The 72,089-nt window shown below is 43.0% G+C and overlaps 1 non-coding gene across 1 annotated transcript; it reads left to right on the top strand.

Moving 5' to 3' along the window:
* The first annotated feature begins 47,928 nt into the window (after positions 1-47,928).
* Positions 47,929-48,002, top strand: Trnat-ugu (transfer RNA threonine (anticodon UGU)). The gene has a single exon. It is a non-coding gene; the product is annotated as a tRNA-Thr (tRNA).
* Positions 48,003-72,089: the final 24,087 nt, after the last annotated feature.

Raw genomic sequence — 72,089 nt, 5'->3', positions numbered from 1 at the left:
GACCACCGGTTGGTCTACGGCGAGGCGTTGGCTGTCTAGAGTCTGGCAAGGGATATAATAGCGTTCATGAGGCTCACTATACAGACAGCAATCCCTTCCGATGTTGTACTTTTTCCAGAGGAAACGTAATTTCCTCATCATAAGACGAACGCAGTGGCGTGGATCACAGGAATGAAGGTCCATTACATATCGCAAGATACACATACGAACGTAATGCGTTACTGGCAACACTTGCAAGACCGACATACAAAACTGTTATCTACGAAATGCAAATATCCTACGAACGGTTTCTGCGGACCCACCTTCCGATAACCAACAGGCTCGATGGTGGTACCTTCATCGTGCTTTGGAGCTGTCGTCACATGACTGAAAAAAAAGAAAATCGGTACAGGTTCATAACATAAGGGTTCAGGGTTCAGGTCCTTGCTTGGGCGAAAAAAAAAAGAAGATGGTTAAGGCGATCGTTCCAGCGAAGCGTAGCATTCAGATGCGACGCAGTAGTCGCCAATTGTGACGCCGCCGGAGATAACACTTGCAAATGGTTCAAATGGCTGTGAGCACTATGGGACTTAACTGCTGAGGTCATCAGTCCCCTAGAACTTAGAACTACATAAACCTAACTAACCTGAGGCCATCACACACATCAATTCCCGAGGCAGGATTCGAGCCTGCGACCGTACCCGTCACGCGGTGCCAGACTGTAGCGCCTAGAACCGCTCGGCCGCTCTGGCCGGCATAACACTTGCAACTCAGCGGCCGAACTTACCCGGATGGCACCTCGCGGCCAACAATCCACACTATCATTTCATTTCATTTCACTTACTATATCTACACGATTACAATTCTGATGAAATTACATTCTGCTCAATTTGAAATTATTTGTCATTGCAAAGCATTTTAGACATGCCTCATTATTTGAGTTTTCATGATGAAAACTACAGTTATGTTTATATATTTCCTGTTTTAGTAATTTATTATTGAAGTTTCTGTACTATACCTTCTTAGAGACACATTTTTTTGGCTGTGATACACTAACCATATAGGCATATGGTACGTACGAGTGACCCTCAATAAGCAATGCAACATATATTTTTCTTGAAAGCAGGTCAGTTTTATTCAGGATTGAAATACAGCATAGCATTCCCTACTATTTTGGATGCAAAACCCTTTTATTCGATATATTCCCCCTTCAATGAGGCGACCTTACGCCACCTCGCTGGGATGACCTGCATGGTATCACTCCACTGGTCGACGTCTAAGCCAACGTCTTGCTGCATCAGTGACCTCTCCATCATACACGTGCTGCTTCCTGCGGAGTGCATTGTTCATTGGGCCAAACAGACGAAAAGCGAAACGTGTGAGATCGGGGCTGTAGGTTAGGTGAGGAAGAACAATCCATTAAGTTCTGTACGTTTCTCTCTGGCTGCAGACTTACGTGATGACTTGCGTTGTAATGGAGAAATTCGTTTGCCTTTCTGTGGCGACCAACACGCTGAATTCGTTTCTTCAGTTTCCCGACGAAAGCATAATACACTTCAGAGCTCATCGTTACTCTATGAAGGATGACATCAAACAGGATATTCCTTTCAGAGTCCCAGAAAATCATCTTCATCATTTTACTGACTGAGGGTGCGGCTTTGAATTTTCGGAGGAGAAGTGGTGTGGTACCACACCACTGATGGACTTTTCGTTTTCGGTTCGATATGATGAAGCTGTGTTTCATTGCATATGAGGATATTCGACAAAAAGATTTTCACGATCAGAATCGTAACGCGTTAACAGTTCTTCAACGATGGTCCTTGGTTGCTCGTCATGGTCTTCTGTTGTGCGGCAAGCAATCTGGTAGACACATCGCCTTTGGTTACTTGAACTCGTGGACGAAAGTGTCAGCATGACCAACAGAGAGCAGCGAGGTGATAAATTTGTAATGGATCGATCACCTCGAATGAGTGTCCGCAGCTTCCAATGTTGCAGGAGTCACAGCTGTGACGTCACGCGGGAGATCGGACACGTTTGCGCGACCTTGTTGCGATGATGACAGACGCCTCGCCCAACGACTAACAGTGCATTTGTTCACTGCCATGTCTCCATTGACATTGTGCAAGCGATACTCTGGTTTTCCGCCAAAAGAAACTCAATGACAGGTCTCTGCTTCAAACACACCTCCGCTACAGACGCACATTCTGAAGGCTATGTAAAGCGCTGCCACATACTGGAACTTCGTGAAACTACAGGGACTAAAGTGGGAGTATTCCACGCTGTCACACAACAAATTCCACATGTTTTCTAGCGAAACTGGCTGTTTGACAGAAAATGTGTTGCATTACTTACCGAACGCTCCTCAGACTTTAGCTTGATTTCGACACCGAGTATGGGTTTCTGCGCCCGACCGGTAAGCCGTGCGCTCTGACGCACGCCTTTCCGGATTGGAAAGGAGTGCCTGGTCCCCTACACGAATCCGCCCGGCGGACTTGTGTCCAGGTCCGGTAAGCTGGGCAGTCTGTGGATGGTTTTTAGGCGGTTTTCGATCTGCTTCGGCGAATGCAGGGTCGTTCCCCTTATTCCACGTACTTGTAAACCACCATTACTCTACCACGCAAACTTAGGGGTTACACACGTCTGGTATGAGACGTTCCCCGGGGGGTAGTGGGGGCGGGGTGTCCAGCGGGGTCCGATCTGCACAGTAACCCTGAACGAGTGGGGCGGAGGAGCGGTGAAGTGGACTGCGGTAGTCGTCGTGGGGTTGTGGACAACTGCGGCTGCGGCGGGGCCGGAACCTCTCCGTCGTTTCTAGGCCCCCGGTTAATATACAATACAATACAACACAATACAGTGGGTTTTTGCACTAATAGATCCAAACAATTACATTTAATAATAGGTGAACAGATTTTAGAGGAAAATGCTCTCGTCATACAAAATTCTTCATAGGAAATTAATAATAAACTATATAAAATTGCAGATATTCTAGGTGACGTAAAGTTGGCAATATTGTCCATAAAATTACAGCTACAAGGCGTAGCACACTGTATACCTCTAAGGACTGCAAGAGGAAGCAGTTACTAGCGGTGCTACCAGGATCTTCCTTTACATATTACCAAGGCCAGGGCTACGATTCTAATACTAGGTCTCGTTGCTACGTTCCGTAGCCAGACTACCAATAACAACAGAATGCGTAGTGTGAGATACCCCAGGCACACGTGGGCAGAGAGTTCAGAGACGTACCGGCGATCCTCTCGGGCCCGTCCAGCGTGGCGGCGCGCAGGGAGACGGCGCGGCTGCGGCCCTTGGCGCTGGACGCGGACACGCGCAGCACCAGCTGCACGCCGGGCTGCAGCCCGCCCACGTGGAAGGCGGGCGCGCGTGACGTCACGTTGAGCAGCGGCAGGCGCGACGCCGCCTCGGCCGCCTCCAGCAGGAACACCTGCGGCCGGCCGCCGTCGAAGCCCTCCGTGCAGCGCACGTCCACCGAGTGCGACGTCTGGTTCAGCACCGAGCAGTTAGCTGGCGGGTCGGGGGCGCCTGCCGTCACACCACACGCCACGGTTAACTACCACACCATCCATTCCTTGCAGGCTGAGCCTGCTGTCGAAAACAATATTTTCCACTTGCACACACCAACCATGTGCAGTGAGCTCGCCTTGACCCTAACGACTAACACTGAGATGACAAATGTCATTGGATACCTCCTAATATCGTGTCGGACATCATGTGTAGTGCACGGTGTAGTGCAGCGGCTCGAAGTACACTAATGGCCATTAAAATTGCTACACCAAGAAGAAATGCAGATGATAAAGGGGTATTCATTGGACAAATATATCATACTAGAACTGACATGTGATTACATTTTCACGCAAACTGGGTGCATAGATGCTGAGAAATCAGTACCCAGAACAACCACCTCCGGCCGTAATAACGGCCTTGATACGCCTGGGCATTGAGTCAAACAGAGCTTGGATGGCGTGTACAGGTACAGCTGCCCATGAAGCTTCAACACGATACCACAGTTCATCAAGAGTAGTGACTGGCGTATTGTGACTAGCCAGTTGCTCGGCCACCATTGACCAGACTTTTTCAGTTGGTGAGAGATCCGGAGAATGTGCTGGCCAGAGCAGCAGTCGAACATTTTCTGCATCCAGAAAGGCCCGCACAGGACCTGCAACAGGCAGTCGTGCATTATCCTGCTGAAAAGTAGGGTTTCACAGGTATCGAATGAAGGGTAGAGCCACGGGTCGTAACACATCTGAAATGTAATGTCCACTGTTCAAAGTGCCGTCAGTGCGAACAAGAGGTGACCGAGACGTGTAACCAATGGCACCCCATACCATCACGGCGGATGATACGCCAGTATGGCGATGACGAATACACGCTTCCAATGTGCGTTCACCGCGATGCCGCCGAACACGGATGCGATCATCATGATGCTGTAAACAGAACCTGGATTCATCCGAAAAAATGACGTTTTCCCAGTCGTGCACCCACGTTCGTCGATGAGTACACCATCGCAGATGCTCTTATCTGTGATGCAGCGTCAAGTGTAACCGCAGCCATGGTCTCCGAGCTGATAGCCCATGCTGCTGCAAACGTCGTCGAACTGTTCGTGCAGATGGTTGTTGTCTTACAAACGTCCCCATCTGTTGACTCAGGGATCTAGACGTGGCTGCACGATCCGTTACAGCCATGCTGATAAGATGACTGTCATCTCGATTGGTAGTGATACGAGGCCGTTGGGATCCAGCACGGCGGTCCGCATTACCCTCCTGAACCCACCGATTCCATATTCTGCTAACAGTCATTGGACCTCGACCAAGGCGAGGAACAGTGTCGCGATACGGTAAACCGCAATCGCGATAGGCTACAATCCGACCTTTGTCAAAGTCGGAAACGTGATGGTGCGTATTTCTCCTCCTTACACGAGGTATCACAACAACGTTTCACCAGGCAAAGCCGGTCAACTGCTTTTTGTGTATGAGAAATCGTCTGGAAATGTTCCTCATGTCAGCACGTTGTAGGTGCCGCCACCGGCGCCAACCTTGTGTGAATGCTCTGAAAAGCTAATCATTTGCATATCGCAGCATATTCTTCCTGTAGGTTAAATTTCGGGTCTGTAGCACGTCATCTTCGTGGTGTAGCAATTTTAATGGCCAATAGTGTGGTATGGATTGAACAAGCCGTTGGAGATGCCCTGCCGAAATATTGAGCATTCTACGTCTACAGCCATCCATAACTGCGAAAGTGTTATCGGTGCAGGATTTTGTGCACGAACTGACCTCTCGATTTCGCCCTATAAATGTTCGATAGGAATCATGTCGGGCGATCTGGGAGGCCAAATCATTCGCACGAATTGTCCACAATGTTCTTCCAATCATTTGCAAACAACTGTTTCCCTGCGACATGGCGCATTGTCATCCATAGAAATTCCATCGATGTTTGGCAACTTGAAGGCCATGACTGGCTGAAAATGGTCTCCAAGTAGCCGAACATAACCATTTACAATTCATGATCGGTTCAGTTGGACCAGAGGGCCATTTCCATTCAACGTAAACACAGCCACCAGCAGCTTGCGCAGTGCCTTATTCACAACTTGGGGCCACTGTCTTGTGGAGTCTGCACCATACTCGAACCATTCCATCAGCTCTTACGAACCGAAATGTGGGCTCATCTGACCACAATAAGGTTTTCCAGTCGTCTACAGTCCAAACTGTATGTTTACGAGGTCAGGAGAGGCGCTGCAGGCGATGTAGTGCTGTCAGTAATGGAATACGCGCCAGTCGTCTGCTGCCTCAGCCCATTAACGCCACACTTGGCTCCTCTGTCCTAACGGATACGTTCATTGCACGTCCCACATTTATCTATGAGGTTTTTTTTCATGCAGTGTTGCTTTTCTGTTAGTATTGACAACTCTACGGATACGCTGTTGCTCTAGGTCGTTAAGTGAACGCCATCTGCCACAGCATTGTCTGTGGTCAGTGGTAATGACTGAAATTTGGCATACTCGGCGTACTCTTGACATTTTGCATTTCGCAATACTGAATTTCCTAACGCTTTCCTCAATGGAATGTCCCGTGCGTCTAGCTCAACCTACCATTCCGCGTTAAAAGTCTTTTAATTCCCGTTCTACGGCCACAATCATGTCAGAAACATTTTCACATGAATCACTTGAATACAAATGATAGCTCCCCCAATGCACTGCCCTTTTACACCTTCTTCATGCTGTACTACCGCCATCTATATATGTGCGTATCGCTATCTCTTGACTTTCCTCACCTCATTGTAGTTGAAGGTTTTGTACCTGGCCTTTGTGAGGAAGCAAGTGTACCAGTAGAGCGTTCTCAATATGGTGAATTACCTTTCACACTGAGAGCGTAAATTCTTCCCTCTTGCTGGAGACAGGGCTTAAATGTATCTCTGGCTGAATGATAAAATAGAGAGTTATTCACCAATCACTAGTACCTCCAATATTTCAGAATATTGTGCAATAACTACATCACATACAGAAAAATGACACAAATCAGTGGACAGAATACCATTTCAAGTTTCGATTCGTAACAAGTGCCGTAGCATAGATGTACTAGAGGGCAGATGTGTGGAAGCATATATAAAAAAAAAAATCACCTCCTCCGTACAGTAACATCTACATTTGCGCTATACTGAAACTACGGTTCTGTATTTTTGGAACTTACGTAAATGACGTCGAGCCGACGACCTCTGTGTTTTGTTTGTTGTTTTTTTATTTTTTCGCTCATAATTAGAACCGCATATCATTCTGTCTTAGTCCACTGGGTATTTTATATCCTTACAAAACATAACCTGCATATTATAGTTCATAAAAATTAGCTGATAGCGTAACTTCAGCGCTTTTATGTAAGCAAAGCATTGCCTTTTGAACCAAGTACAGTTTACATGCACAAACATAATAAATAAGTAGAATCATTGTTGTTATTTTGTCATAAATAGAATGTTTTTCGTCATGATCAAAGCAAGAGATTTCTGTTGTTATTGATATGCGTGTAACTTGTTTCTAAATAACAGGAACATGTTTTGTATACGATCGACAGAGTCTTAAAGTGCTGTTTCATATGGTTTACTTTTGCCGTGTTTTTCTTAATTTTACCTTCTTTTCGGAAATTGTGTTTCCTAGCGTCATACGATATATCTGTATTTTTTATTTTTACTTTAACTTTCCGCTATTTCACGTAAGAAATCACCAATTTTCGAATAAATCCCGGAATTACACACAGACAATTTCAGTTTTGCTGTAAATATTGTTTGTTTTTAAGTAATAAGCAGGGAGATAACTACATACAACAAAAATGTTCCGCAGGTTATGTACCCCTTTATGCACTGTCGGAAAAAATCGCAACATCAAGAAACAATTAATGCCGAGTAATGAAGTTTGAGGATTGTATTTGCCTTTGTTCAAATGGTTCAAATGGCTCCGAGCACAACGGGACTTAACAGCTGAGGTCATCAGTCCCCTAGAACTTAGAACTACTTAAACCTAACTAATCTAAGGACATCACACACATCCATGCCCGAGGCAGGATTCGAACCTGCGACCGTAGCGGTCGCGCGGTTCCAGACTGTAGCGCCTAGAACCGCTCGGCCACCACGGCCGGCATTTGTCTTTGTAACATAATGAAGTGAATAACATTGCAGGATCACAGATTAATGTAAGGACAAGATGAGTCATTGCAAATTTGAAATGCTGGTACATTAATAACCGGTGTAACTGCCAGAATATTGAATGAAGCATCCAAAAGGCCAGACATTGTGTTGTACAGACGCCGGATGTTAGTTAGTGGGAAGGATTTCCGTGAGTGGTGTACTTGGTCGGTCAATACAGGGACGGTTAATGCTGTGTGTGGATGATGCTGGAGTTATCGCCCGATGATATCCCATTTGTGCTCGCTTGGAGACATATGGCAGGCCAAGACGATGTGTCGACACTCTCTGGGAAGCACGTTGCGTTACAACAACGGTATGTGGGTCGAGCATTCCCTGGAATGCTGTTTATGAATGGCAGCTCAACAGGTCGAATCCCCAGACTAACGTACAAATTGGCTGTCAGGGTGCGTGCGATAACAATGGGAGTGCTCCTGCTGTCATATTAAATCGCACTTCAGATTATAACTCCAGGTATAAGTCCAGTGTGTTTAGCATATAGACAAGATGGTTGCAGGCTTTTAGCGAGCTCTTTCTAAACGACACATGCCCACCACTGGCACCGAGGCAGAACCAGCTTTCATCAGAAGAAAACCTACAGACCTCCACCCTGCTCTTCGATGAGCTCTCGTTTGACGCCACTGAAGTCGATGTGGCTTTATTAGCAATAACTTTGCTGCGGCGGTGTAGCCTTATTTGCATTCGAAACCTCTGGACCGAGCTGGCCGGTGTGGCCGTGCGGCTAAAGGCGCTTCAGTCTGGAACCGCGTGACCGCTACGGTCGCAGGTTCGAATCCTGCCTCGGGCATGGATGTGTGTGATGTCCTTAGGTTAGTTAGGTTTAATTAGTTCTAAGTTCTAGGCGACTGATGACCTCAGAAGTTAAGTCGCATAGTGCTCAGAAACATTTGTACCATTTGAACCTCTGGACCAACTTATGCAGCTAGTTATAAAGAGACCTACATTGTAATGTGGCCCAGAAACCATAGTGCTACTTAGCATTGTTCATATTTACAAGTCACTGCCATTGACAACAAGACTGATGATTGTCAAAAGAAATGAGAGCACCGCCTGAGAAGTAAATCAAGAATCTTCGTATCTGTAGTCTGACAGTTACACAACGAGACATCAAATAACTTAGGTTTCTAATCACAACAGTGTAAAACAAAACTTTCTGTGTCTGATTTATTAAATTACTAGCTAAAGAGCCCGTCACTGTCCAAGTAGCTATTTTGCCAATTTTTTGTTAGAAACGAAAACAAAAAATTAACTGTATTTACAATGCAATATGGAAAAATTTCATTTCCATATGTCCGTGAAAATAGCTTTGAAATTATGAAACAGTCGTACAAAAAAATATGCATAATGTACAGATGTATAAGTACAGCGTCCAAATTAAGAAATACAGCATTTAGGATAAAAATTCTCTGTGATGTTTACTTCTGTGCGCTGGTCGCAGCTGGTTCGCGCGTTTAGAACACGATTTCGATAAACGTCTGTACCTAAACGCTTCACAGCTCTATAGACGGCTATTGTTTCCGCCTATAACCGTTTGCGCTTCACAGCTGAAAGCTGTCCAAAGCGATATCTTATGTCAGGGATTCCCTTTATTCGCCTTGATTGTAGGAGTGTCTTAGTAGTGAAGACTAAATGGATTAAATCCTAATCAAAATATCCACGGGTGTACAGCCGGTCTACAGTGAAGACTAAATGTATTAAATCCTAATCAAAATATCCAAGGGTGTACTGCCGGTCTACAGTGTCCAACGGGCGCAATATTTCGACGATCATACATGTCGCCATCCTTAGGTGAACTGACGGACTGAGCTCATTTTTATTATCAAATACGCCGGGAGAAACTCAAGAATCACGTATTGAATCTTCATTTTTTCATGCATCTTAGTGTTTATGAGGTCATATCTCGTGACCAACGTGTTACACACTGATATAAATTTGTAGGTACAATCTGAAACATAGCTGGATAATGTGTGCTAAATTTATTACCAATAGAATTAATGAAACAGAAGTAATAAATTTAAACGTTATGCTTGATGCGTCAGTTTTCACGTCACTCATTGTTTATGATGTCATATCTCCTGAAATATGACAGGTGGGTGGTTCTTACTCTACAGCGACTGCTGCGTAAGAGATATGTGTACCAAGTTTAGTTGAAATCCACTGTTTTAGGAGGAGTCGTGGAACTTACATACACACATACATACATCCATTTTTGTGATATGTATGAATTTGCTTTCACAGTGTAGCATTTGGGAGTATAGCGGTAAATTCCCCGTCCTGCCATGCAGACTTCGTTTCTCAGTGATTTACCTGAATCGCTCGAGGGAAATGCTTTTAAAAGGGCACGATCGATTTTATTACCCTCCGTTCCAAACCCCGCTGGAGCTCCTTCTGTCTTGGCGCCGTCGTCGCCGGGACATTAAACGCTACTCTAATCTCATCCAATCACCTTTATTACAGGTTGGTCCTGCCTTCATTCTTAAGCTCATTCCCTGTTTTCGCTGATTACAGAAGAACTCACCGCCGCGCGGAATAGCCATGCGGTCTGGACCTCTTGTCACGGTTCGAGTCCTCCCTCGGGCATAGGTGTGTGTGTGTGTGTGTGTGTGTGTGTGTGTGTGTGTGTGTGTGTTGTCCTTAGCGTAAGTTAGTTTAAGTTAGATTAAGTATATCGTAAGCCTAGGGACTGATGACCTCAGCAGTTTGGTCCCATAGTCCTTGCCATGAATTTCCAATTTAGAAGAATTTGCTAGACTAACACTTCAGAAATTTATTTATGTACATTGTCCCGATTATTACAATTGTCTCATTTTCTTACGAAAGAAGTCATATTAAACATACTCGTAATTTTAACTGTACATTCACCAGCCCGCAGCAGTACCATTAGTGCGTGGTCGTAAGCACACACTTATTGCATTAGATTAAAATTCATAAACAAAGATCACACCTATAACAGCAAGTATAAGCGTTTTTAATTTTGTTCTGCTAGCGCTTTGTAGAAAAATATCTCATTTCGACGGTTTCCCGTATATCGATGTCACTCATGCAATTTGAACAGCATTCATTCCCGTGTAATACAAGTCAATAGAGCCAGGACTATTACGTCCAATATCAAAGGGACAGAGGCGGTAAAAATCTGTTTCAGTCCCATTTCAATATCTGCTACCAACATTACTTTTTAATGACATTTGGCCGCTTTGAAAGGTGATTACACCTATCGTTTCCGAAGTGAAGCTTGTTTCACATTTCAATTTCGATTTGTCAGAGTGTGTTACGTAATTTACTGAGTTTCACGATACCACAGGAACTCGAAAAATTATGCAAACAGGAAGCATCAAAAGTGTTTGTGCATCGTCATCATACCTCACTCATTCTGGATTTATACAGATATTTTTAAGCTAAGGATGGCTCAACGTTCTGCAGATGGTTTACGAATATCAAGTTAATGAATATTGCATATACTTAGCACAGAAAGAAATGCAGTTTATCTTCCTTATGTGGTCGCTCCTACTGAAGTAAATAAACGTAGATCAAGCATAAACTGAAGTTTTACGAAGTCTTATCTGAAGGTTTTTAGCGTGTAGCCTGGTACAGAAGTGAAACGTGGGCCATAAGAACTTCAATCAGCAAGGGAGTAAGGGCTTCTCAAATTTGTTGCTACAGAAGAGAACTGGAAATTTCGTCTGCGGATACAAAAGCTAATGACGAGCCAGTGAATCGAATAACAGTAAAAACCACTCAAAACCCAATAATCATTCGAATTATCATAAATATTATAACAATTACAGATTAAAGAACGATAACGTGTTTCCATAAAGCGTCTATCTATATGAAAGTGCTTTATTCGCAACTACCGGGTTCACGTCAGTATAGACCCATCTTCAGATTTATAATGCTATCAAAATTTTTTGAACATTTTTGGGAGAAGAGCGATATTGTAATCTATATAAAACCAGTGTTAAAACAGTCTTGATAGCGATGGTTATTTCATTAAAATGGCTGGTACCGGGCTAGGCTTAGGCCTTCTTCAGACAGCACCATCAGCTGAAGCTGACGATGTGTGGATCACTTAGTAGACCTCAGTGAACGCAGTTTCAACGACTGAGGTAAACTGACTGTTCTACGCATCGTCAACTTCAGCTGATGGTGCTGTCTGAAGATGGCCTACGCCTAGGCCGAAACCGGTCGTTTTAATAAAATAACCATCGGTATTAAGAATGTTTATTTTTTGACGGCTGCGGTGGCCATGCGGTTCTAGGCGCTCAGTCCGGAACCGCGCGACTGCTACGGTCGCAGGTTCGAATCCTGCCTCAGGCATGGATGTGTGTGATGTTCTTAGGTTAGTTAGGTTTAAGTAGTTCTAAGTTCTTGGGGACTTATGACCACACATGATAAGTCCCATAGTTCTCAGACCCATTTGAACTGTTTTTTGCACTGATTTTATATAATGGTAATATTTTTATAATGCAGATGGACAATTATCGAGTCCCAGTTTCTGGATGTTATCCACTTAAGAGTTAAAGACCGGCAGGCAGGAAGGAGGCGGATGAACGTACTAGAAAGAGGCCAACAGATGAATAAACCGGCAGTTTGGTGATGGTACGGCGCGCGGGGGGGGGGGGGGGGGGGGGGGGAGGCCAAGAACTGAATACAGCAGACAGTGTCAAATGGATGGAAGTTTCAGACGTTACCCGGAGATGAAGGGGATGGAAAAGTGTGGAGGCCTAGATCGAAACAATCGTCCGACTCCAGACCACAGAAACAATAGAGGACGAATGAAATCCGATGCTGATAAGTAATCCATTTATCTCGAACAGCGCTATCGAGTCCACAAGGTTCGAAGCCCTCATCTGATGGACAGCTAACACACGCTGCCTCACTCAGTGCTTTTAAAACTATCTGAGTCGACGGTTTCCTTGACCACAAGACAAAAACAGCACAAGATTGGTAACTGCGACTGACATCCCTTACTCCAGACGTAATCGCGATCTGTATTCCGTGTTAGCAACTACCAACGCTGAAAAACCTATCTCAGTATGTAAGATATTTCAAAACGTATCAAGAATCGCGTGCCCAGTTACCCAGCTACGGACCCTCATACCTCACCAAGGTTCAACAATGATGCGGAAATATCGATTTCAAAATACAATCTGAAATATATCAATAAATTGATCTTATTTTACGGAGGTAAAGGTTGACGGAATTTCCGCTCTGAAAGGATCTTTGATTTAGTTGTGTTGATTAACTTGTTCTGGAATGTATAGGGTAGTTATAATTAAATTTTCCCTACTTTAGCTTGTGTGGAATCCAAGCTATTTACCTCATGGACACCTGGCTTCATAGGAATGATGTTCAGACTGTGCGTTGTTAGCTGTGTCCATATAATGATTTGCCAGTAGGCGCCGGTACTGATACGATGACGTAGAGTTGAAACACAGACATCAGTGGGCATTAGAGTTGCACATGGTCAACATGAGTCTGGACTAGGTAAGCACGGCTTTACTCGTCAAGCTGTTGTATCAAAACAACAGCAATAGTGCTTGCTGCTCTTCGCCAAGTATCGACCCATTAAAGGACTACTGGAAGGTCCTCTTTACGCACCGGGGTTGAAGAAAATTATACGAAGTTCGGATTAACTGGTGATTGGGGTATTGCTCCTGGAAGACGCCGAAGGCCAATTGCACCACAAGTTCTCGAAGAAGTTACTGTTGCCATGGCTGAGAATTCTGGACAAAATGTGTGATCTTCAACCAGTGCATGAGGTGTGTCACGACTACAGAACATTCCATGGTTCATCCCTCGAAAAAGCTAAGAACAGTTCTGAAATGGTATCCGTGCAAACTTTCAGGCTATTGTGGATGCAGATGGTCGCCACACTGAGTGTTACCCTCTCAAGTGGGAATTGAAATTTGTTTCTTTCGATAGATTATTCATAATTTACTTTCCACAAAGGCCTTACAAATATTTCCACAAATTTCCATGGGTCTACGATCACCAGTTTTTCGAGTGGGCCCTCTCATACAGCGAAAGTTTAATTATTAGGTTGGTGCAAAAGTTCGTCGCGTTGTTGTTTTGCATGTTCTTATTCTGGTTGCTATGGTTTTATTTGTCGATTCCCATTTTTTATTTATGCATCACTGTCGTCATATGAGTTTACATGTTGTCTTCTTGTCATTTGGAGACAATAAGTGGAGTTGTGGGCACTAGAAAATGGAGTGCCAAGTGAAGAAGTCGAAAGATTTCCGACATAGTCTTTTGTTTTTGTCCAGTACAGGGATGACTGCCGCGGAGGCAGCCAGACACATCAGCGCCGTGCACGGAGAAAATGCCACTGGGCAGAGCACGGCGAGATAATGGTTTTGTCGTTTTAACGAGGATCGTTTTGACGTAAGTTTCTCAGAAAGACCTTTTGTGTTAGATGAAGATCGTTTAAACGCATTAATCCACAATGATTCTCTTCAGGGTACTCGATAACTGGCACATGTGGAAATGTGATCATTCCGCCACAGTGCGACATTTGCATGCAATGGGGAAGGTTCAAAGATAGGTTTTATGGGTAAGGCATGCTCTAAGTCAAAACCACACAAATCAATGGGTGACCATAAGTGCATCTCTGCTAGCTCGTTACCAGTGGGCTCGTAAACAGCACCAACCATTCGTATCCTGCAATGCTGTTGGTAATGAAAAACTGTGTCTTTATGCTAACATAAGGAAAAGATAGGATAGGTGAGCCCAAACAAGGTAGCATCTACATCTACATGGTTACTCTGCAATTCACACTTAAGTGCCTCGCAGAGGGTTCATCGAACCATTTTGATACTACTTCTCTACCATATTTTCAGAATCCTTGTAGGTTATGTATCACTAAGTCATTTTCTTCAAGGTGATTCATAATGTTCGAGTACAGTATATGCTCCAAAAACCTAATGCAAATTGAGGTCAGTCCAAGAAGACTGTGTGAAGTGATGCTCCTTCACGATAACACTCGCCCGCATTCTACTAGTCTGACAAACTACACAGGAGCAGGTTTGGGAAGTCATTCCGCAACCACCGTATTCATCCGTTCTTGTGCCCTCAGATTTTCACCTTTACCAATCTCTATCGAACAACCTTCTAGGAACTTCCTTTCCGGATTAAAATACGGTCCTAACATTCTCGACGAGTTCTTCGCCACAAAACCACGTGAATTCTAGAGTCGCGGAAAACGAAAAGTTGCCCTAGCATTGGTGGACTGTTGCAAGTAGTGAAACAGAGTTGTTTATTCATGACTAAAGTCTCTGTTGTATGTATCTGTTATACTTATTAAGCTTATGGAAAGATGCTATGAACTTATGCACCAGTCCAATATAGCGATATCATACTTCAGAACGCAATCACTGAGTTCAGATAAATGATCTCGTCTTCTAAACCGGTGTGAAGAGCAGAGGAAATATAATCTATATCTTTATCATCCAACCTTTTCTTCCGAAGGCTGATATTCTTCTGACAGTTATAGAATTTTGGCACCATTACTTGAAAGTGACACATTCACTGAATTGAGTTTCTCAAAGATGTCACAAAGGTACATCAATTTCAAAGTTACTTTGTACGAACTTCTCGGAGCTCTAATGTTTCTCTTGAACAAGGTAAGAATAAAGTTCATTCCTGCGTCCATTCGTTACATTTCCGCTTAGAACCCAGCAACAGTTATTATTACTGCGGAGAAATGCTTAGCCCCCATATCCATGCAGATTTTCTGAAAACATTTCGAATTAAGTGGGCGAGTTCTAGTGAAATTTACCACTTCGAACACTGATTGAAGAACCTCATGAAGGACAGGGATCGTGCTTCTTGTGCAAAGGCCCCCTTACCAATGGCTTGTCAACTGGCTCACCTGTGGTGATAGATACTGTGTCCAGAGCAGCTGGTAAAATAAGATCTTCCGTTTCGCTTTGAGGTCTTTTCCTCCTTAGTACAACCTAGGCAGCTTTCTAGGGCGAAATAATAGCCTTCGTACGAATGTTACATTATTAGTATTTTTTCCCGCCAATTCTTTTGTCTTGTGGGAAAAGTATTCTAGTGATTACATAACCAAACTATCGTGATCCGACTCCAAATTCTGTTTCATTTGGTTATAAAGCAAGCTATCAGCAGCTAGGACTTTGAAACAAACGACATACCGCGGATGCTATTCATTTCTAACAGAAGTACATGTAAAACATGAATTCAAATCTCTATCGTCATACTTCCTGTATTTTCGTCTAGTCAGGTCGTTGAACTGCATGATATAATTAAAGTATCTCGCTTTGCACTTGCATTGAAAAAATTTTGTATGCTGACCATAAGCACAAATCGCAGAAGACAAACAACAATTAAAAACTATCTGCATTCAACAAAACTAACACTAAAACTGACTGGTACTGAAAAGCAACGAATGTGCCACGTAGTGCTTGTCAACGGCCGTTTACCATGCTGCCATACTATCACTTACTTCATGGCTCGCTAGTCACCATCAGCAGCGCACATATTGTTTCTGTATTCAGAAAGCAAATTAACCGAATTTTTATTGTTTTGGAACCACAGCGAATCCCCTACTGTACGGCCGCGATGCTGCTATGGGATCGGACGCAGTGTTTTAAAGTCCTGGCCTAAGTCAACAATACACACCGGAGAACAGTTTAATGCAAGATTTGGTGCAATGTTTTTTTCCGAACAAATACCGATGATGAAAATTTCTTCCATCTCCACGATCCGAAGTGTTTACCTCCTAGTCGAACACCATGGATTTATTTATTTATTTACACTTCAAGTTCCGTAGGACCAAACTGAGAAGCAAATCTCCAAGGTCATGGAACATGTCAGTACATGAAATTACAACATGAAAGCAATAACAGATAAAAATAAAATGTTTATGAACCAGAAAAAAGTCAATCCCTAAGTTTGCGTAAATGCAATCAACAATACATCAAGAATTAGCTTAATTTTTCAAGGAGCTCCTCGACAGAACAGAAGGAGTGACCCATGAGGAAACTCTTCAGTTTAGATTTGAAAAGGCGTGGATTACTGCTAAGATTTTTCAATTCGAGTGGTATCTCATTGAAAATGGATGCAGCAGTATACTACACACCATTCTGCACAAGAGTTAAAGGAGTCTGGTCCAAATACAGGTTTGATATTTGCCGAGTATTAACTGAGTAAAAGATGCTTATCTTGGAAATAACTTAATATTGTTAACAAGAAATGACAGTAAGGAATATATATATATATATATATATATATATATATATTGCGAGGTCAACGTCAATATACCCAGACTCGTGAACAGGGTTCGACAAGAAGTTCGTGAACTTACACCACTTATTGCCCGAAACGCCCGTTTCTGAGCAAAAAATATCGTTCTAACTTAGGAAAAGTAACCCCAAAATAAAATACCATACGACATAAGCGAATGAAAATAACCAAAGAGCACTAATTTTCGTGTCTAACGATCACTCACTTCAGATACCGTTCGAATAGCAAAAATGGCAGCATTAAGTCTTTGAACAATATCCTGAAAGTTGGCTTTCCATGACAGTTTACTATCATTCTGAACACCTAGAAACCTGAAATGTTCATTTTCACTAATCATATGCCAATGAAAACGTCAGGTTTCGCTGAGTTATGTGTTAGAAACTGTAAACACTGAGTCTTACTGTGATTTAGCGCTAGTTTATTTTCTACAAACCATGAACTTACGTGATGAACTGCACCATTCGAAACCGAGCCAATGTTGCACACAACATCCTTTACTACCAGGCTAGTGTCATCAGCAAACAGAAATATTTTAGAGTTACCCGTAATACTCGAGGGCATATCGTTTATATAGATAAGGAACAGGAGTGGCCCAAACTCTGATCCCTGGGGCACCCCCCACTTGACCATACCCCACTCAGATCCCACATCACAGCCATTCTCAACATTGTGGATAATGACATTTTGCTGTCTGTTGCTAAAGTAAGAGGTGATGCAGTTGTGAGCTATTCCCCATATTCCGTAATGGTCCAACATCTGGAGCAATATTTTGTGATCAACACAATCAAACGCCTTAGTTAAATAAAATAAATACGCCTATCGTTCGAAATCTTTTGTTTAACCCATCCAGTATCCCACAGACAAAAGAGAAATATAGCATTTTCAGTTGTTAAACGATTTCTAAAGCCTAACTGTACATTTCATAGCAAACTGTGTGGTTTAAAATGATCAATTATCCTTACATACACAGCCTTTTCAATAACTTTAGCAAACACTGGTGGCATAGAAATAGGTCTAAAATTGTCTACATTATCCTTCTCTCCCTTTTTATAAAGCGGCTTTACTACTGAGTACTTGATTCGGTCAGGAAACTGACCAATCCTAAAGGAAAAATTTCAAATATGGCTAAATAAAGGGCTAACTTAAGCAGCATAGTACTTTCATATTCTGCTAGGAGCTCCATCATAACCATAAGAGTCCTTAGTATTCAGTGATTTAATTATTGACTCAATTTCCCCCTTGTCTGTTTCCCAGAGGAGTATTTCAGACATCAATCTCGGAGAGGCATTTGCCAAGATTGTTATATGATTCCCTGTAGAAACTAAATTTCTATTTAATTACCAGCAATTCTCAGAAAATGGTTGTTAAATACTGTGCATATATATGATTTATCAGTAACAGAAGTATTTGTACTATGAACTGACTTTATATCAGCGACATTGTGCTGCTGACCAGACACTTCCTTCACAGCTGACCATATGTTTTTAACTTTATACTGTGAATTAGCTATTCCATTTGCATATCACATACTCTTTGCCTTCCTAATGACACTGTAAGCACCTTACGATACTGTTTCTAATGGGCTGCTGTATCTTGATAGTGACTTCTTCTAACGTTTTGATGTAATTCCTGCTTTGTTCTACATGATGTCATTATCACACTAGTCAGCCACCTGGGCTGCCTATTACTGCTAGTGCCCTGTTTAGAACGTTCTAATGGAAAGCACATCTCAAAGACCATGAGATATGTGTTAAGGAAAGCATTATATTTCTCATCTATTTTATTGCCACTATAAACATCTTGCCACTCTTGTTCCTTGACATGTTTTAAAAAAACTCTCTACTGTTGTTGGATTAACGAGTTTGTAATTACATGTGACATTTGCTTGGGTACAAAAGCCTTTTAGTGTTAAAATTTGTGCGTCATGGTGTGAAAGGAAATTCACCCTTTTACTAACAGAATGCCAACCTAGTAATGAAGAATGAATAAAATTAATGTCTAGGGCTGTGCTACTATTTCCCTGCACCTGATGAAAAAATACAGTCTGCATCACATCATATGAATTTAGGAGATCTATCATCACCCTTTTTCTTGCACCATCGTATACAAAATTTATTTTGAAGTCACCACTTATAACTAGGGTACTTCCTTCAAAGTGAATCAAGAACCCTTTCTAGCTTGAGCAGAAATGCTCTGGAGTCAGAGTTAGGGGACCTATAAACAACATCAATTTGAAGTTTAGTTTCACTAAACTGAACTGCCTCTGCACAACATTCAAATATCTGTTCAGTGCAGTGCCGTGATACGTCTATGGACTCAAATGGAATACTGTTTATTACGTACATAGCCAACCCCCCGCCCCACAAGGAACTCCTGGAAAAACAGCCAGCTAATCTGCATCCTGGTAAAGGAAGCCTTTTAACTGTCAAATTATTTAAGTGGAATTCCGACATACGAATAATTTAAGAGTCAACATCTATAAGCAGTTCACTAACTTTATCTCTAATACCTCTTATATTTTGATGAAATATGCTAATTCCTTCTCTACTTGGAAACGTGACGTCCTCTGAATGTGAGCCCTTAGTTAGGCATTCCTAAGAGCTGACTTCAATCTAAAAGAGGTGCAGCTCTAACACCAAATACTACAGGAATTTTTCCATGAGTGGTCCCACCACCACCCACTACACTGTCAGCTATAAAGTTTGACAGCCTCCCCTTCCCATACCTATTGAGGTGCAGGCCATGCCTAGTGAAACCCGATCTACTGATGGACCCAATTGAGACCAATGAAATGTGACCCATGCCCTCTGCCATCAACCCCCTCTCCAACCCCATAACAGTTGCATGAAATGCACCTTAGCGCCACCAGTTTGAGTAGCTATCTTTACCAGGTCACCACCTACATCACATTCACTGTCGCTATCTAGACTGTTCCCTGCTCTACCCACTATCACTACCTGCTCCTCCTCTGTAAAATTCCTACATAACTCCCCTAAGCTGTCAGTTACCTGAGCCAACCCTGCACTAGGCTTCACAATGCTGGGGACCTGGCACTCACTCACCAACACTTCCTGCAACTGCTGGCCCACACCTCTACCGTGTGAAGTACCTAGCAGCAGAACCTTCTTCTTTCTGTTAGACTTTGCAACTGACCTAGGCCTCCTAACTGCTGAGGACTGCTGCATGTTTCCTACACCTACAGCTACTAGACGCTCCTCTCCACTCAACTCTGACAGTTGGTCAAATAAATTACTTACGTGCAAAGTATGTCTGAGTACCTCCTCCTCCTAGCTACCTTCCTGCGAATTCCTATTCCCCATTACCCTTCACCTTCCTCAGCCTATCTAGTTCCTCCTTTGCGTGTTGTAACTGCTCCGGAAGGGAACAGATCTTACGCTCCTGCTCCTCTATCAACTTATTTCTACCACATTCGCAGGAGAGGATCTCGCTAGAATGCCCACTGGCTTCCCCAGTGCATTCCCCCCAAAGAAGATACTTTCTACAAAACCCACATCGTAACCCACTACTCACAAACCTATGACAGAGTCCACGCTTCTCATTCGTGGTAAAATTTGACATTTACTGAAAAAAACAATACGTCTAGAATTCCTAAGTTCAGTTACACCAGTAGATCTATATAGTAACAGCAGTGGCCTCGAAATTCTCTATCTGCTAAGAATGCAACTACTTGTATTAATGCCGCTATACCACAGCTAATAGCAATACCAACAAAACTTCACAAAATTAACAGCTAAAACCAACGGCCACTGGAACAGTCAACGGAGTTAAAAAACTGAATGAAAATTTTACTGAAATGTTTCGCTAGAACCAATAAGAGACGTCAGTAGAAAACTAAAGCACGAAATTTACTAAACGACTTCAACGCACAGAAAACTCTAAAAATACAGCGAGCGAACGTTTCCAAAGGTTTAGTAAATCATTATTTCGCCACAAACAGCACGAAACTCCTCTGAAAACTATTAAATTTAATAACTGTGTAACAGTGCACAAATAACTTTGTCGGTACTTAGGTTTATAACCGCTACAGCTGCAACTGCACGCCACAAAATGCAAACACACTACTGTGGCGTGATGGTTGGACGAACGACGTAAGCACACTCACGAATAACAAACCACTCGGGTCAATAGCACAGGAAGAAAGACTGAGATTAATGAAAATCATCTAATAAGTTACTTTTCAAGCAAATATTAATAGAAATAAACTTTAAAATAAGTAACTAAAAACTAAAATTTTATAAAATATTGACGAGCAATTTCAAAAGCAGTCCAGCACACGCGATCTCTTTGTCCTTCGTTTCTTCTTCGAGTTTTGTGAGGTCGGCAACGGAGGTTGGTTCTTCCCAATGCTATAACTGTGGTATAACCGCCCCTGTCCATCTCCATCCATATGAATAACCCTGAATACAAAGTATACTGACTGCTTGACTGAATCATGTAAGTACTATGAAGTACGGTGCTTCCGAAGCTATGTGGAACAAATACTCTTTCATTGGGTTCCACTCGTCAGAGGAGTAGTTGGGTAGGTTTAGGTGCTCTGCCAAATCCGGAAAATCGACAGTGCTTTATTTTCGTTGACAGTATACGGCACGCGCCTCCTGAGAAGTCGCTGACTGATTGAAGGCATGTCAGCTGGCTCCAACGCTAATGTATAACTAGCCAACAATTGCGCCGCTACGAGGGTAGTTTGAGAAGGTCGCAGAATCACAATCAGCGCTACGAGGTTCCCTCGTAATAATAAGTTATCGTTTGAGAGTAACGAAATGACGCGTCAGTGCTCTGGGTAGACATTAGTGTTGCGGACGTCTCTCTGTTGTTGTTCCCGTTTAGCTATTTGTGAAGACGGGAAAAAAATCAGGATTTCTGCAGTGATTAAGTACTTCGTAAAGGAAGTTATGAAAGCAGAGGAAGTTCATGCCGATTTTCTTAATGAGCTGGGGAACTGTTTCTTCATAGTCAGCTGTTGTTGTTAAGTGAACAAAGGAGTTTAAAATTTGTCGCGATGGCTTAAACCACGATCCGCATAAGGGTCGGCCTAGATGTGCCACTACCCGGAAATTACAGATATCTGATTAATGTTTGAACCATTTTGTGAGCGACTTAAGTCATATTTTAAGCCAGGTTGTGACCACAGACGAACGTTGAATTCCATCACTTACACCCACATACAACACACCACTCAATACTATGGAAATGTCTTAATTCAGCCCCACCAAAGAGACAGCATACAATATGGTCAGTTATAAATCTGTCTTCGTCATTGCATTTTGTAAGCTAGCAAAATCATATTTTTAGCCGGACTGTGACCACAGACGAATGTTGGATCCACCACTAGAACCCAGATACATAGCATCAGTCTAAGCTGTTGAGATGCCTTGCCACTGCAAACACGTCGGTCAAGGCTGTTCAGATGTCTAACATTCAGCACAAACAAACATAACAGCAGACAACAAGCTCTACCATAAATTACATTTCCTTATTAGCAGATTATAATGAATACAACTTTGATAATATTGTGGTTTTCTGTTAAAATCGACTGCGAGAAAAAAAATATTTCCTTATGTTGTGAAATAGTAACCAGACGTTTCCTTTCTCGCACAGGCTTTTAGCAAAGACCCTGTATTTTAGGTTCATTCCCTTCCGTATTATATATTCGGTAACTATACGTCCATTAAGCGATAGTAGTGTACCGAAAACACTAACATTGTCCTACATGAGCAAACTGCTTATCGAGTGGAGATCTGTAGTTATACTTCCAAGAAGCGCCAACAGTTAGCCGAAGAAAATAACGTTATCTTACATGAGCGCGCTGTTTTCACCATCTATCAATTAGCAAAGTAGCAAAAGACTGCAACTTAACAGATGCAACTGCCGTCCTCCCTTTGGACGTAGAACGCGCCGTTAATGAGGTTTGGGATGCGGGACTTCATCACAAAATGCTAAGATACGACTTCCCACCTGAAATAGTAGAATTAATACCTAATTTCATTGAAATAGAAAAATACAAGTATGAGTTGATGATCAAAAGTCATCTTACTTCACACCCAAAGTTAGAGTCCCTCAGGGTGCCATCATCTCCCCAACGATATAGACTGATGGCCTAAGAGGCGGAACGAAGACGTAGTTCTGTACCCTGATGACATCACTTACTGGTGTCATGACTCCACCTGTAATACAATCAGTTAACAGGTTAACAACTACATCAGCAAACTTGAAGCGTGCCGCAGTAAACGGAGAATCCGGGCGAATACAGCCAAAGTTAACCTAATCTATTAAGATTTAGGTTTAAAAAAAACTTACAAATCGCCAACAAGACCTGCGCAGACACAACATTCGACTTTGGGAAAAGAAATTGGTGCACAGCCAACAGGCAAATATCTCGGAATCAATCTGGATGAACTCTTACACTGGCAGGAAAGCACACATGAAAAGATTAAACAAACTGAAAGTCGACTTACGTAAAATCGGTAAGCGGGTCGAAGGCTTCCATCCAGTCACTCAATGATCAGTCTGGCCTGGCAACGGAAGACAGCAAAACAAATGCTGAAATTTTAAATTTAGTATTTGAGAAATCTTTCACGCAGGAGGATCGTACAAACATACCGCCGTTTGAGTGTCGTACAGATTCCCGTATGGAGGACATAGTGATAGATATCCCTGGGGTTGTGAAGCAGCTGAATGGGTTGAAAATAAATAAATCGCCAGGTCCTGATGGAATTCTAATTCGATTTTACAGAGAGTACCCTACTGCATTGGCTCCTTGCTTACCTTGCATTTATCGCGAATCTCTTGCCCAACGTAAAGTCCCGAGCGACTGGAATAAAGCGCAGGTGACGCCTGTATATAAAAAGGGTAGAAGGACGGATCCTCAAAACTACAGACCAATATCCTTAACATCGGTTTGTTAGAGGATTCTCGAACAAATTCTCTGTTCGAACATAATGAATTTCCTTGAGACAGAGAAGTTGCTGTCCATGCATCAGAACGGCTTTAGAAAGCATCGCTCCTGCGAAACGCATCTCGCCCTTTTTTCACATGATATCTTACAAACCATGGACGAAGGGTATCAGACGGATGCCATATTCCTTGACTTCCGGAAAGCGTTTGACTCGGTGCCCCACTGCAGACTCCTAAGGTACGAGCATATGGGATTGGTTCCCAAGTATGTGAGTGGCTCGAAGACTTCTTAAGTAATAGAACCCAGTACGTTGTCCTCGATGGTGAGTGTTCATCGGAGGTCAGGGTATCATCTGGAGTGCCCCAGGGAAGTGTGGTAGGTCCGCTGTTGTTTTCTATCAACATAAATGATCTTTTCGATAGGGTGGATAGCAATGTGCGGCTTTTTGCTGATGATGCTGTGATGTATGGGAAGGTGTCGTCGTTGAGTGACTGTAGGAGGATACAAGATGACTTGGACAGGATTTGTGATTGGTGCAAAGAATGGCAGCTAACTCTAAATATAGATAAATGTAAATTAATGCAGATGAATAGGAAAAAGAATCCCGTAACGTTTGAATACTGCATTGGTAGTGTAGCGCTTGACACAGTCACGTCGATTAAATATTTGGGCGTAACATTGCAGAGCGATATGAAGTGGGACAAGCATGTAATGGCAATTGTGGGGAAGGCGGATAGTCGTCTTCGGTTCATTGGTGGAATTTTGGGAAGATGTGGTTCATCAGTAAAGGAGACCGCTTATAAAACACTAATACGACCTATTCTTGAGTACTGCTCGAGCGTTAGATTTTGCGGAAAGACCACAAAGATAAGAGGCATATAGGCAGTCATTTTTCCCTCGTTCTGTTTGGGAGTTGAACAGGTGGAGAAGATGCTAGTTGTGGTACGAAGTACCCTCCGCCATGCACCCCATGGTGGATTGCGGAGTATGTATGTAGACGTAGATGTAGACTTAACTTAGTACGTCTCACGGAACTCCGAAATCGTGGAGTGTAACAACCAATTGTCCTTCTTACGTACAAAATTTTTGTCAGACCCATTCTCGAATATGGATCTCAAGTATGAATTGTGCCATCAAACCACAAGAAAAAAATTCTTTCTGCTGACCGAAGGATGTTTCGAGCAGCTGGAGATCTCCGCTATGACTTTCCAACTAATTCCCTTCACGAAAACCAAGACTTTTCCCATCTTATACAAAATCAGTCAAAAATTCCCAACATGAACAAAATTCCAATATAACATTGTCAAGACCACTAAGATAATATGAAGATATATAAGCCACAACATCCGTCAACAAATCAAAGTGGAGTTTTTTGGACCGAGAGGCTTTTCCCTCATACTTAAGGCGAATGTCGGAATTTCTAATGACGAAAACTTAAACAACATTTTCCGCTCACGTATCCATTTACAAGCAATTAAAAATCCTATGAAATTAAATAAGCTGCCAATTACCGAAATAAATGGTGTCACAACAGATCAAAGTACAACTAGCGGCTGCAGAGGGCTGTGCTCTCCTACAGCCCTCCATCTCATTCAGAGGTGGACAAAAACACTCACAAAACATATCCACTCAGCGGAGATACAGTACTTTCAATTTTGACTAGGAAAACTTTTTGTCGAAGGACGTCGTCCCACAAATAAATTAAAAATTTCGACTTCGACCACGGTTTTCGGAAGGATCTCTTGATTGTAATCAAATGCCGGAACTGATTAGCCCATCACATTTCTTCACAGCTGTGATCGAAATCTGCCCAACCATCAACCTCCCTGATATTTGGTTGAATAGAGTCACGACTCTCCAATGGCTGAACTTTGGAAATGTCTCTACATGCGAGGAATGGAGAATGAAATGTATATAAAAAAAACTGGCTTAAATATGATTAGAACAGCACTGCGCAAGTTGAATGGTCCACTTTGTGTTACTAGCTGCGCGCGCGCATTCGAAAACTATGCAAAATAATTTCATTGAAGATACTATCTTCACAGATCCGGCAGTTGAAGAAGAAGGTGGAGCAGAAGGAGATTAGTGTTTAACGTTCCTTCGATAACAGGGTCATTAGAGACGAAGCAGAAGCTCGGATTAGGAAATAATGGAGATGGAAAGGGGCCGTGCCCTTTCGAGGGAAACCTTCCGGTATTTGCCTCAAGTGAAGATGGCCTGACGCGGATTTGAACTGTCGTCCCCCCTAATGTGAGGCGAGTGTGTTAATCACTACGTTACCACGCTGAGTAGCTGCTGAAGTGGTCTGTCCCAACATCGTGTATCAGTGGTAGTCAACCAGGTCCCTACCGCCCTCTAATGGGCATTCCAGCTTCCATGGTGGGAGGTACCTGGTTCGACGCTAAAGATATTTTCACCAAGTTTTAAAATTTTGACCTAAAGTATTTGGTAAGTAATATTATATCTTATAATTTTCTCAAAATCTGATTGACAAATTTTGTAACGTCAAGTTGCTACAATACATTATAAATCAGTTGTACTGTGGAACTCGTGGGCGGTCAGAAAATTTTACTGCTACCTCAGATACAGAAATCGGCGGCAATTGGAAAAGCTTGATTACTCCTGTCGTATACTCGTACCAATTACCCCAACGATTACACTCATTCAGTTTAACCGAATCGAGTCTTCGTCTGCAGTAACAATGACGAAAGCTCAGTATAGGTCATTCAAATACGTTGGAACTGATTGACAATCGGAGTGGTTTTACCATGGTCAGTTGTATGTGACCTTTCACTGTTAGTTAAAAAAAACGGTACACACTCTTACCATCGTCTATAATCGGACTACATTCTTTCTAAGGACTCTTCAAAACGAAAGAAAAATACTAAGCAGTGTTTTTCATTTATACACACATAAGAAAAAGTTTGCATCACCTCGGTTCCGAGAGTTCTGGAGCCTGTGCAGAAAATTGGAATATACATCAACATAAACATAATTTCCGCCCTTTTTATTGCTCATGAAAACCACACATTGCATGGTGTACTACCATACAGTGAGACCTTCTGAGGTGGTGGTCCTGATGGCTGTATACATCGGTACCTATAATACCCAGTAGCACGTCCTCTTGCATTGATGCAGGCCTGTATTTGCCGTGGCATACTACCCACGAGTTCATCAAGGCACTATTGATCCAGATTCCCCCACTCCTCAACGGCGATTCGGCATAGATCCCTCAGACTGGTTGGTGGGTCACGTCGTCCATAAACAGCCCTTTTCAATCTATCCCAGGCATGTTCGATAGGGTTCATGTCTGGAGAGCAAGTTGGTCACTCTAGACAAGCGATGACGTTATCCTAAAGCAAACCATATACAAGCTGTGCACGATGGGGGCGCGAATTGTCGTCCATGAAGACGAATGCCACGCCAACATACTGCCGATACGGTTGCATTATCGGTCGGAGGATGGCATTCTACGAGCGTACAGCCGTTACGGCGCCTTCGATGACCACCAGTGGCGTACGTCGGCCCCACATAATGCCACACAAAAACGTCAGGGAAATTCTACCTTGCTGCACTCGATGGACAGTGAGTCTAAGGGGTTCAGCCTGACCGGGTTGCCTCCAAACGCGTCTCCGAGCCAAAATCCGTAGGTAGCCGTCATCCACTGGAGAAGTAGCCCTTGGGCGGCCTGAGCGAGGCATGTCATCGACAGTTCCTATCACTCTATATCTCCTCCACGTCCGAACAACATTGCTTTGGTTCACTCAGAGAGCCGGGACGCTGCCCTAGTTGAGAGACCTTCCTCGCACAAAGTAACAATGCGGAAGCGATCAAACCGCGGTATTGACCGTCTAGGCATGGTTGAACTACAAGCAACAAGAGCCGTATACCTCCTTTCTGATAGAATGACTGGAACTGATCGGCTGTCGGACCCCCTCCGTGTAATAGGCGCAGCTCATGCATGGTTGTTTACATCTTTGGGCGGGTTTAGTGACATCTCTGAACAGTCAAAGGCACTGTGTCCGTGATACAGTATCCACAGTCAACATCTGTCTTCAGGAGTTCTGGGGACTGAGGTGATGCAAAACTTTTTTTTGATGTGTGTTTTTTATATGATTTACTATAATTTCGAGTTCCATACCTTCAAAGTGGACTAATGCGCAAGGAGGAGCCGAAATATTCGCCTTTCACAGTTACCATGAGTAGCCCAGATCAGTACTTTCATCCAATACCCACACATACTTAACAATTCCGAAATGTGACAGGGTTCGCTAGCGCATTATAGGAACATACACTAAGGTGACAAAAGTCATGGCATCCCTCCTAATATGGTGCCTGACCTCCTTTTGCCTGGCATAGTGCAGCAACTAGACGCGGCATGGACTAAACATTTCGTTGGAAGTCTCCTGCCGAAATACTGCGCCATGCTGCCTCTATAGAAATCCTTAATTGCGAATGTGTTCCTGGTGCAGGGTTTAGTACACGGATTGATCTCTCGATTACGACCCATAAAAGTTCGATGGGATTCATGTCGGGCGATCTGGGTGGCCACATCACTCGCACGAATTGTCCAGATTGTTTATAAAACAAATCGCGAACAATTGTGGCCTGGTGACATGATGCATTGTCATCCACAAACATTCGATCGTTGTTTGGGAACATGAAGTCCATGAATGGTTGCAGATGGTATCCAAGCAGCCGAACATTACACTCTCCAGTGAACGATGGGTTCAGTTGGACCAAAGGACCCAGCCCGTACCATTATGGAGTCACCCCCAGACTGCACAGTGCCTTGTTGAAAACCTGGTTCCATGGCTTCGTGGGTGAGCTGTGCACGGCTCGCGTTTATTCCATTTATTGTTTGTCATCATCTATTACGGTACTGCCGCCTCTTTTCTTATTCCATTCACTGGCGTCACTAACTTCCTGCCTTACTTGCCCGTGAGGGGCAGCAGCAGCGCGTATCGGTAAGTGCACTGTCGCACCATCTCTGGAGCGACCGATAGTATTTCCGGGTCGTCATTTGTCTGGCAGTCAGTTCGGGACGCACCAGCAGTGCAGTCTGGACGCAGCAGCTGTGAAGTCGGGGGACGGAGTGCCGGTGAGGAGCCGACAGCCAGTGCTCGCCGACCGCTGGCGATACACTTGAACTGTCCGACGGAGGGATATTGGAGCGGGACGACCGTTGGTTGGTCGTTTTGTTGGTCGTCTCATGGTCCGATGTGTATTTGCTCCATTCACCGTTTCCGGGTCTGGGCAGTTGGTCGGTTGGCGTGGAGCAGCGAGGTAGTCTCCGTGGCGCGTGTCTGGCCGGGGCCTGGCGGCGTCCGCGCGCGGTCGGAGTGTGTGATGCTGTTTCCATTGCCACAAGGTCCGTGGCTCACCGATCCCGGACACGAAAGATAAGTTATCCTATAGCTTGGTCCGTTGACTGTGTGCCTGTTGGGTTCTAGTCGGATCGTCAATAGTTGGCCCGACTGCCTGACTCACCTAAGCGAGCGTTAGTGTTTGAATTACAGGCCGACCATCGAACATCTGAGCGCCCTTAGGTGTACTGCCTATTTTTTAAAATTTGTTCTTGTTCTTTGTACTCGTATAGCATCTAGACGATTTTTTTTTAAATTAAAGTTGTTTTTCTCTTAAGGCCTTCAGCCTAGTTTAAAGTACTGTTTCACGTAAGCCCTTTGGCATTTTAAAAATTTCAATGTTGTTGAATTTTAAGTCTTGGGTCTTCAGCCAATTTTGAGTTTGAATTGTTTGCTCTAAGGCCTTCAGCCTAAATTACAGAAGGGTTTCACATAAGGGCTTTGGTATTTAAAAAAATTAGTGTTACGAAGTTTCAAGTGTGATGCCTTCAGCCGATTTGAGTTTAACTTGTTACTTCAACCTAACCATAGAACTGTCTTGCCTTTTAAATTTCTGATTATGTTTGCGTTTTAAGTTATTGGCCTTCAGCCGCTTTTAAATTAAAGTGGCTTTCAGCCGGTAATTAAGTCCCAAAGATTAAAGTTGTGTGTTTAAATTTTCTTTTTGCGATCTTGTAATGTTTGATCAAATAATAAAGTTGTATGTTCGAGTGCACTGACAGCCCCTTATTTTGGCCCCTTTCCACAATTTATACTATCTGTCCTGTCCTGCGGGATTAGCAAGGCAAATCAGTGGGTTCTGGGCCACACTCGAACCCTACCACCAGCTCTTACCAACTGAAATCTGGGCGCATCCAACCAGACCACAGTTATTCAGTCGTCTAGGGTCTAACCAGTGTGGTTACAAGCCCAGGACATGCACTGTAGGTGACGCCGTACTGTTAGTAAAGGCACTCACGTCGGTCGTCTGCTGCCATAGCCCACTAATGCCAAATTTCACCACAGTGTCCTAACGGATACGTTCGTCCTACGGCCCACAATGATCTCTGCGGGTATTTCACGCGCCATTGCTTGTCTGTCAGCACTGACAACTGTATGCAAACGCCGCTGCTCTCGGTCGTTAAGTGAAGGCCACTCCGCCGTCCGTGGTGAGAGCTAACCCCTAATTTGACGTTCTCGGTACACTGTCGACACCGTGGATCTCGGAATATTGAATTCCCTAACAATTACCTAGATGGAATGTCCCCTGGATCTAGCAACAGCTACCATTCTGCGTTCAGAGTCCATTAATTCCCGTTGTGTGGCCACAATCACGTCGAAAGTCTTTTCACATGGATCACCTTGAGTGAAAATGACAGCTCCGCCAACGCATTGCCCAAACCTTGTGTACGCGATACTGCTGCTATCCCATGGCCATCTCAGTTCAATCTAAAGACTAAAGATTCACGTCTTATTTGGTCGAGAGTTACAGGTGAAAGCCCCACCGATTTTATGAACGATTATCTACACATTGGGTATGGTAACACTAGTACGGGCTGTCAGTGCGAGTACCTGCAGGGACGATGTGGAAGACGCAGGGCTGCTTCTGGCGGCCGGCGGCGTTGGTGGCCCAGCAGAAAGCGGAGCCGTAGTCAGTGTCGGTGACGGGGGCGTAGGTGAGCTGCGAGGAGCGGCCCGACGAGGTGAACCTGGTGGCCGGGACGTCGACGGTCTCGGCGCTGCCGTTGAACGCCCAGCGGAAGCCGTCCTGCGCCGGCGGCGGGAAGGCGTCCACTTCGCACAGCACGCGCGCCTCCTCGTGGCGCGCCACGGCGTACAGGCTGCGCTGGCCGGGCCGGCACACGGGCGCAACTGCGGCAGCCACCGAGCACTGGCCGTGTAACACCTGCTACACCGTCTCTAAAGGCTAACACAGCACTACAGAATTGTTGTGTTCTTCAGTCCTTAGACTGGTTTGATGCGGCTCTCCATGCTACTCTATCCTGTGCAAGCCTCTTCATCTCCCAGTACCTACCGCAACCTACATCCTTCTGAATCTGCTTAGTGTATTCATCTCTTGGTCTCCCCCTACGATTTTTACCCTCCACGCTGCCCTCCAATACTAAATTGGTGATCCCTTGATGCCTCAGAACATGTCCTACCAACCGATCCCTTCTTCTGGTCAAGTTGTGCCACAAACTTCTCCTCTCCCCAATCCTGTTCAATACTTCCTCATTAGTTATGTGATCTACCCATCTAATCTTCAGCATTCTTCTGTAGCACCACATTTCGAAAGCTTCTATTCTCTTCTTGTCGAAACTATTTATTGTCCATGTTTCACTACCATACATGGCTACACTCCATACAAATACTTTCAGAAATGACTTCCTGACACTTAAATCTATACTCGATGTTAACAAATTTCTCTTCTTCAGAAACGCTTTCCTTGCCATTGCCAGTATACATTTTATATCCTCTCTACTTCGACCATCAGCAGTTATTTTGCTCCCCAAATAGCAAAACTCCTTTACTACTTTAAGTGTCTCATTTCCTAATCTAATACCCTCAACATCACCCGACTTAATTCGACTACATTCCATTATCCTCGTTTTGCTTTTGTTGATGTTCATCTTATATCCTCCCTTCAAGACACCATCCATTCCGTTCAACTGCTCTTCCAAGTCCTTTGCTGTGTCTGACAGAATTACGATGTCATCGGCGAACCTCAAAGTTTTTATTTCTTCTCCATGGATTTTAAAACCTACTCCAAATTTTTCTTTTGCTTCCTTTACTGCTTGCTCAATATACAGATTGAATAACATCGGGGAGAGGCTACAACCCTGACTTACTCCCTTCCCAACCACTGCTTCCCTTTCATGCCCCTCGACTCTTATAACTGCCATCTGGTTTCTGTACAAATTGTAAATAGCCTTTCGCTCCCTGTATTTTACCCCTGCCACCTTTAGAATTTGAAAGAGAGTATTCCAGTCAACATTGTCAAAAGCTTTCTCTAAGTCTACAAATGCTAGAAACGTAGGTTTGCCTTTCTTTAATCTTTCTTCTAAGATAAGTCGTAAGGTCAGTATTGCCTCACGTGTTACAGTATTTCTACGGAATCCAAACTGATCTTCCCCGAGGTCGGCTTCTACTACTTTTTCCATTCGTCTGTAAGGAATTCGTGTTAGTATTTTGCAGCTGTGGCTCATTAAACTGATAGTTCGGTTATTTTCACATCTGTCAACACCTGCTTTCTTTGGGGTTGGAATTAGTACATTCTTCTTGAAGTCTGAGGGTATTTCGCCTGTCTCACACATCTTGCTCACCAGGTGGTAGAGTTTTGTCAGGACTGGCTCTCCCAAGGCCGTCAGTAGTTCTAATGGAATGTTGTCTACTCCGGGGGCCTTGTTTCGACTCAGGTCTTTCAGTGCTCTATCAAACTCTTCACGCAGTATCGTATCTCCCATTTCATCTTCATCTACATCCTCTTTCATTTCCATAATATTGTCCTCAAGTACATCGCCCTTGTATAGACCCTCTATATACTCCTTCCACCTTTCTGCTTTCCCTTCTTTGTTTAGAACTGGGTTTCCATCTGAGCTCTTGATATTCATGCAAGTGGTTCTCTTATCTCCAAAGGTCTCTTTAATTTTCCTGTAGGCAGTATCTATCTTACCCCAAGTGAGATAAGCCTCTACATCCTTACATTTGTCCTCTAGCCATCCCTGCTTAGCCATTTTGCACTTCCTGTCGATCTCATTTTTGAGACGTTTGTATTCCTTTTTGCCTGCTTCATTTACTGCATTTTTATATTTTCTCCTTTCATCAAATAAATTCAATATTTCTTCTGTTACCCAAGGATTTCTACTAGCCCTCGACTTTTTACCTACTTGATCCTCTGCTGCCTTCACTACTTCATCCCTCAAAGCTACCCATTCTTCTTCTACTGTATTTCTTTCCCCCATTCTTGTCAATTGCTCCCTTATGCTCTCCCTGAAACTCTGTACAACCTCTGGTTCTTTCAGTTTATCCAGGTCCCATCTCCTTAAATTCCCACCTTTTTGCAGTTTCTTCAGTTTTAATCTACAGGTCATAACCAATAGATTGTGGTCAGAGTCCACATCTGCCCCTGGAAATGTCTTACAATTTAAAACCTGGTTCCTAAATCTGTGTCTTACCATTATATAATCTATCTGATACCTTTTAGTATCTCCAGAGTTCTTCCATGTATACAACCTTCTATCATGATTCTTAAACCATGTGTTAGCTATGATTAAGTTTTGCTGTGTGCAAAACTCTACCAGGCGGCTTCCTCTTTCATTTCTTACCCCCAATCCGTATTCACCTACTTCGTTCCCTTCTCTCCCTTTTCCTACACTCGAATTCCAGTCACCCATGACTATTAAATTTTCGTCTCCCTTCGCTATCTGAATAATTTCTTTTATTTCATCATACATTTCTTCAATTTCTTCGTCACCTGCAAAGCTAGTTGGCATATAAACTTGTACTACTGTAGTAGGTGTGGGCTTCGTATCTATCTTGGCCACAATAATGCGTTCACTATGTTGTTTGTAGTAGCTTACCCGCATTCCTATTTTCCTATTCATTATTAAACCTACTCCTGCATTACCCCTATTTGACTTTTGTGTTTATAACCCTGTAGTCACCTGACCAGAAGTCTTGTTCCTCCTGCCACCGAACTTCACTAATTCCCACTATATCTAAATTTAACCTATCCATTTCCCTTTTTAAATTTTCTAACCTACCTGCCCGATTAAGGGATCTGACATTCCACGCTCCGATCCGTAAAATTACACTAAACAATTTCTTCCTCAATTATTGTATATGATTCTAACGTTTCTTTTACTCGCTTCGTTCAGAAATGTTAAACCGTCGTCACAGGAGACTAGGCACTTAACGTTCACGTGCACGCGGACCGTCACTGAAATTCATGCAAAATAGTGCCATCGAAACAGGTGACGAGCTAGGTAACGTGATTTTCAATCTCAGCGCTCTCTAGCAGCCGTTATCAGCTCTACACTAATGTGACGGAAGTCATGGTGTACCCACTAATGCCGTGTCGGACCTCCTTTTGTCCTACGTAGTGCAGCAACTTGACATGGCATGGACTTAACAAGTTGTCGGAAGCTCCTTGCAGAAATACTGAGCAATGCTGCCGCCCATAATTGAGGAAGTGTTGCCGGTGCCGGATTTTTCACTCGAACTGACCACTCGATTATGTCCCATAAATGTTCGATGTGATTCTACTACTTCTCGCACTACGTCCCTCGCACCTACCATCTCCTTTCCCAACAGCCTCTTCCTGCTTCCTTACCTTTCCCCTCACACTAAAGCCTTTCCCAGCCCAGTCGTTCACTGCCCTCTCTTCATCCTCCTGTTTTATTCTCAGTTTGTTTCTCACCTTCCATTTTTCCCTTCCTCTCCCTTAATCTCGCTCCTAAGCTCCCTCTCACTCTCTGTCCCTCCCTACATCCCCATCTCAACATAAACATGCACCCACTCATCCACCTCTCCCTCCCACAGATACAAACACACACACACACACACACACACACACACACACACAAAATCACTCTCTCTCTCTCTCTCTCTCTCTCTCTCTCTCTCTTTCTCTCCCACACACTGCCTCACTCTCTCACTCCCCCTATCTATATCAGTTACAGAGAAAAAAGAAAGTAGTGTCACTACTGTTGTTAAATGAACTCTTTCCATGCGTAGTTACCCCCAAGTATGTGTGTTGCGCTCATCTCCATCTCACCGAACATGGGTGCAGGAGGCATCAGAAGCACGCAGCGTCATGGCGTGGCAGTACTACTCACACATGACTCGCAGGTCGACCTCCAGACTCTGGCCGTCGCCCTCGACGTTGGAGGCGACGCACGAGTAGCCGCCAGCCGCCGCCCTCGTCACCGAGCGCAGCGCCACGGCTTCCCCCATCACAGTCACGTCTTCGCTGTCTTCCAGCTCCAGGTCCTGCGCACACCGCGGTGAGCTTCCATCACACATGTATCCAACCATTAAAAGTGACGTTTCAGGCAATATTGTGTAACGTCACCGGTTTTTCTAGTTGGTAGTTGATAGATTAGTATTGATCGGCCCTGGCTAAAACTCGGCGATAGTCGGTAGAGCGATGATACTATAGGTAAAGACGACGTTACAAAAAACAGTGCTGAACTGAAGTCTCAACGTGTGCGTGATTTTTACTTCACCAATTCTGACCAATATTACGCTACTCGTCGTAATTAACTCGTTTATATTCGATGGTTTAACAGTTGCTATTAAAATATTAATGATAAATTCAAATTAGTTCCACCGACACCAAATTCCCCATAGTTTGGTTGTAACTTCAAATCTCTAATAAGTCGTAACATTGCGATTGCTTCCTAACTTCAAAAAGTTTCTATACATGCGCCGAACGCTTCAGTCAAATATTATCGCAGCACGCCAAAGATCGCAGTTATGTCTCTAAACAATTTTGTAATTTGGAATCACAAATGCGTGAAGTGGCACGAAAGGATGGTTTATTTCTCAATAACAATCATTTCCTAATAAAGCCGGGAGGAAGAAGCTTTCCCAGATGGTCGTGGTTTTGGTGGTGGTGGTGGTGGGGGGGGGGGGGATGTATAAATTATCTGCTTTAAAACTATTGCCAAGTTCGTGAGTCCATTTGCAATTACGAATGTTCAATGCCTAACTAGAGGTGAGTTCGAGTTATCTAATTAAAAAGTTCACTTCAGTCTAATATAAGGTAGTTCTCTATCTGAATTCTAAACAAAGTTATAGTTGAAGTCAGTGCTTCGTTTCACTGCGTCATAGTAGATCGCAATTATCAATCATCGAAAAACAATCTAACCGCGCCTACATATACAAGTATTCAAGCAAGTCTGACAAGCTTCGGCTAACTCTCGTAGCGTACTGACAACGGATCAAATTTTCCTTAGCCATTAATCACCATTCTCAAAGAGTACTCACACAAAGTATTCTTTGAGATCGTTGGTTCTAATTTGTTAATTATAATTATAATGATTTTGCGATTTACTATGATTTTTAGTTTGAGTTTACAGAGATTCTATCTTTCTATTGTAAGTTGATAAATTACTAAGTATAAGGTTCTTCTTTCAATTATTGGTTATTATCCAAATAATACTGTTAAATGGAACTTTGGTTACTTGTTCACTTTTCATGGAATTTGGAACTTGTTTTGGGGAAATGTTTGGGGTATTGGTTGCTATTTTTTCTTTTTTCATTTTTCGCCCGAGGAAGTAGCATTCAATTGTACGAATCCTTGGTATAGTCTGTCTCTCCATTTACGATTCTCTCCAACTGGCAGTGCAGTTTTAGTGTGATACAAGTATGAAAGTTTTTAACACTCCAGCGAGAGAAAAGGGACAGAGCTGCAATAAACCTGTGACACACCTCTTATAGGCCAGTCCTCTGAACTAGAACTGTCAGCCCAGCAGGTGTCTATACTATATAAAAGAAACTAAATAATTTGTTGCGGCTGGTGTGGCCGAGCGGTTGTAGGCGCTTCAGTCTGGAACCGCGCGACCGCTACGGTCACAGGTTCGAATCCTGCCTCGGGCATGGATGTGTGTGTTCTATTTAGGTTACTTAGGTTTAAGTAGCTCTAAGTTCTAGGGGACTAATGACCTCAGATCTTAAGTCCCATAGTGCTCAGAGGCATTTGAACCATAATCTGTTCTCATTAGATTGTTATTCAGCATATCTTGTACTCCTTCTTAACCTCTTATCTTTGATATCCTTTCACCTTTAATTTTAATCCCACTCTTGAATCTTTCTTCTATTTCTGTGATTGCTTCTTCGATGTATCGATTGACCCAGCACATGGAAAAATCACTCAGACTTCATTGGTCTTCACAGATTGTTGTTGTTGGGGTCTTCAGTCCTGAGATTGGTTTCATGCAGATCTCCACGCTACTCTATCCTGTGCAAGCTTCTTCATCTCCCAGTACGTACTGCAAACAACATCCCTCTGAATCTGCTTTGTGTATTCATCTCTTGGTCTCCCTCTACGATTTTTACCCTCCACGCTGCCCTCCAATACTAAACTGGTGATCCCTTGATGCCTGAGAACATGTCCTACCAACCGATCCCTTCTTCTAGTCAAGTTGTGCCACAAACTCCTCTTCTCCCCAATCCTATTCAGTACCTCCTCATTAGTTACGTGATCTACCCATCTAATCTTCAGCATTCTTCTGTAGCACCACATTTCGAAAGCTTCTATTCTCTTCTTGTCCAAACTAGTTATCGTCCATGTTTCACTTCCATACATAGCTACACTCCATACATATACTTTCAGAAACGACTTCCTGACACTCAAATATATATTCGATGTTAACAAATTTCTCCTGTTCAGAAACGCTTTCCTTGCCATTGCCAGTCTACATTTTACATCCTCTCTACTTCGACCATCATCAGTTATTTTGCTCCCCGAATAGGAAAACTCATTTACTACTTTAAATGTCTCATTTTCTAACCTAATTCCCTCAGCATCACCCGACAAAATTCGACAACATTCCATTATCCTCGTTTTGCTTCTGTTGACGTTCATCTTATACCCTCCTTTTGAAGACACTGTCCATTCCGTTCAACTGCTCTTCCAAGTCCTTTGTTGTCTCTGACAGAATTACAATGTCATCGGCGAAACTCTACGCTTTTATTTCTTCTCCATGGATTTTAATTCCTACTCCGAATTTTTCTTTTGTTTCTTTTACTGCTTGCTCAATATACAGATTGAACAACATTGGGGAGAGGCTAAAACCCTGTCTCACTCCCTTCCCAACCACTGCTTCCCTTTCATGTCCCTCGACTCTTATAACTGCCATCTAGTTTCTGTACAAATTGTAAATAGCCTTTCGCTCCCTGTATTTTAACCCTGCCACCTTCAGCATTTGAAAGAGAGTATTCGAGTCAACATTGTCAAAAGCTTTCTCTAAGTCTACAAATGCTAGAAACGTAGGTTGTCCTTTTCTTAATCTAGCTTCTAAAAGAAGTCGTAGGGTCAGTATTGCCTCACATTTCCCCATATTTCTACGGAATCCAAACTGATCATCCCCAAGGTCGGCTTCAACCAGTTTTTCCATTCGTCTGTAAAGAATTCACGTTAATATTTTGCAGCCGTGACTTATTAAACTGATAGTTCGGTAATTTTCACATCTGTCAACGCCTGCTTTCTTTGGGATTGGAATTATTATATTCTTCTTGAAGTCTGAGGGTATTTCGCCTGTCTCACACATCTTGCTCACCAGATGGTAGAGTTTTGTCTAGACTGGCTCTCCCGAGCATGTCTGTAGTTCTGATGGAATGTTGATTACTCCCGGGGCCTTGTTTCGACTCAGGTCTTTCAGTGCTCTGTCAAACTCTTCACGTAGTATCATATCTCCCATTTCATCTTCACCTACATCCTCTTCCATTTCTATAACATTGCGCTCAAGTACATCGCCCTTGTATAGACCCTCTAAATACTCCTTCCACCTTTCTGCTTTCTCTTCTTTGCATAGAACTGGGTTCCCATCTGAGCTCTTGATATTCATACAAATCGTTCTCTTTCCTTCAAAGGTCTCTTTAATTTTCCTGTAGGCAGTATCTATCTTACCCCTAGTGAGATAAGCCTCTACATCCGTACATTTGTCCTCTAGCCATGCCTGCTTAGCCATTTTGCACTTCCTGTCGATCTCATTTTTTGAGACATTTGTATTCCTTTTTGCCTGCTTCATTTACTGCATTTTTATATTTTTCCCTTTCGTCAATTAAATTCAATATTTCTTCTGTCCAAGGATTTCTACGAGCCCTCAGCTTTTTACCTACTTGATCCTCTGCTGCCTTCACTACTTCATCCCTCGAAGCTATCCAGTCTTCTTCTACTGTATTTCTTTCCCCCATTCTTGTCAATTGTTCCCTTATGCTCTCCCTGAAACTCTGTACAATCTCTGGTTTAGTCAGATTATTCAGGTCCCATCTCCTTAAATTCCCACCTTTTTGCAGTTTCTTCAGTTTTAATCTACAGTTCATAACCAATAGATTGTTGTCAGAGTCCACATCTGCCCCTGTAAATGTCTTACAATTTAAAACCTGGTTCCTAAATCTATCTGATACCTTTCAGTATCTCCAGGCTTCTTCCATGTATACAACCTTCTTTTATGATTCTTGAACCAAGTGTTATCTATGATTAAGTTGTGCTTTGTGCAAAATTCCACCAGGCGGCTTCCTCTTTCATTTCTTACCCCCAATCCATATTCACCTACTACGTTTCCTTCTCTCGCTTCACTATCTGAATAATTTCTTTTATTTCATCATACATTTCTTCAATTTTTTCGTCATCTGCAGAGCTAGTTGGCATATAGACTTGTACTACTGTCGTAGGCGTGGATTCCTGTCTATCTTGCCCACAACAATGCGTTCGCTGTGCTGTTTGTAGTAGCTTACCCGCATTCCTATTGTTTTATTCATTATTAAACCCACTCCTGCATTACCCCTATTTGATTTTGTATTTATAACCCTGTATTCACCTGACCAAAAGTCTTGTTCCTCCTGCCACCGAACTTCATTAATTGCTACTACATCCAACTTTAACCTATCCGTTTCCCTTTTTAAATTTTCTAACCTACCTGCCCGATTAAAGGATCTGACATTCCACGCTCCGAACCGTAGAACGCCAGTTTTCTTTCTCCTGATAACGACGTCCTCCTGAGTAGTCCCCGCCCGGAGATCCGAATGGGGGACTATTTTAGCTCCGGAATATTTTACCCAAGACGACGCCATCATCATTTATCCATACTGTAAAGCTGCATGCTCTTCACAGATTGCTTTCACTAATTTCTCATTCCGCAATCAGCGATCGTCCCTCTGAGTCATCGAGTTCTCTTCTCGCCCCACTCACTGATCTGCGTCCTAACTGATTACTCTCACTCATGGTCTGTCCACTCTCTTGGCTGCCAGCTGCTCAACAATATTGTTCATTTTCTCTCACTCTGTCCTAAATTTCCCATGGTAACTTGTTCGTCGTTAATGACCTTAGTGTGCAATCTCGCGGCTGCAGTTTTCGTACAGGGTAACAAAATTTCCAGCACTAAGAGTCATGAAGTCCATGAGGACTAGACGGCGACTGAGAAATCCAGTATCGTTTTGACGCTACCTTCATTTTATAGGACATCAAGCGTTTGCTGCTGCTTCCCTAGTTGATTGCATTCCGGATTTTTTGTGAAGCGCGTCAAGAAAAAACATGGTTCCAATGGCTCTGAGCACTATGGGACTTAACTTCTGAGGTCATCAGCCTCCTAGAACTTAGAACTAGGTAAACCTAATTAACCTAAAGACATCACACACATCCATGCCCGAGGCAGGATTCGAGCCTGCGACCGTAGCGGTCGCGCGGTTCCAGACTGTAGTGCCTAGAACCGCTAGGCCACACCTGCCGGCGAAGCGCGCCTAGAATTTCTTGAAGTGCGTATCTGCATTCATGAGTTGTAGAAATGGTTGCTATCCCAGATGTTTGTGGCAGGAATGGCTGCAAGCCTTGTCTCAAACACCCCTGGGAAAGACCCGTGTCCCGCCTTTCGTAATGTCCGGGAGACCATCATAAATCGCTGTGAATTCAGTGTAAATATAGTCTTTCAATGAAAGTGCATTTCTGTTCGTGTCATTGCGTATCTCTTCCATTTCCTTTTGTACTACACTGTAGCAGTTCATTCTAAGTATGGTCCAAGTTTCCTCGAGCTATTTACTCAGCAGTGACACATCAAGCGGAAGGTACTTTCGTTTAAGTTGTGCACACCAGTGTATTTAGTAGTACGATATTTAAACGTGTACCAACGTCACTGGTACACCTAGCAAATAAATGTCATCACACTTTAGGTTAGTGTACGCGTAACTGTAATACACCTGATAATGGCAGCACGCCGCCAAAATGTGTCTCACCAATAAATACGAGGGCTATCCACAAAGTACATTACGTTTTCGTTTGTGTCCGTTAGGGGCGGGGCTAGCGCGGCCATCTTGGTGTCATGGCATTTCGCCGCTCAGTCAGAATCCTGCCGTGCTAGTGAGAGGTTCGTGCTGTACTCCGTTGAGTTACTGTGACAGTTTGAAATGTCAGTGTTAATTGAAAATGCCGATAAGTGTGAAGTGCGTGCTGTAATAAGGTTTCTGACTGCAAAAAACTGTACACCGATAGAAATCTATCGGTAGCTTTGTGAAGTGTATGGGGACAACATAATCACTGAAGGTGGAGTGCGTCAATGGGTCATAAAATTTAAAAATGGCCGAACTAACGTTCACGACGAAGTGCGAAGTGGAAGACCCAGCATAGTGACTGCCGAACTTGTCGAAAAAGTCGATGCCGTTGTCCGTGAAAACCGTAATTTCACAATAACGGAACTCTCTACGAGTTTTCCACAAATTTCACGAATTTTGTTGCACGAAATCATTACCGAAAAGCTTGGTTACCACAAGTTTTGTGCAAGTTGGATACCAAAAATCTTGACAGAGATTCACAAAAATCAGCGAATGGCTGCAGCGTTAACATTTTTGGACGTTTACGAGAAAGATGGCGACTCATTACTCGATCGCATCGTTACTGGTGACGAAACATGGGTTAAGCATGTGAGCTGCGAGACAAAATTGCAGTCAATGCAGTGGGGGCACACAAATTCCCCCAAAAATCCAAGAAATACATGCAGACAATGTCGGCAAGGAAGGTGATGGCGACTGCCTTTTGGGACAGAAAAGGTGTGATTTTTGTGGATTTCCTGGAAAGAGGCACTACAATAAACTCTCAGAAGAGCAATACAAAACAAGCGCAGGGGAAAATTGGGCTCAAAGATCTTGCTGATTCACGATAACGCCCGGGCCCACACGGCAAATGCCACTGGTGAAGTTCTCGAATCTTTTAAGTAGGAGTTGTTTCCTCATCCGCCGTACAGTCCCGACCTGGCACCGAGCGACTTCTACTTATTCCCAGCAATGAAGAAGTGGTTGGCTATGCAGCGTTTTGATGACGACGCACAGCTTCAAGAAGAGGTAACCACGTGGTAGAAGGCGCAGGCGGCCGAATTTTACGACGAAGGATTTTCCAAGCTCGTCCATCGCTACCATAAGTGCCTTAATTTAAATGGAAACTATGTAGAAAAGTAGTATTTAATTGTAGCTTTCATCTGTATATAATAAAAAAATTTCCAATACTTTATTTATTTTTAATTCCAAAACGTAATGTACTTTGTGGATAGCCCTCGTATTACTAAAAAGGGACCGACACAGTAAAAATTACTCCATTGATTTATAATACAGTCGCTGAACTCAGCCAGTTCCATACAACGCGTGTATGTTAAATTTTTAGTTGATTAATCGAGAAAGTCGGGTAATTTGTAGGAGAATGAGAAAGTGCAGCACACTTACGTCTTTCCTCCAAGTGATCTTGTACGCCGCTGGGTTGGCTGTGACTTCGCAGTGCAGCAGAATGTCTGCTCCCTCGTGCACCACCTCAGAATCCACGTGTACCCGCGCCACTGGAGCGTCTGGAAACACACGGGGCTTCAATCATTACGCTGAATTAATGCAGAAATAAAATTATTCAATGCAGAACTTAATAGAGAATAATCTACCGGTAAATTCTAGTCGTCAGACGTACCGGATGTGGCTACAAAATAACGTGACAGGTGGTGTCACAGAGTAAGTACGCGTGCGCCCAAGATGAACAACGAACAGCTGTGATGGTGCCTTCTCAGTTGAATGCGACATCTCTGGTGTCTGCAGACAAATCAGTATTGGCGTGATCTTCATTTGTTAAGAGCTGTTCTTTTTTGCCGAAAAATGATATGTATATGAAGACAGTAACTGTTCTCGAAAGAGCAGATTACTGTTGTTGATCGTGCAGCTTTTCCCTGGAATAAATGATGACTAACTGAAACCCTCAGCTGCCGACAGGTGTTGTCGATATACCTCGATGTGGACAGCTGAAAATGAATGAATGGGCAAATGTCTATAAGGTACATTACGTGTGTAGAATTGTGGACAGTTGGGAATGTGAGTCTCACGGGAAGCGTGCAAGGGATAAGATGGCGGTCACTGAGTGACGCGCGTTTCTTTGGCTCGCGAGTTTTTCCGCTCATTGAAGGTGTTACAGAGAAGTGCGGCAGTCCACAACGTGTGCATCCGACTAAACAAGTGTTACTTGCCGTGGTGTGTGATTACCACAAGTGATAAGTGATAAGTGAGTGAAAAATGGGAAGAGCACGAGTAAGCGGCAGCAGGCGAGGCTACAGGGGCGCAGGCGGCGCGGGCGCCCTGTCTCCGGCGGCAGGTGAGGCCTCGCTTCCCGACATCGGGGAGCTCGTCCGGTCCCAGGTGAGTGCGGCGCTGCACAGTAAAGACACGCTAGACGTAATCGTGCAGTCCATCACGGACTCTGTGACGGCCGCGGTCATGGAAAAACTGCAAGAGTCTGTCGGGCGCAACAGCACCGAAATCCAGTCTCTTAAAAAGTCCCTGGCCGCACAAGAGAAAAAAGCCGCCGACCTAGAAGCTAAACTGTCTGCGGCCACCGATGAAATTGAGCAGTATCAGCGAAGGAACAACTTGCGCTTGTTCGGGGTAGCTGAAAACGATCGTGAAAACACCGACGACCTGGCCATTAGCCTCGTGCGTGAAAAACATGGCGTGCAGATCGACGTGGCTGATATTGACAGAAGCCACCGTGTTGGGCGCAGGGTACCAGGTGCCATGAAACCCAGGCCCATAATAATTAAATTTGTGTCACACCGGAAAAGAATTGAAGTGTTTGCTCAGAAAAGAAAACTCGCCAAAAGTGGGGTTACCCTGAGGGAAGATCTGACGCGCGAAAGACTAAAAGTTTTGAACACTGCGATCACACAGTTCAACCTTGGACCCAGGATGGCAGGATCGTAGTCAAGACGGAAGGAGGGAGGAAAACGGTGACGAACATGTCCGAACTGAAAGACTGAGCGAAATCTCGCGAGACACAAAGTCTCATATTGTACTCTGTCTAATATAAGTTAATTTTTATTCTTTCTTTTCATTATTTTCCCTGAATATTGCTTCGTTATTTCTATAAGTACCATAAGTACTCTATTTAAAATCAATCAATTGTTTCACATAAATATTGCTTCTTTATTTGTCTATCATAAGTGCTCATGTATATTCATATTGTCAGTCAAACGGGAATTAACATTCTCCATTACCAGGAATCTCCTTAAAACCGCCTTTCTATATCTGTTATTTTCATCCTCGTCACTACCACTACTACTACTATTATCTTTTTCGTAAGCACTACTGCCACTATCCATCTTTCTTTTCGCTTCCTTCTCCGATACCTCCAGCCTGTCTTTCACCTTTAGCCCATAGACGCTTGAGTCAGTCACGACCTTGGACACACCTGTAAATATGTCTTCCCCGCAAAATCCAGCTTTTGTCCCTGGGTCCTACAGGCGGCCACAATGGGACGGCAGGCTCTTTGTGGCCCACGCGAACGCTCAGTCGCTAACGGCTCACTTCGACGAGTTCTGTGACCTGTTCTGCCAATCGCTGTTCCATATTATCCTCGTCTCTGGAACTTGGTTGAAACCAAACATTTCTTCCGACGCTATCCGAATCACTGGTTACTCTCTCCTAAAGGCAGATCGTGAAACACGACGTGGGGGTGGTGTGGGTGCCTATGTTCGCTCTGATCTGAGACCTACTATACATGCACGTCGGATGCAAAGGGCGAAGGAGAAGCAGAGTTCTTATTTTTCGAAATAAATACATCAAATCAGAAATTGCTAATTGGAGTAATCTATAAACCTCCAAACGTCGGTGCTATGTCCTCCTTTCAGTCTGCCCTGTCCTCGCTCGTGACACTGTATGAACACATAATCATTATGGGCGACACAAACATCGACTTACAGTTAAAATCTCCCTCTGCAGAAAAACTAAGGAGACTGTTCCACTCCAATGATATGAGTTTAACACCGCTGGACCCAACTCATCACACGCCACACAGTCATACACTCATAGATATAATAGCATCAAAGCGACCACATAAAATAATTCGCGCCAATCAGACATCCGCTCTGGGACTCTCTGCTCATGACGTGATATTCTTAAATTACTCAGTGCATACTACCAAAGAAAAATCTCACCTGGTAACCTACAGAAACCTAAAAAATATTAACCATGACGCTCTTCGAAAGGATTGCTCAGACATCCTTTGGCATGATATAAGCAATGAACCTATTTTAGACGGAAAAATTCGGGAAATATGTCGCAAAATTATTGCACTGTATGATAAACATGCTCCTCAACGCACTGTCAAGGTAAAGAGAGCTCCCGCTCCGTGGCTCACCACTGCATTACGCCAGTTAATGAATAAACGTGATGCTGCACATAGGGCCTTCAAGCGTAACCCAACTCCCGAGGCGTACGAAGCTTATAGGAAACTCCAAAATGGCCTATCAAAACCTGCTGCATTGTGGAAAAAACTGCGCAATTTCGGTATAGGGAAGCGAAGATCTGAAGCTGTTTATCAAGCGTCTGCAGAAGAATTAAACGATTTCTTCTCAACAGCTGTAAACTGCCACGCAGCGACAAATTACCAGCCCCAAGATATCAATCTCTCGAGAGACAAGTTTTTCCTAAAACATGTCACTACCGGCACAGTACACAAGGCAATTATGAGAATCTCTTCCGAGGCAGTAGGAAATGATGGAGTGAGCATTGGCATGATTAAGAACGCCGTAGACACTATTACTCCAGTTATCACAGACATCTTCAACCTGCCTCTTGTCAGTAGTACATATCCTACTGGGTGGAAGCAAAGTTTAATTCAACCTATACCCAAGACTGACAACCCTAAGTCGCCAGGTGACTACAGGCCGATCAGCATACTACCTGCAATATCTAAAGCCCTAGAATACATCGTCCATGAACAGCTGACGGATCACCACAAAACCCATAACATCCATGACAAATATCAGTCAGGCTTTCGAAAGCACCATAGTACAGCAACTGCATTAATCAAAGTAACTGATGACATTAAACATGCTATGGACAGACGTGAAGCTACCATCCTAACACTGCTTGACTTTAGCAAGGCTTTTGCTACTGTTGACTTTGATATATTACTAATTAAAATGAAGCAGCTGAATTTCTCAAACAGCGCAATACACTGGTTCGACAGCTACCTCAAAAACAGAAGTCAACAAGTCATTTGTGCGTCGGAAAAGTCATCATGGAAAACCGTGCGCTCTGGAGTTCCCCAAGGCTCCGTCCTAGGTCCATTACTCTTCTCACTGTAGATTACTCCTGCAACTACCATCTATATGCCGACGACATCCAACTGTACATAAGTGCAAGCCCCAAGAACATTGCTGACACAGTAGCGTGTATGAACGCAGATCCTTGCTCTGTTTCTCGATGGGCACAGAACCTAGGTCTGAAACGAAACCCCAAGAAATCCCAGTCATACTTATATCTCATCCAAAGTTAATCAGTCGGTACTTTCGCGAAACAGTCCCTCAAATACTCCTCAATGGTACCCAACTACCATACCAAAAAACAGTAAAAGACCTTGGAATAATCTTGGATGAACACCTAAACTGGGAAGAACAAACAGTCACAGCTTGGCGGAAATCGCTCTCCTCCCTACATGCAATTCAAAAATTTAGAAAAATATTTCCAACCCATGTTAAACAAAAATTAGTCCAAACACTAGTCTTGCCTAATCTTTACTACTGTGATGTAGTTCAACACGGCACAAATAGTGAAAATTCGAGATGCCTCGAGCTAGTGATGAATGCTTGCGTTAGATACGTATGCAATATACGGTTGTATGATCATATCAGTCCTTCATACTCCCGGCTAGGTTGGATACGCCCACATAAGGCACGCGATCTCCACACGATGTGCTTACTTCATCGATTTCTTAGTCACTGGTGCCTCCAATACTTATCTTCTCACATTAAACACCTATCATCATTCCACAACCGCAATACCAGGTCGGATACGCCTAGCATCTTGGCTGTACCTATACATAACAGAAAATCTTTCTCCGTGTCATTCTCCATCTCAGCCATACGACTATGGAACGCGCTCCCCTGTGATCTGCGTCTTATCCAGAACCACTCAACATTCAAGAGGGAACTCAAGACTTACATATTAGGGACGGTATAGCCACCATTGTTGTGCCCCTCTCATCTCTTTCTTTCTCCTCTCCATCATAGCTTCGAATTTTACCATTCTATTTCTCTTCCTCTAACCTATATACCTCTTCTATAACTCTTTCACCACATTCTATCGTCTTATGTCTCTGCTTGATGAGAATAACTCACAAGCTGCAAGAATATAACGAGAAAATTCCCAACTAGCAATAGGACTGACATTCATAAAAGAAAATATGTTTACTTTCATAAACATAGTCATTACTATTATTATTATTCTTGATTGTTATAATTAATTTTTGATTGTTATAATTATCATTGTACTACTTTTATAATCTCTATTTTTTTTCTTTAACATTAATACTGTATAACATGTTATATGTCCTTAATGTTCTGTAGAAACTGAAATTTGTTGAATCTGAGTATGCCTGGTTAGGTGTAAGAGAGGGCCTGAAGGCCCTAAACTTCCCAGGTAAAATAAATGCATAAATAAATAAATAAGTTCCTGGAGTCGCGCTATTCATCTGTGTCCTCGGTGGCTCAGATGGATAGAGCGTCTGCCATGTAAGCAGTAGATCCCGGGTTCGAGTCCCGGTCGGGGCACACATTTTCAGCTGTCCACATCGAGGTATATCCACAACACCTGTCGGCAGCTGAGGGTTTCAGTTAGTCAACATTTATTCCAGGGAAAAGCTGCACGGTCAACAACAGTAATCTGTCCTTTCGAGAACAGTTACTGTCTTCATATATATATATATATATATATATATATATATATATATATATATATATATATATATATATATATATAGTTAAAGGCTACCCAGCCATTGACCTTCGTGCGTGCGAATGCGCACAGGTTGCCCAAACTCTTACGGGAATCGCCAAAGCGTGCGCGAGTAATGAGTGGATGGGCAAATGTCTGTAAGGCACATTACATATGTAGAATTGCGGACAGTTGGGAATGTGAGTCTCACGGGAAGCGTGCAAGGGATAAGTCCCTGCAGTCACGCTATTCATCTGTGTCCTCGGTGGCTCTGATGGATAGAACGTCTGCCATGCAGGAGATCCCGGGTTCGAGTCCGGATCGGGTCACACGTTTTCAGCTGCCCACATCGAGGTATATCGACAACACCTGTCGGCAGCTGAAGGTTTCAGTTAGTCATAATTTATTCCGAAAAATGATACGTGTAATACTAGAGCAACGAGCTGCCCCGACATTTCACAGGGAAAGTCAGCTACTAAAACTTACCTGTTACTAAAAGAAGTGTACAGCGAAGACTGTTTATCAAGTACGCGATGTTTTGGGTGGTTCAACCGTTTCCAAGATGGCCGAAAAGAGGTTGAAGATGACTCATGCCTGCTTCAGAACCCAATGAAAATATTGATAAAGTGGGTAATCTGATTTAGTCTCACCGTCAGTTGGATATTCGAACTATTGCGGTAACTGTGGGAACAGGCAAAGAATGCGTAAGGCACATTTTACATGTTTAGTTTAACATTGGAAAACGTGTGGGAAACTGGTGTCGAAAGTTCTCATGGTCGAACAAAAAAGAAGCTCGTGAAAGAAATTGTACTGACATAGTGAATACCATTGAAATTATCCTCGTTTCTTGGAAAGAGTGATAAAATGTGAAAAATCTTTTTCTTTATGAGTTATGATCCAGACACTAAGCACCAATCCATGCACCTTAAGGGTCCAACCCTCACGGAGAGCGGAAAAGCCCGAATGAGCAAACTCTGGTTCAAAGCGATGTTGATTTTTTTCTCGGTAATACATGGAACTGCGTAACTTCACTCGGTTCCTGAATGTCAAAATGTTAATCGACATTCTCCTTCAGAAAATAAGAAAAAAATGATCTGAATTGTGGAAGTACAACTCATGAGACTACGTCATGACAACACACCAGCTCATACAGCACTTTCTGTTAAGAGGTACTAATGAAATACATTATCTCATTGTTAGATAACCTGCCTTATTTCCCTGACCTAGCACCATGTAACTTTTATCTATAACCCAACGTGAAATTTGAATTAAAAAGAATGCGATTTTATTCCACTGAAACAGTGAAAGGAAAAGCGGCACACGTCATCTTGGAGTTCACAGAGGAAGTCTTCCAGCACTGTTTCAATGAATGGAAAATTTTCATGGAACGTTGTACGGATTTAACATGGAAATTAGTGCGGATAGAGGAGGGGAGTATACTGAAGGTGAGAATAACTAAATATGTATGTTTTCGAAAGGAAACGTTTCCAGCAGTAGTCCCGATATTTAACAGCCCGACCTCGCGCAGCAGTATTCTTTTCCACTTGGATTCCAACTTGGAGTGAGGGATAACTGCAGCCCGCCAGTTACATGCGGCCCAAATCATGTGTTCTTGTGGCCCCCGGTTCTCGGCCGTATTTTATAATAATATGCATCTAACAACTACCAGACAACAGCATGCTAAACATTAAACAACATTAACTGCTTCTTAAGTGTGTATTTTTCTTCCCCTGTAATGAACAAAAATACAGAGACAGTAATATTTGAAGATGTGCTTAAGTTTACCTGACTCTGGTGAATTCGGCTATGAGCTCCGTAAAGTTTGCCTCTTACCTCAGGGACAGACTGGTAAGTGAAGCGGCCAGTGTGTGGTTAATGGAAGTAAGTGGGGAATATTCAAAACATGTAGCAAACATATCTGATCGTGTCCAAAATTGTAGTTACTGTTATTAAGTGTTATAAGTGGTGGTAGTTAGTGGTGGTAGTTAGTGTTTAACGTCCCGTCGACAACGAGGTCATTAGAGACGGAGCGCAAGCTCGGGTTAGGGAAGGATTGGGAAGGATATCGGCCGTGCCCTTTCAAAGGAACCATTCCGGCATTTGCCTGAAACGATTTAGGGAAATCACGGAAAACCTAAATCAGGATGGCCGGAGACGGGAAGTGTTATAAGGTACACAAGCTGCGACATTGTCGCGAATAAACCAGTAGAATAAATTTCCTGTAATTTACGTCTACGACACAAACTTTTTTTTCACACATTACCGGTTTCGGTCTATAATGACCAATTCAGATCTGTATTTTTTTTTTTAACCTTAGTGTTACTGACAACATGACTCGTGCATATGCTGTTATTTATATATATTTGACGATGCTGGTGCTGATTTTGCGTTGAACATTTAACGATGCCACTATGGCTGCAGTACACTAGGACATTGTTTTGATAAAACAGTCCGCAGCTCGTGGTCGTGCGTTAGCGTTCTCTCTTCCCACACCCGGGTTCCCGGGTTCGATTCCCGGCGGGGTCAGGGATTTTCTCTGCCTCGTTACGACTGGGTGTTGTGTGATGTCCTTAGGTTAGTTAGGTTTAAGTAGTTCTAAGTTCTAGGGGACTGATGACCGTAGATGTTAAGTCCCATAGTGCTCAGAGCCATTTGAACCATTTGATAAAACACAGATCTGAATATGGTCATTATAGACCGAAACTGGTAATCTGTGAGCGAAAAGTTTGTGACCACAGACGTAAATTAAAGGAAATATTATAAAGTACACATCGATGTAGGTTATCCAGCAATAGCACTATCATTAGGGGATGGTGTGGCAAAGTGGTCGGGACGCTAAAAGTGGCCATTGCACAGTTTTGCCCTCAACAATGTTGCTCCCTGCCAACAAGTGGTCACACTAGTTTAAATATACTTCGCCGCGGTTGTCAATAGTTTTTGCCCTCAACAATGCTGGTACCTGCCAAGAAGTGGTGACAATAGTTTTAAAATACTTCGCCACTGTTGTCAACGAGATCGACAGAGGAAGGTTTTTCCCCTATTTTTAGTAAAATAGTTATTCTTTTTGAGATGTCTGATGTAAGATATGTCATATATGTTATTATTTTGTTACCTTACTTGTACGGAGAGCAGTCATTCATTATAATATCAGTCTTTAAACAAATTGTTTTGGCGTACACATGTAGTTCCTTGTTAATTCTTTCATTGTGGTAGAGTCTTATGTGGATCACTAATGCCGACATGGCGTCCGATCGTGAAAAGTGGCCACACTACTCGTCGGGAAAAGTGGCCAAATTCTATACGCCAATAAGAGTTAGTCACTTCCAAAAAGTACACATAACACAACAGGTGCAATTGAGTTCTGAAACCTCTCATATAAAAGCTATAATCCGCCATTCCCTCCCTCTGTCACTATTTCGAATTAATAAAGTTACATTATTTAAAACCGTCTGTTCTGTTATATTTTGCCTACCACAAAAATCCAGCTGAAATCGGTCTGTTCAGCCACACGGTATTCGTTCAAATACTGGCGCGTGAAAACCCCTAGAAATGAGCCCAGGAATAAGAAAAACAAACAGGTAGGGAACAGTAATCACTGTTTAAGCCTTCAGAAGAATGCATCTAGTTCCTACATACTATATTATTTTCATTTAAAAATATTTGGTGTAATACATTGTAAATTATGTAGATTAAAATGTGTAAGGGTTTAACCTTTATCAGTAATCATTGTTTGGTGAAAATTGGTTTTTCTTTTCGCTTTCAGTGGCCACTTTAACCTCACCCCCTACGTACGCCGCCCTGCAGAGTAAATGTCAACATTGGCTCTTGAGAAAAATAGTTTGACGACCACTGGTCTACATGCTTCGGTGAGCTCATCAACTGCTGTTATTGTCGAGACTCCCACACGCGAAATATATACAACGGACAAAGCAGTCTTCCCCGAATAATGTAACTTTTAATCCGTCTTGGTTGCAACGGTTCCTTTAGAACCATCTTCAGATCTGATATTTCGGTTACTCCTGTAACTCCTGTAACCGGAATATCAGATCTGAAGAAGGTTCTAAAGGAACCGAAACCGGTCATATGAATAAACATTTGGCAACCAAGGCGGATTAAAAGTTACATTGTAAAATCACTGATTGCGGCTATCCTACAGACATTATGTCTGTTTTTGCAAAATTCCTCGAGTAAAATTTCCCACTATCCTACAGAGTTCCGCTAGAAGAAGACCCTCTAGCTATGACGTAACAAAGGCCTATATGGAATACTAAAATAACAGAACGTGTTTTTGCTTTGTGGGAACGTATCGTTTTGACAGCCACTTCATCCAAAGATTCAGTTACCCAGGCCGAGAAGATAGATGGCAGGTCGTATTTCGTGTAAATGCTAGTCTCCGGAGTTGCTGGACGGGGAGTTGAAATACAGGTTGTAACAAAAATGTACGGCAGAAATAGCTGGACACATTCCTCACACTTCGACGAAGAAATTACTTTATATCAACGTAGGCGTGGAAACGCTTCGTTTCCGTGTTACAACTCATTTTCTCAAACTCATTAATTATGGGAAACACACAAGAACGGAACACTGGAGTCATGGGTAACATCGACCCTTGGTGCCGGCTCGTTACATTGTGCATCGCCAGTGTTTTGTTTCACGTGTCCCTACTGCCATGCGACGTACGTCATTTCTTGTTTACAGGTAACATCATCTATTACAGAGATCAGTACAACCGTTTCAAGCACTACGCAGAGTTAATCACAGACTTGGCTCGTGCAATGGCAGTGTACACAAATGCAGAGACGGCAGATGCCCACCTGATGAATGGATTAGCTGACGTCAATGGCGCTCGCGCTCAGCTTTTGCACTAGGAGAGATTTCCACGATGAGGGTGCCCCGACGTTTGAAGCCACTGACCGTCGGCTTAGGGAATATGAGCCATTTAAGCCTGATACTCGCGACCGGGGGAGGCGCACAAGGACGAGACACCGCAACGGGAGGCGGCACATCTTCGTGCCGTTGACGGCGATCCTAGTGTCATTACAAAACATGTAGCTACAACAATGAATGCTGACGAAATGTCTGTCTGACCAGTGTTACACGAGGACCAGCTGTATCCATATCATTGGCTCAGTGTGAACTGTTTGTACAACTAACCAACACAGCCTATACCTCAACCTCCACTATACTAAGAACTTCTCATCTGAAGCTTTAAAGTTGGGCACCTCTTCAAGGGACCCACGCCCCCCTGGTAAGAGGCGGCGCACGTCCTGGATGGAAGGATCTTAATTGTGGTTCCTCTCTTTTGAGCCCAACCCGACGGATACCTATGGTAGATCGGGGGAAACCACCGTTCAGGTCGTGTTGTCGGCGGGGCCGGGAGGTGCTTGCGCCTGATGTACTCTACTAGGAGCCTTGTAGGCTCAACAGAAACCGTTAGCGTCATTACCTTATTACTTTTACTACGAGTACCCTTTCATTAGCAACTTTGAGCCAAGCACAAAATCAGTTACCTCTCTATTGTATATCGTAAATAGTTTAGTAGGCTGGACATGGAGGTCTTAGTCTTAGTTTCTAGCTTTAACGTACCCTAATCTCTTCTAGTTAAGGTAGTTTTTTGGATAGTAGATGTTAAAGGCATGGTGAGCAACGGCCAGCGTCTTGAGGTTCATTCCAAGACCCGGGCTGCCGCCCACAACCAGGTGACGGGCAATATTATACCTATAACTTCTCTATTCAGTTCTCTTCCTTCCTTCTTTCTAAATATTTAATTTCGTTTTGTTTATTAATATCTTACTTGATTTTGTATTAGTTATACGTTTTTCTAATGCTGCAGAAAAAAAAAAGATATCAAATGGATCTAAACAGAGCCCGCCTCCACGTGGCGGGACACGGGCAACGGTGTGAGTGGGGACGGGAGCCGGTGTGGTGTTACTTTCAGTCACTGCGGACCCCGGACCCAGTCACAGCGGCTAAGTGGCAATATACGACCCACCATAAGAAATTAGACGGTGGGTCATAAAATATAAGCAGCTAGTGAAAAAAAAAGTGAAGTGTATCCATATCATTTACAGCGTGTAGGCACTATCAGCAGATAATTTCCCTGCACGGATAGTCTTCTGCGAATTGTTTAGTCAACAAAGTGCCAACCCTAATTTTCGCGCAATGGTGCTGCTCCCAGATGAGGCGTCATTTCAGCGAGATCAGGCTGTAAATTCTCACAATTGGCATGTATCGGCCCACGTCGATCTTCACGCAACTGTTGAAGTGAGTCATCAAGAAACGATTTTCTGTCACTGTTTGGGTCACAGTTGTTGATGACTGTTTGGTAGAGCCTCATTTTCTTCCATTCATGCTCAACGGAAAAAGTCATCATAATTTTGTAGAGAATGTTCTACACGATCTGTTAGCAGGTGTGCGTTTAGCTGTGCGACGAAACATGTACATCATGTCCTTAGGCATCTAAATAACAGATTCGGTGATAGGTGGATAGTCAGAGATGGACCAATTGCCTGGCGTCCACGCTCTCCTGATCTAAACCCACTGGACTTTTATTTGTGCAGGCATTTGAAAGCTCTTGTGTATGGAATCCTCGGTAGAAGACGTTCAGAGTCTACGTGCCCGTGTTATGGACAGCTGCGAAACCATACGCAATACTCCAAGGGATATATCAGCGCATCCGAAATTCGCTACAACGGCGGGTTGATGAATATATAATTAATAAAATGTTCCGTGATATTATGCCGTGGTCGAATGGATTTTACCTTAAAACTCGACGTTTCCTCCCCATTTATAGTCGGTAGCGAACCAGGGTGTGAATCGGACATTCAACATAGTTACGATTCCCCCCTGAAAATTTCCTCCGCAGATGAGGACGAAACGCCAGGTTTTAAAGTGAAATCCATTCGACCATGGGATAACAGCCCGGAAAATTTTATTAACTGTGACATTTCCGGATGTGCCAATGCCCACGGAGGACCTATTAAACATCTCCTGTGAGATAGAGTTGCATGTGTTACGCTTGTGCTTTCTGTTCTTATGTGTTTCCTATGACTAATGATTTGGAGAAAATGAGTTGTAAAATGTAAACAAAGTGTTTTCAGACCCATATTCATATAACGTAACTTCTCTCTCTCTAAGTGTGAGGAACGTGTACTCCAGTTTCTGCCATACATTTTTGTTACACCCTGTGTATCAACAATTAGTTAATGAATAATAGATATAATGATCACAGTGATATACTCCCGTCTCCGAAATCCAAAGACGCCGGCCGCGGCGGTCTCGCGGTTCTAGGCGCGCAGTCCGGAACCGCGCGACTGCTACGGTCGCAGGTTCGAATCCTGCCTCGGGCATACATGTGTGTGATGTCCTTAGGTTAGTTAGGTTTAAGTAGTTCTAAGTTCTAGGGGACTGATGACCACAGCTGTTAAGTCCCGTAGTGCTCAGAGCCATTTTTTGAACCTAATTCCGCCGATTACAGACGTTATTTCCCGCGTATCGAAGTTCTCCAAAAACAGCATATCGTCTACAAACGCAGACGAAACATACAACACCACTTTCGATCGGCCATAGATGGTCACAAATCGCTGGAGAAAGCTGGAATTTACTGATTACGGCGTAGTCGTGGTGATGTAAGCATATAGGTTCTACAAAAAGAGCGGTGAATGACTGGAAGAACATAAGGTGACATGTATAACGGGAGAAATGGATAGCTCAATTGTTGCCGAACCTTCAACGCAACCAGGATGTAGTCAGGTTCGATTTGAACATACTTACGGGGGAACGGCACTTAATAACCATCACGTTTTTCGTACAAATTTATGGTGTATACAGGGCTTGGCCAGAAATTAAAGTGACGGAAGTGGAATCGCTAGATAGTCGAACATTTAGAGAAATTAGCAGTTCTGGTGCGAGTCGGGCGAAGCCTGAGCCATTTATGTCAGTGTGGTTTACAGATTGCAGTTGGCGCTGTCGTAAGAATTCAAAACGGCAGTCTGAGAGTCGTCGTGGGGTCGAGTCTCCATGCTGAAGCTTTTACACTTTCTTATTTTAAATTTTTATATTGATTCCTGTGCAAATAAACCGATTAATGCTCAGTATATTGACTTATTAATATTTTCGTAAAAGGCGTGAAAAGAAGAGACAAAGAAAAGTTTTGAATTGCGAGCATTTTAGGATGTACACGAGAACTTAGTATATAAAATTAGGCAATATAGTTATTTAACATCTGGTGATTTATGCGTGCTGGAAGTCTTTCCTAAGTGCAGTAGCTACAATGGTTCCACTGACGAACTCACTTCCACTCCGGGGTAGACTGTTTGGTGTAATGAACTTTCTTTTTAACTCTTTTTTAAGTATTTGACAAGGAAATGAGGAGCTTTTGTTTTAGATAGGAGTGTGCTCTCTTTACGTTCGTGCTGTTCATGCACAGTACTATTATTTCTAGAAGATTCGAAGATGATAGCTAGACTCTGTCGAAACCGGCCATTGTAGAAATAAAACAAAAATAAGGCTATTATAAACTCTGTCTTGGTTGCCAAATATTCTTATTTAGTACGTATCAGATGGCTCCCAGCGGCATGTGCAACTTATAAAAAGAGTTGTAATAGAGGACGACATTGCTAAGGTTTCTTTGAAATAAAATTTCAGTTCTGTTGCCCTGAGCGCCACATATTAACTTAACTTAGCGGGAACTAAAAATCAGATAGAAAGATTCCGATAATATTACTATAACGAACAGGTCTCCAGCTACGAAAAACAGAGAAGTAGCACACTACACATTTACGAAAAGTCCATTTGAAAACTGTGGACGAATATGTATGCTATGGTGACTTTATACTACAACATTTGAGCAGACTGACATTAGAATAAAATAAAAAGAAGGGACAGATGGAGCTCTCAAATAAAGTACTAGAAACTGAAATGAACGACGAAGTTGGCAAAAAACACAAATTTAAAAGGCATGACCTCAATTCCACTGGATTCTGGGGTCTAAAACATTCCAGAAACGTCGAGATCGGATATGTTAATCTATAATTTTTTGAGGGAAATTTTAAAAAAAATAATAAAAAAATTAAAATCAAAATGACGTACGGGGAAGTCTACAAACCTTAACACAAGAATAAAAAACTCTTTTATGTAGTTCTGAGATTCAGGAATAATTACTGAAATGTTTTATTTTGATATGGGAAACAAACAATAAATATTGGTGTGGAAGTCATCGGTTGCCAATTAACGAAATACTACACATTAAACGAAGCACATATTGTCGAACAAAGAAGTGGATGGCATAGGAGAATGCTTGAAAACGAGCAAAGGGTGGGCGAGAGCATGCATGCATTCGGAACGTTCTCTCCCGTTTTTTTCGCATGCGCTTTCTTCCCATGGGTCTTCGTTAGCGTAAGAGGAAAGAGGCATCATCTGGACACACCTTTTAGGTATATAAGTTATGTCTACACTATGCCTCTTTCCCTTGCGCTGTCGCCGACGCACGGGAATAGAAGGGCATGCAGAAAGATTTGTGGAGAGGAAGTGTGCACGCATGGTGGTTCTTCCGTCCACACGATGCCCCTTTCCGCAATCAGTCTGCTATGGATTCCCCTCCCCCTCCCTCCCCCTCCCTCCCCTTCTTGGCTTGTAGTGAGGGCTGCGTTTATTGTGATGAAAAGACGACAGAAACAGGAAACGCAAAAGTGACTGTAGGTGAAGAGGTATCTAAATAATAGAGGTACGAAAAACTCAAAATGACGACAATGGTTTGTTTGCAAATTTCGGAAGGAGGCCACAGCAAGATTTTAGATTTTCTGCTTGGAAGACCGCAGCGATAAGACTGGCAATAACATTTCGTCAGCTAGTAACCGGTGACTTATATACCAGTTTGGACAACTTTTTGGCATTTCAAAACAAAGCATTTCAGTAAATATTTCTGAAACTGAGAAATACTTAGGGGAGGTTCTTAGTCGTCATGTGAAGGTTATTTAACACTCAATGCGCCAATTTTATTTTCTTTTATGTAAAAAAGTTGTTTACACACATGAAAGATATGTAGATTAACACTCTCGTACTCGACAAATTTGGCGATTTCATTGTTGACAAAATCCACTAAAACGGTCGTTGTGCTTTTAAAATTTTGTCTTTTTTGCATCATCGATGCCCATCATTTTTATTTCTAGTAGTTTGTTGACGAGCTACACATACCCCATCATTTCTTGGGCTTACCATTCGGTGTTTTCCTACTTTGAAACTTACAGCATCTTTTACAGTTATATGATAGGAGACATTTTATCTAATACTTCACGCTCAAGACATCACATTCCAAATGTTATTCAAATAATCTTTCGAAACGGAGTTTCATATGACTTTTCTTTGTAATCATCTGTAAATTTAAGTGTGCTTCGTTTGGAGTCAGTAGACATTACTGCACTTAAATGCTTCATAGCATAATTCAATACACTACAAAATGAATTACACATGGGCCGTAGATGCTTGTCGGCTGTTAAAAAGCGCAAAGACTTCACCGAAGGTGGGGAGCAATTCTCTTAACGCTCGCCCTCCATGTTCGAGAAATTACGTGCATGGTTGCGCGTTGGGAATTTATGCACATGCGCAAACTTGAACAGAAATGAGGAATAGTGTCTGGACGCATCTGACTTCAATAGACCCGCGCTGCTAGCTAGCGGTGTTAGTTCAGCATTTTGCCGCAGTAGGCGGTAGTTGCTGGCAGGCTCAGCGCTTGCTGCGCCATCATACGGCTCTTCTTCTAACTAACTCGCCACGAGACAAGACTTTCAGTTCCAGGCAAACTTGAATAAATAGCGGTCGCTCATTGTCAAAATGCGGACAAACTGATGAAAAGTATGAAGATACGTTGAAAGTATTCTTTGTCTAAAATATGCACTATTATTCATGAATTTTGAATACCGAATTCTTCAAATTATTTCTGCAAAACGGTTTCCTCTATTAGGCTCCGATTATTAAATTTTCAAACTACAGCACTGCGTGTCATTAGCCTTTCTTCCAGATTCTTCTACCAGGATTTCTGTATAGAAGGGAATGTTGCTATCTTCGATATACAAACATTAAAGCAATCTCTTCATTTCTCTACAAGCATAGACACCGTGAAAACATGTACCACATAATACAGATTCGATGGAAGATATCCTATACAGAATATCGAACATTGTATGAAAATTATTTTACATGATTTCATTACGAAACGGCGTCGGTTGTAGATAATTATTAAAAAGTAAACAAAAGGGTATAAATCAAAATACTTTACAGGTAAGAATGCATTTTGCAGGAATTTCTAACGTAAGGTGCACTTTCTGCATTCAGTTGATGTATCTTTAAGACTCAGCAGTTCTTTCAATTGTTTTAGTGCTCTCGCTAGTAATGTTTTGGATTAACATTTCTGCAATCATTTATACGCCTTAGCCGATGATGTAAACAACATAAAATTTGACAAACTGTGTTGTTCGAAGACTGATGTTGAGTTACTTTTTATGTGCAGTGAATAATACGGCTGTTTCCTTGTGGTTTCTATGTAGCTTTCGGATACAACAGTAGTTCTGAACTTAGTTTGAGTGGAGCATGATGGAACAATTTTTCAAGCCCGAGTGTATGTCAAGAACTTATTACACAGAACAATTGACCGAGAAAACGCAGTGTTCCTTGAAATATTTTATTTAGGGCACTCATCCACTCATATCTCTAAGCTGCCTCTTACTCTTCACAAAAGATCCTTCTAGATTGCTTTAAGACTTTGACTATGTTTTTCCACTTACATGTACAATGTACAGCCTTTTGCCAACGTCATAAGACGCAATTAAGAGCAATTCTTATTTCTTAAGTGCAGTTCTTAGTTATAGTATCCGAAGATACCAACAACAACTGAAATATCGAACATGACTTCAATAGTAAAAAATACTGAAGAGAACTAGGTAGATTTTCTCATATAGCAATTACGACCGTAGACACATATCAGGAAGCTATTTCCTCTATTATCGCTAGACTTGGCTTACAAGCTAACACATAACAAATAAAACAAACGGACGTTAACCTACAAGATGAAAATCAGACACTGTGGCTCGGAAGTACAATCTGAAGGATTGTACTCTTCAGAGTGTCTTATCTTAAATGGAAAAGAAGACTACAAGATCTCGAAAATAAAGGAATACTCGGACCGTAGAAGACTACTGACGGAATTTGGAAGAAGAGAACAAAACGAAGAACTCTACAAGTTCACTGAGAAGACTGAGGAGATCACAAACACAATGAGAAATCAGGAATTAAAGAAAAGAGCAAAGAATTACTACTTTCTCCCCTCTCTTCCCTCTACACTTCACCTCCGGACACTTGTTGATTTGCTGTAAACTTTTATTTCTGTCACTAAACGTGTTTCGGACAGTAATACATTTTCGGCAGTCAACTTGATGGAAGCACGTCTGATATCAGAACCTAACGCAAGCTGGATGATCTCATCCGGCAGACAATTGTCGTAACTGTCTCACAGTAAGGGGTGATCCAAAATTTGTCATTGGATTGTACACATCCATAAGCGTAAAAAGAGGCGGCATTCAAGCAGATGTATTTGAGATCGCCAGTCAATGTACGAGATCATACGGTTGTTTCATCACGGCGACTGTTGACATGTTCAGTGTAATAAAAATTCATAGTTTGGACACAGATGTCTAAAGACAGTATTATTTTTACATCTACATATACAAATATAGTTCACAGGCCACCTTATGGTGTGTGGTGCAGGGTCCCAGTCGTGTATAGTGCGCGGGGCTTTAAAGTAGATAAAATGTAGTGATGCGACGCGCGGGTATTAATTTGTCATAAGTTAAAACATAAGGACATAAATTATTGTTAATACAGATAGCAGAACTGAGAGACAATTTAATTAATTCTGACTTGCGGCATCTTTCGCGCAACAATTGCAAATTAACGATTTCCAAACTGCGAGTTAGTTGCAAGCAGCGATAACAATATATAAAGTTACTAGCGCTGCATAACTCGGGGTGCTAGGTTATCTCATTCATTGTAGGTAACGAGAAGCAGTGCTTACGATTTTATTTCTGTTGTGGATGGGGCTACGGCATTCTGCCAAAGTTTTCAGTTAGCTAGCAAACGGTCTTCTGTGACTAAGTCTAAGATATTTTACAAAGTAAAGCACTTTCCTACGACAAAACCTATCGCGGCAATTGCATTCAGACAGTTGGAATCCGTAAGGAATCATCGTAGGTTCGACCCTACTTGCGGTCCGACTTTATACATGAAACAATTTCCTCCGTTAAAGTCGTTACATCAAATACTAGGGTTGCCCAGAAAGTAATGCACTATTTTTTTTTCTTGAACAATTTTTTATAGAACATAATGAGAATTACACACACGAAAGAATGGTGTTTTACCTACACACCCTATTTTTCCACGTAATCTCCATCCTGTTCTATGGCCTTCCTCCAGTGCGAAACAAGGCCGTGTATGCCCTGTCGGTACCAATCCTTGTTCTGTTGGCGGAGCCAGTGCTTCACTGTGTGGGTCACCTCCTCATCCTCCTCAAAATGTCTTCCACGAATGGCTTTCTTTAATGGCCCAAACAAGTGGAAGTCGGAGGGCCTTAGGTCAGGGCTCTAGGGTGGATGGGGTAACACTGTACAACCCTATTTTGCGATGTGTTCAGCATTCCTCAGACTGGTGTGGGGCCGAGCGTTATCGTGTTGCAGCAAACATATAGTGTGTTGCTGTGGCGCAGAAGTCGCCGGAAGCGCGTCTTGAGTTTTATTGATGTGTTGACATATGCTTCTGAATTAATGGCAGCGCCTCTTGGCGTCATATCAATGATAATCACACATTCACAGCCCCAGAACACGGTGATCGTGACCTTACTGGCAGAAGTAGTTGCTTTGAATTTTTTCTTCTGTGGGGATTGGGAATGGTGCCATTCCATCGACTGTGTTGGGCTCAAAATAGTGTACCCAGGTGTCATCACCTGTCACAATCCGGTGCAGGAAGGCCTCTCCCCCAACCGCTGCAAATCGTGGAGCTCCGCCACCGCCTTTTGATGACCTCAACCTCCGTGCCCAGCGACTAACTATACGTCTGTCGACAGCAGATGCTCCATAGACTTTGAACAAGCGTTTGTGAATATTTCCTGAAAATTCTTTCCCTGCATTTAAAAATTCAATGAAAGCACATTGCTTGTAACGTACACCACCTACAGACGCCGTTTTGAAACTGTCCTGCAGCTACGCTATGTGTCGGAGGTGACGGAAACTTATCGCGCTGACTCAGGAGGCTTCAAATAATACTTACGTAACGTTTCATATTAGTAGCATTGTTATCGGCTTAGAAAAAAATGCGGTGTGTTACTTTCTGGGCAACCGTCGTATAAATTTTCGTCTTATGCGCACCAGTGATCACTACTCCATGTACAGCGCTACATTCATGGTAGTCTCCAATCTGCCGCAAATGCTCCGCTGAATCCTTTTTGAAATTCCAGCATCACAACAAACAGCAGCTGCAGCGCCTTGAAGCATGCAGAATTCTACGACAGCCGTCTTGGTAATATGTTCAGCCCTGCAAGCCACCAAACCGCGTGTCAAATAAAGAGAAATTGCTATACAAAAGATCTGTTTCTTTAATTCTCTTTGTTTCGAAGTTCACTGTAGGAACTTGAACAGATCTCTACAACAGTATTTATTGAATTGCAGTTTAATATTCTTAATCAGCGTTTAATGATCTTCAGTGACTTAGACTTGAGAAGATTAGTAGGTTAATCAACTAAATGTCGTTAGTCACATAACTAATTGCCAGAAGTATCTAAAGTAAATCAAATATTACGTTTCCAGTATCACTTATTTTAGCCTCCTTGTGAAATAGAATCCATAGAATTTGACAGACTGCACAACGCTACAAAATAAGCTCGTCTTTTATCGTGTACCACTGGAGCTGATGATCGTTTCCGTGCCATTTTCGCGCTCAATAAACGAACCTATGACGAAACGTGGTGCTTCGCTCTTCCCTGCCTCCTCTATCAGTCCTGTGTGATAATGGTGACACACTCAAATAAAGGTCAAACGAGGATTTTGTAAACTGCAGTAAGACCGTGATAATCCGGCAGACCCCATAGTCCGGCACATATCAGAAATTTTTCCGCGTTTTTAGCTCGGCCAGGAAGTAGTCGGACGCCTTCGAGAAACATCGGAAGCGTCGGCGAGGCGCCTCGTCGGTATAATAACACCTGTCTGCTTCACTGGGCGAAGAAGTCGAGATGGAAAGCGATGTAAATGTTTGAGTTGTCAAGTGATGGCTGTGAATTTGTTCCAGTGATAAATTCAGCAACCAGTAATGAACTGCGTTTTCAGGAGAAGAAGTTGAAGAATGAATCGACACTGATAGACATTTAGCTATCGAAGAAAAACTGACGGTGTGGTATTACGATGTTTTCAACCCACAGCAGGCACCATAAATAGAGTACGCAAGGAAAAAGCACCTAGAACTCTCACCTTTACGGAGTCTAGCCTTTTCTACGATTATTTTCAAGTGGTCGTTTCACTTTAAATCGTCTTTATTGAGACATTTAATGGGTGTGCCTAATTTCACTGGTTGTTCGGAAATCCGCAGTAGGCAGTTTAAGCATTTGCAGTTGGCTGTTAGCAAATACTCCGCAAAACCAAGAGTTTGGGGCGTATCATGGCGGCAGAGGTCCTTTGGCAATGCTGAAACTGGGAGCGACTGGCAGCTACATGAAATTGAAAAGTTCCTTCCCCTTATCCGATTTTAGTCTTTCTATCTATTAAGGTTCAAATGGCTCTGAGTACTATGGGACTCAACTACTGAGGTCATTAGTCCCCTAGAACTTAGAACTAGTTAAACCTAACTAACCTAAGGACATCACAAACATCCATGCCCGAGGCAGGATTCGAACCTGCGACCGTACTGGTCTTGCGGTTCCAGACTGCAGCGCCTTTAACCGCACGGCCACTTCGGCCGGCTGTCTATTAAGGTAAATGCCGGATGGGTCCCCCGAAAATTTTATAGGAAGTTTCCTTCCTTGCCCTAAACAAGAAGGTTCCGACTTGCTCATGTGTTAGTCGTTTTGTGTCGTTAAATCTTCCTCCTATCTGTCGTTAATGTTAAGACCATGGCGAATCAAGCAACAGTCAGTGCTGTGGTGCAAGTCATGTAATAGGGTTTTAGCTTCTAACAGATGTTCTTTTAGTCTGCAGTAATTATTTGCAACCGGCGCTCGCAGCCTGAACTAAATACTCGAGAAAAGTCATTGTTTCTTTATACACCGATCTCTTCGTCAGGAAACTCGCGGTTTCGAGGAATATTTACTAACAGCCAACAGTAACTGCTTAAACTACCTATTGCAGATTTTCGAATCGTTACGGGAAGCTGTATGTTCCTTCTGCGATACTGCAGAAAGACTTGGCGCGTATGTAGCTCATTGTACATGACTGATGCCAGGGGTGGTCACGAGAATGTACGATCGCAAGAAGACCGCGCTCCGGACGGCCACGCGGCTCTTCCAAGAGGGAAGAACATCGTGTACGGCGTATGGCTGTGGTTCATCGCACTGCATCAGCAGCAGCAATTTGAGCAACAGTTGGCATCACAGCGATCTGTTATACGAGGTGCATTCAAGTTCTAAGGCCTCCGATTTTTTTTTCCCCCAGACTGGAAAGACATAGAAACATGCGCATTGTTTTAAAATGAGGCCGCGTTCATTGTCAATACGTCCCAGAGATCGCAGCACTGTACGGCAGATGGAATTTTACCGCCAGCGGCGAGAATGAGAACTGTTTTAAATACTTAAAATGGCGACGTTTTCCTTACTTGCACTGCGTGCAATCATTCGTTTTCTGAATTTGCGTGGTGTGAAACCAATTGAAATTCATCGACAGTTGAAGGAGACATGTGGTGATGGAGTTATGGATCTGTCGAAAGTGCGTTCGTGGGTGTGACAGTTTAATGAAGGCAGAACATCTTTGACAACAAACCGAAACAACCTTGGGCTCGCACAAGCCGGTCTGACGACATGATCGAGAAAGTGGAGAGAAATGTTTTGGGGGATCGCCGAATGACTGTTGAACAAATCGCCTCCGGAGTTGGCATTTCTGTGGGTTCTGTGCACACAATCCTGCATGACGACCTGAAAATGCGAAAAGTGTCATCCAGGTGGGTGCCACGAATGCTGACGGACGACCACATGGCTGCCCATGTGGCATGTTGCTAAGCAATGTTGACACGCAACGACAGCGATTGTGACAATGGATGAGACGTGGATGCCATTTTTCAATACAGAAACAAAGCGCCAGTCAACTCAATGGAAGCACACAGATTCACCGCCACCAAAAAAATTTCGGGTAACCACCAGTGCTGAAAAACTGATGGTGTCCATGTTCTGGGACAGCGAGGGCGTAATCCTTACCCATTGCGTTCCAAAGGGCACTACGGTAACAGGTGCATCCTACGAAAATGTTTTGAAGAACAAATTCCTTCCTGCACTGCAACAAAAACGTCCGGGAAGGGCTGCGCGTGTGCTGTTTGACCAAGACAATGCACCCGCACATCGAGCTAACGTTACGCGACAGTTTCTTCGTGATAACAACTTTGAAGTGATTCCTCATGCTCCCTACTCACCTGACCTGGCTCCTAGTGACTTTTGGCTTTTTCCAACAATGAAACACACTCTCCGTGACCGCACATTCACCAGCCGTGCTGCTATTGCCTCAGCGATTTTCCAGTGGTCAAAACAGTCTCCTAAAGAAGCCTTCGCCGCTGCCGTGGAATCATGGCGTCAGCGTTGTGAAAAATGTGTACGTCTGCAGGCCGATTACGTCGAGAACTAACGCCAGTTTCATCGATTTCGGGTGAGTAGTTAATTAGAAAAAAAATCGGAGGCCTTAGAACTTGAATGCACCTCGTAAATCGCTTACTTCAAATACAGCTCCGAGCCAGACGCCCTGCAGCGTGTATTCTACTGACCCCTAACTACGACCATTTGCGACGTCAGTGATGACAACCGAGAACTCATTGTATGGCAGGGTGGAAGACTGTTGTGTGTTCTGATGAAAAGTGGTTCCACCTCGGTGCCAGTGATGGCCGTATGTTGATTAGGAGGATGACAGTTGAGGGCTTGCAACCAACCTGTCTGCGTGCCAGACACACTGGACCTGGGGTGCGATTTCGTACTCTCGCACTCTCGTAGTTATCCCACGCACGCTGACGGCAAATATGTACGTCAGTCTGGTGACGCGACCTTTTTTCCTGACGTTCATGAACAGCATTCCAGGGGGCGTTTTGAACCAGGACAACGTTCGCCCACATAGCGCTGATGTAGTCCATCATGGTCTACAGAGTGTCGACATGTTCCCTTGGCCTGTTCAATCAACAGATCTGTCCCTGTTCGAGAAAATGTGGGACGTCATCGGACGGTAACTCCAGCGTCATCCACAAGCAACATTAACCGTCCCTGTATCGACCGACCAGGGCAACAGGCTTGGAACTCCGTCCCACAAGCTTACTACCGCTGTCTGACAACACAACGCATGCTTGCATTAAACAAACTGACGGTTACACTGGTTACTAATGTAACAGCATTTCGCATTTTCAATGGCTTATCTCGCGCTTACATTGAACTGTGATCTTGCAATACTAGTCGTTTAAATAATTTATGTTACCTAGACAAATGAATTCGCGAAATTCCATCAGTTTACATCAACTGCTTTCAGGTGTTGTGATTTTATTTCGTCAGTGTATATCTAACAGAATCAGCCTGGATATCCATCTTGAAGTAAAGACGATAAAATATCCATGTAGGCCGTAGACAGCTGACTATGGAAAATAGTTATATATTTTGCTACATACAGCAGAATAATACCGGAAAAATAGCTTAGTTTAATCTGCTGAATTACTGGTGGATTTTCCGTTACACAGAAAGCTGTCACACTCTCGACGTGTCCGTCTGCAGAACGACTTTGCTAGAAACAAAGGTTAGTGTCCTACATGAATATTAATTTGCATTATTGACTTCTTCTCTAAGAAATGTGAGTAAGTCAATCAGTAAAATGAATAAAACAATCCTTTCATGAATTTGATGTGAAGTCCATTGCCATTTACTTCTCTTCGTAACTGGCAAAACAAGTATCGTATGTTCCATTCTTCGACGATTCCGCGTAGCAACACATCTCAAATGCATAATTCTGTTCCTAACCGGTTTCCTCACAGTTCGTGTTTCACTACCATACAGTGCTGTACTCTACTTTCACACTCCGAATTTTTTTCGTGAAGGCAGAGGTTTGACATTAGTAGGATTCTTTTGGCCAGGATTGCCTTCTTGGTCAGTACTAGTCTCCGTCATGCTTTATTTTGCTTCGAAGGTAGCGGACTTCCTTAGCTTCGTTCATTAACTGGTCTCCAATTTTGATGCTAAGTTTATCGCTAATATTATTTCTGCTGATTCTCATTACTTGCGTCATTCTTCGATTTACTATCAGTCCATATTCTGTAGTGCTTAGAATGCTTTAACCATTCTCTATTTCCTGTAATTCTTCTCCATTTCCACCGAGGATGGCAATGTTGTCAGCGGACCTTTCATTAATATCATTTCCCACTGAATTTTAATTCCACTCCTGAAGCTCCCTTTTATTTTCGTTATTGCTTCTTCGATTTACAGATTTAACAGTAGGGTTGAAAGTCGACATCCCTGTCCTACACCCTGTTTAATCCGAGCAATTCGACCTTGATCTTCCACTCTTATTGTACCTTGGTTCTTCTACAATTTATATATTACCCATCCTTACCTATAGTTTATCCATGTTTCTCCCAGAATTTCGAACATTTTGCATCACTTGACATTTTCGAACGCCTTTCCCAATTGTACAGATCTTGCCAACGTGTCTTGATTTTTCTTTAGTCTTGCTTTCATTATCAACTGGAACGTCAGACTTGCCTCTCTGTTGCCTTTCTCTCTCTTAAAGCCAAGGGATCGTTATCTAACAGACCCTCAATTTTATTTTCCATTCTTCTATATATTATTCTTGGTTGCAAGAGCTATTAAGCTCATTGTGCGACAATTCTCTCACGTTACGGCTCTTGCAATCTTCAGAATTGTGTGGATGATGTTTTCCCGAAAGTTCGATGGTATGTATACAGCCATCGGGTACATTCTACACACCGACGTGTCACATCCCCCATGATTTTAGAAATTTCAATGCAATGTTATTTATCCCTTCTGCCTTACTTGATCTTTTACTAAGCTGTTTCAAGATCCGATTCTCGTACTTGATCCTCTATCTCTTACCTGTCGACTCCCACTTTCTCTTCTGTCACCTCATCAGACATGCCACTCCTCCTCATAGAGACCTTCTATGTACTCGTTCCACCTACCTGTTCTCTCCTCTATATTTAACAGAACCATTCCCATTCCATTTGTAATGTTGCCACACTTGCTTCTAATTTCTTCGGAGGTAGTGAAGACTTTTCTATATGATGAGTCAGTCCTTTCGACAAATATTTCTTTTATGATTTCTTCAAATTTTTCATGTAACCATTTCGCTTTAGCTTTCCTGCACTTGATATTTATTCCATTCCTTAGTGACTTGTATTCTTGTGTTCCTGAATTTTCCTGAACATTTTTGTACATCCTTCTTTCGTCGAACAGTTCAAGTATTTCTTCTCCTGCCCATGGCTCTACATCTACATCTACGTGATTACCCCACTATTCATAATAAAGTGCCCTGCAGAGCGTTCAATGAACCACTTTCAAGCTGTTTTCTACCGTTCCACTCTCGAACGACGCGCGGGGAAGACGAGCATTTAAATTCTTGTGTGCGAACCCTCATTTCTCTTATTTTATCGTGATGATCATTTCTCCCTATGTAGGCGGGTGCCAACAGAATGTTTTCGCAATGGAAGAAGAAATCTAGTATCTAAAATTTCATGGGAAGATCCCGTCGTAACGAAAAACTCCTCCGTTTTAATGATTGCCACTCCAGTTCATGTATCATGTCTGTGGCACTGACTCCCCTATTTCGCGATAGTACAAAACGTGCTGCCCTTCTTTGAACTTTTTCGATGTCATCCGTTAGTCCCACCTGATGCGGATCCCACACAGCACGGCAATGCTCCAGAAGAGAGCGGACAAGAGTGGTGTAAGCAGTCTCTTTGGTAGACCTGTTGCACCTTCTAAGTGTTCTGCCAATGAATCGCAGTCTTTGGTTTGCTCTACCGACAACATTATCTATGTGATCATTCAATTCAGGTTATTTGTAGTTGCAATCCGTAAGTTCCTTCTCAGCTACCTTCCTTGTTCTTGAGTTTCTCTTTCCAGCTTTTGTGATTTTATTATCGGAGTATATCTATTCCTTATTGCTGTAATATAGCCTCAGGGGAATTCAAGCGTATCTCATTATCTTTCAGTACTTCCGTATCCCACTTATTTACGCTTTTTTTCTCCCTGACTAGTCTACTAAACTTCAGCCAACTCTTCAACACAACTAAATTGTGATCTGAGTCTGTATCTGTTCCTGGGTACGCCTTACTATACAATATCTGACTTCTGAATCTCTGTTTGACCATGATGTAATCTAACTGAAATCTACCAGTATATCGTGGCTTTTTCCAAGTATAACTCCTCCTCTTGTGATTCTTGAACAGAGTATTCGCTGTTACTAGCTGCAATTTATTGCAGAAATCAGTTAGTCTCTCTCCTCTCTCATTTCTAATACCTAGCCCATATTCTCCCATTATATTTTCTTCTGCTCCTTCCCCTACAGCAGCATTCCAATTCCCCAACACTATTAGATTTTCATCTCCATTTACCTATTGTATTACCCTTTCAGTATCCTCAAATACTTTCTCTATCTCTTCAGCTTGCAACGTCGGCATGTATCCCTGAACTATCGTTGCCGCTGTTGGCCCCTCTCCATTCTATTGAGAACAAACCTATCATTGATCTGTTCACAGTAATACACTCTCTGTCCAACCTTCATATTCATAACGAATCCAACTCCCGTTATAACATTTTATGCTGCTGTAGGTGTTACCCGATACTCGTCTGACTAGAAATCATTGTTTCCTTTCCATTTCACTTCAGTGGCCCCCACTCTGTCTAGACTGAGCCTTACAATTTCTCTTTTGAGATTTCCTAGCTTCCCACCACATTTAAGCTTCTGACATTCCACGCTCACATTCGTAAAATGTTTCCCTTCCTTGGTTACTTACTGTATTTCTTATGATCACCCTTCCCCCCACCACCTACTCCCTTGGCAGGCCCCTCCCGGAGATGCGAATGGGGGATTAGTCCAGAATCTTTTTGCCAATGGAGAGATAATCATGACACTTATTCAGTTACAGGCCACGCGTCCCGTGGATACTCGTTAAATATATTTAATGCAGTGGTTTGCTTTGCTTTGCCTTCTGCATCCTGCATCTGTCACTGGTGATTCTTCGGCCAATTATTGGCAGTTTCCCATCCCAAGGGCACAAGGGTGCCCTGTACCTCTGTCCGCTCCTCCGCCCTCTTTCACAAGGTCAAGGTTGATTTCTTATGCTGAAAGTCGTCGGCCGCCATTACTGATGATTTTTATTTCAAGTTTACGCAGTGGCACGGGTCGGTCCCGGGATGGGGGACGTTTTCATTACTAGACAAAGATGGTACCTCTAGATCACGGTGAACTCGTCGCTATCAACCCTTATTATCTCCCCTGTGCTGTCACTTCCTCCCGAACTACTTGATAGCTACTGTATTTATCCTGGCCGTGATCTAGGCTCCAGACGTAATTGTCTACTGGCAGTTGCAATTAAACCGATACTCTCGCTTGAACACAATTAACAGTAAAGACGACCGCCCTTCTGTGGTCCTATTTAAAACCTCAGGCCCAGAGAGACACTGTTGACTGATCAGAGTGGCACTACTTTTTATGTCCAACCTGGTCTTTTTAACAGACTCCATTAGACTCCATTGGATTGCGAAGTCCTGGCCACCTTTCACTGTCAACTTGAGTGTCACGTCACAACACATCCGTTGGAGAAAAACAGTCCTCTACTTATTAAAACATACTTGTACACTTGTAAAAGAGCAACAGATATAGCTTTGGACTTCAGAAAAGAAATAACGGAACTGTGGAACGTATTCTTTTAAAAAAAAAGCGTAAGATCTGTGCCTCAGACATCAGTTAAAGAGTGTGGTACTCACAGTGCACGTTCAGCACCAGGGTGTCCTCCATGGCTGGCACATTGAGGCGCGGGTTCGACGCCAGGCAGCGCAACAGCTGGTCGTGATCCGCCTGTGACGGCGTCCACGTCAGCGTCGATGTGGTCTCGCTGCCATCCAATGACACCTATGAAAATCAGCGTCGCTCACTAATGTATCTAGTTTTCTACAACACAGCTGCTTCTATACTGCACGTTTCTGGATGAAGACGCCACAAAGGGTTTGGCCAAAGAAGGGCGAGGCTTCAGACAACAGAACAAATGACAACAACAATGGTGTAACAGTGTCGTAATAGTGAGAATTCGAATGCTATTTTAAAAAAAAGATATTCATCGTCTTACAGTCCACATACAAGACATTAAGGATTAGTGCTATTTAAAGCTTATTGCAGTGTGGGACCACAGGAATCCTTTCAGGGAGCTGAAATATTTGATCATATTAATTACATATCATGTGGAGGCTACAAAACAGAGTTTAAACTTATGGTCTATCAGCGAATGAAACTAAAGATAAGGAATTAGCTGCTGAAATGCTGACCTGACATTCATTATTTAATTATCTATTGTCTGTTGAAGTCGGACTTATTCTTTCTCCCGGGTTTGTCAAACAATGGACCTCATCTCCTGATATTTTGCTAAAATTTCAAATCCGTCTCTAGAACAATTAAATACCCCACAATAGGTTCAGAAGCGACCTCCAT

This window comes from Schistocerca cancellata, chromosome 5, assembly GCF_023864275.1.
Source record: "Schistocerca cancellata isolate TAMUIC-IGC-003103 chromosome 5, iqSchCanc2.1, whole genome shotgun sequence".
NCBI lineage: Eukaryota > Metazoa > Arthropoda > Insecta > Orthoptera > Acrididae > Schistocerca > Schistocerca cancellata.
Note: the sequence above shows the minus strand (reverse complement) of the source record. Positions and strands in the feature narration are given on the sequence as shown.